Below are 72089 nucleotides of genomic sequence, written 5' to 3'. Positions count from 1 at the left end.
TACATTTTATCACAGTAATATTCGGAACACAAAATGCAAAAGTCACACTTATGATTGTACCAAAGGCTAAATAGAAAGTGAACCTGTATTACTAAAAACATCCATGTCCAGGTTGCCTAATACTCTCAAATGTCAAACCTATTGGTGACTACATATTTGTTTCTTCCTAAGATTATATATTGAAACTCAACCTTGTTGATAATGTCAAATCCTATCACTCACTTTATACTTTGCCTGATTTCCTAATGTCTCTATTGATATCTGCTTTCCTACATATTTTCCCCAGTTCATCATTGTGACTCATTCTTCACATGTGCTGACATTTGCATTCACTCTCTAACCGAAACCCTATTGCTAAAGAACTTTTGATCCAAATCCTATACTCACTCTTCTTCCTAAACCTACGAACTATATTCCTAATCCTACTGACTATCCCTTTTTGACTGGATGTTCTCTTCTACATTCAATCATCCAAGTAAAGGTCGGTCGAGTGTCGGAAGAGGAGACCACCAAGAGTCTATCTCATGTAACACCAAAGGGTTTATTGGGGGTCCAGCATGCTGGGGCTCAGAATTCACTTGAAAAGAGTAGACAGCCCTGAGAACAGCTTAAGCAGAGGTTATATACTTTCCCTTGCGAGTGCAGGGAGGGAAGTTTATTGATGTGTCAGGGCGAGTGGTCAGTTTGCATGCAACCTGGTGAAGGAGTACATTCTGCAGTTTGACAGTTGGGGACAGCACATTCTGGGAACAAGATTGGCAAATATTTCTCAAGATTTCAACAGTGTTTTGTTAAGCGTACAGAAAAACAGGAATTGACAACTACATATTTTATTAACCTTTCATTCGACACTTCTTTTTCTGGCTACTTTTAATCATAAAAATGATCATTGGGGGGTGTCACATTCTATGTCTGCTAGTGGGGTATTACCATTAGTTTAACTTGTCCAATTTGAGCTTGGAGAAAATAAATTACATGGTTGAGCAAGCAGGGTTTAATAGTTAGCAATAATATGAGGATTATTATTGGACCGGCCAGGGTTGATAAATGCATAGTTAACCAGGGGGACTTTGTGATCCAAGATTCAAAACACCCTTTTTTTGGCCTCTCTCTCTCGTTGACGCTCTTCAAGTCATCTTTTTAATTTACTCATAGATTTTCTTACAACTCCAATATGGTTGGCATAAAAACAACATTCTTCCATCAATACAAAACAAAGGCCCTCTTCTCACATGAAGAGGAGTTCCAATCCTCTACTGTTCTGTAAAACAACTTCAGAGAGATAAGTTAAAGATTCCTGCAATGCTGTTATGGAGGTTTTTAATATCTTAAGTTTTGGTCTATAGCTGCTTCTATTTGGGTCATTTGTTTTGTCCCATGGACCAAGGCAGTGGTTCTTGTGCCCACCCTTGCAGCAACATGTATTCCTAATAGGATGGCGAAAGTGAGGGATATATGTTCCCAGTGGAACCAGGTTTTATGCCCCCCCTATTTGATCTTCAAATGAACCTGTGTTATGATAGATCACTCTGGGAAACATTTGCACAACTACACAATTAATCACATCTGTTGACCACTTCATGAAAACATAAACAATGTTTTAAGTATATAGAATTATACTGTTGTAGGGACGGACAAGGCAAGGCACCTAAGATAGTACCAAAGACAGGAAAACAATCTTATTTGTTTGCAACCATATTCAGAGGGCATTACTTCTGTTGTAATCAATTAAATCCCCGGAACCCCAAGTTTAGGTACTTTCAGAATTTTGTACCCAACATATAAGGGAAGGGGCTCAGAAGTTCACAGTCTAAAGAAGTTCACAAAAAGCAGTTTGTATTCTGTTTTTTTTCCTCTGTTGTGGGAAAGTTACCTTTTCAAGGACACCTGGGTGAGGGAGAGCATTATATTCCCTTTATTTTTTTCCCCCTGCCAACTGTTACCATGGAGCCCAGTTGGTAACTTCTTTATCTTACAAATGTAGCCATCTCTGTGAAGCCTCAGCTCAAGGCCAAGGCCTTGTTCACATATTTTGTGAAAAACTAGTAAGGTGGTGTCTAGCTTAGGAGTGCTGAATTTTTTAGCCAGTGGCCAGGTAGAATAGGGCAACACGAAAAGAGGAAGTTTATGTACTTAGAAATCTTTTATAGGGACTCTTTTTCTGAAAGTCCTAAATTCAGCTATGTTGAAGATTTCTGGAGAAGGTCAGTTAAGACATTTCTGTGGGCCTGGTACAGAGGGGGAAGACGGGGAAGGCGTGGCTGTGAGCAGCTCCGTGGATCTGAGAATGAGGTAGGAGAGATGTAAAAGAATAATGGGAAAGGGGTTTTGGATTTTTCTAGGAACAAATCTTGAGCAGTACAACAGGTAGAGCAGAGGGTAAGATGGGAGTTAGTATCCCAAAAAGCCTTTGAGGGACTTTAAATACTTAGTAACCTGTTTTCAGTGATGACAAAGCAACTTTAAAGGCCATTTACATTACATCTTGGATAAGGGTCTGAGGGCTCTCCTCAGCTGGTTTGAGCTTTGTGTTAGCTAGTAAGAGGACCTGGTGGGACCCGGTGCGGGCAATGACAAGAGAAGAGAGGAGTGAGTGGGTTAAGGTGTACCTCAGTACCTGCTACCTCAACAAGGGGCCAATGGTCATAGAATGGGCAGAGGTTTGGGTTTTTGATCTAGTAATTGGAGGAGAGAAATCAGGTTGCTTAAGTGAGAGTAAGAGCAGAGAGTCTGGAGCAGAAGGCTGAGGGTGAAGATCTATTGGAGAAGCATAGTTCAGGATGTGAGCAAAGGAAGGAAAAGGCCTCCACATAGGGGAATCTCCTTTCACACTTTTGAGCACTTGCAAAAGTTAAAAAGGTCATGCAGAACTTGAGGATCTAGAGACCCCTCTGGGGGCTATCAATTTTGGTTATCTAATTGGATATGGCCAATGCTGTGTACAGAATTTGATGAGGAGTTTGGGTTCCATCAAGCAGTCCCTGTATGCTCACATCCCCATGACTTACAGAAGAAGTCGGCTTCCCCCCAACAAAGCTGTGACTGTTTGTGGCTTTGATAGTCTGCCGGGCAAACATAGTAAACTAGGCTAGCCAAACTGCATCTGGCTCACGTGTCCCTACATGGATAATATTTGTTTCCATTATCTATGGTAGAGAAGGGATTTAATGGAATTTTAGTGGGATCCACTTCATCAGGGATATCCCAATGGAAAAAACCTATAGCCAGCTGACAAATGTCTCTGTGGAGAGATGGCGACCATGTCCTTAAGTGGGCGATATGTGAGATAGACCATACTTCTTGTCCAGTAAGATTTGTGATCAGCCATTGCTGCTGAATGGGCTGATGAGGGTTAGGACTACTGGTGGTCAAGGGGAGAGTCTATAACCTTATCCACAAGGCAAATACACAATTTGAAAGGGTTACCTGTCTTTTCCAGCCAGAGTCTGGACAGGACACAGGCTTGAGATGAGAGGTATGGATCCAGGAAGTGATTCTGTCTACCTTTACTTCTGTAGGTGTTATAAGTAGCACCTTCTATGGTCCCTTCCAGCGGGGTTCCATGGATGACACCTGATGTCGTCTAATGTAGACAAAGTCTCTTTCTTGATATTGATGTTGATTCCCCTCGTCCCCGGTTTGGTAGGCAGTGGCCATCTGTCTTCACAGGTATCTATGTGGCCCTGGCTGAAAGACAATATCTCTGACTTTTTAAATTAGTGGGAAGTAGAAAGATCCTTCTAGGGTCCATCCAAATCCAATGGTGAGCCATTCTGAGGCACAGAGAGTCTGCCAGGTCCAGCGTTTTACAGAAAAAGAAAGATTCTGATCCCTTAAGCAAACTTTGGTGCAGTGATCAAGGGTCAGAGACAGAGGCATTGAAGTGCTCTGTCCCATAATGAAAGATACACAAACAGTAAAAGCAACAAGACACGACACAGACAAGACAATTAAGACAGGATATGGAAGTCCAACACTGAGACCAGGACTGAGTAGTTGGCAAAACCCGATCAGTTGGCAATAACGAATCTGAAACAAAATATCACTGAGTCATGGAGACTATTGTTCCTCAATTTTCCGATTCCTCTATGACGTCCCCCAGGGACTTGGCCTGTGGCTCTGTGACATGACTGTCAGCCACCGTCGGAGAGAGCTCACGCTTTTCATCGACATCCATTTTGCCAAGCCCTGACCTGAAACCTGACCAGAAAGAGGCACCTTACTTACCCTGAGAGGAATTCGTTGGGGTCTCTTGTCCACCGCTGCCGGATCTCGGTGGAACCTCCATATGTAAAGGTCCGGTGAAAATCGGGGGAAGAGACGACCAAGAGACTGTCTCATGCAAAAGCAAAGGGTTTATTGGGGGTCCAGCATGCTGGGGCTCAGAGCTCACTTGAATAGAGCAGAGAGCCCTGAGAACAGCTTAAACAGAGCTTATATATTTTCCTTGGAGAGGGCAGGGGGGTAAGTTTATTGATGGTTCCGGGAGAGTGAGCGGTTTGCGTGCAATCGGTTGAGGGAGTACATTCGGCAGTTTGGCAATTGGGGACAGCACATTCTGGGAATAAGATTAGCAAACAGTTCTCAATATTTCAACAGTGTTTTGTTAAGCATACAGAAAAACAGGAAGTGACAAGTACTTTTTTAATTAACCTTTCACTGCGAACTATATTTTGCCAGAATTCCTAATGTCTCTATTGTGTTTGTTAAAGTTCATTTTTATTCAAACCTGGTACGTTATTATTTCTTCAGTTCATGGACATCATAAGATATTTCCTTTCATTCACAAGTTCACAAATTTATAAACATTTGGTTCACTTTCAATCACTTCCTCCTTCTGAAGACATATGTTCCTCCATGTTTCTTGACTGGTGTTTTTACTAGACTTCTTTCTAAACATATTATATTCGATTCCATAATCATTTTTGAGGCAAAACACACACACTATTCATGATAAATGATAACCCTAATATTACCATTAGATATATAACTGGTTGGAATGAATGTATGTATATCAATATAAGATTTTCTATATATTTTCAGATATCAATACAATCCATTATTTAAATTTGGAACCAGTTATATAATTTATTCACAGTATGGTCTATTAATGCATCATCTCTATATTCATCAAAACAGGGTAAACCTAATAGTATCCCCAGTACTAATTTATAAGTTTTCAAAATATTGCTCACAGAAATAGTGGAAGAAATACTCATGTCACCTTAACTACATATACATATTATCACAGTAATATTCTGGACACAAAATGCAAAGGTCACACAGAATATAATTTAAGCTAAGTATCCCAATCAAGGGCCCAAAGTCCTTCTGGGCTTCAAATATTACCTAGATTTCTGTTTTCATACTTATATTTCACCTCCATGTTCTTATAAATATCACAGGTTCCCAATATCATTATTCATGCAGCAAAATGATTCATAACCCAAATCGAACATGCTATTAACCCTAACCATTCTGTAAAATGAGATTGTTCACTCAATCTCACTTTACAGAAGAGCAGGGACTAAGTTAGTATTACAATACAGGATGTTAGGAGATCTTCCACCTGCTGAGTACCTCAAAATCCATGCAGAAATGATCCCTGGAGAAGACGTAGGCAGCTATGAAGGACCTGAGACAGCAAAAGTCATCTTCCATTGCAAACAACCCGATCAGGATGAAAGGATGTGTCTGAATCATCCTATCTCTTCTTAATGTAGGGAAGATGTATGAAACCAGGCCTGTGTGGAGAGCTGTTCCCAGGTGCCTATGTTTCTATACCATTCTAACTTGTGAAAGTGTCACAGGAAATAGAGGCAGCCTCCTTTTCCTGAGACACTAGGAAGCAACTGTTAGGACAAAGTGGTGGCCAAGACAGTGGCCTCATTCATTTTCTGAAGGAAGTGACCTCACCTTACTTCCTTGATGATGGAACTCTCTGAATTTTGTGATCCAGGAAGCCAGGCACCCAGAGCCAGTACCAGTCCCAGTCCAAGTGGGCTCACTTGTTTGGATTTACCAAGTAAAGAGTCAGTCTTTCTTGGTACCTACTGATGTGAGGGTGGCCAAATGCCAAGAAAGCTTTGAAGAGGGTCCTTTCCTGAGAGGGCAGGAAATGGCTTACCACTGCCTCCTGACAACTTCACAGAATTGGCCAAGGAGACCAGATCTGAGACAGGACCGGCCATTTCTGGGGAACATTCTATGGCCTACTAGTCAGAGGACACTCCGGATAGTCACAGACATACTTGGGGAAGGAGGTGACTTGGTGTGTGTGGATGTCAATTTTTGGATTTTTCTCATATTCTGAGAATAGGTAAAAAAGGAGGTTTGATTGGTTTGGAGTGGACTGTTTCTAGTAAGTCATTTGACAAGGAGACTGTTTCTATGTCTGTGTATCCCACTGTGTCCTTAGTTGTAGATATTAGAAAAGAAAATGGCTCAATGGGTGTGTCCTGTCTAGTAGAAAGCTTTCCAGCATTCATCCTGTCCAATTAATGAATGGACTGAGGCTTGACTTATCCATGGGCAACACCTACTATCATCCTAAGTTCTTGAATTCTTCCTGAATTCTGGCCACTCTCCAGAAAGGCTCATGGTTTTTTGTCCAAGATATGTACCACCTCCAAGCTCTGTGACATGGCCATGTACTAGTTAGCTGAAAGGAATGGCAAGCACACCAGAAAACTCAGATATTGGTGTGACCAGGAAAGTCTCCATGGTGAAACCTTGCTTAGGGCCTTTTGCTTAACTATTGTTCTGTTGCCCTGAATGTCAGGAAGCTCTTTGCCTCAGGCCACCCCTTTATAAAGCCAGAAGAAAACAGTTTTCAAATGGAAATGAATGGGCATCACCTGTGCCTCTTTGCTGAATTGTTTTGGAAATGGTTCTGTCTGAATCAGACTCTGGGCCCTGTGTGAGGCTGTGGCTTAGATTGTCAGTACCTCTTGCTGATCATAAGTGTACCAGACAGTGCCTTGATTGACTGGGATTTATGAAAATGGTGTAGAACAGAGATGCCATTAAGTTGGACCCTCCTGAGTAGTGGGCCCTGAGCTGTGGTGTGCAGGTGTGTGATAAATCATCTGTGGTTGCGCCATGTGGATTTGCCATTGATTTCCAAATGGCTTGTCACTGACACGGTGCAGTGACCAGACACTTATATGTAAAGGTGTCTTGTTAAATGGATAGTGTTCAGGGCAATGTGCAGAATCAGGTTGCTATGGACAAGGGGGAAAGCTATGTGGGAATGAAGCCTGGTTGGTGCATTCTCTTGCAGACCCTGAAAAACCAAAAATGACAGAACTCCCTCCAGGACTGTGTTCCAGTTGAACTCCTTGTATTTCATGAGGCAAATACCAAACTCCCAGTGCTGCAGCAGGAAACACTACGAAAAGTGGAGGATGAACAAAAGTCTTCACAGTCCACACGGGGAGACACTTAGATCCCAGTGGCCCCAGTTTACATACAAAGAGAGAATTCAGCACTGCTGCCTCATGTGTATTGGAAAGCAAGAAAGAATGTCCTCCAGGTCACATAGATGCAGACCCAGCTTTGATGATCTTACTACAAAGGAAGCTAAAGCTACTGACAACATATATTTCAAGTGCCCATCCTCAGAGGCCGTTTCTCTAGAAGTCTTTAGGCCAGCAGACCTCCATGTTTGTGGAGTGTTTACCCTGTCCCTTACTTTGGGATACTCCTCTACCACCTCCAAGTTTGTGAATTCCTGAATATTTTCCATTCCAGATATGTATTTACAGATTTTCTAACTCTTCTCCTCTAATTGTTTCTTATTTGGCGTGAAGGTAATGTCAAGGCATTGTTCTGGATGAGAGTGGGAAGATTTTTGTGTAGCACATATTTGCATACACATTGGATTCATTTTCCAATTTTCCATTCCAAAGACTGAATCCCTGACACTAACGCATACCCTACCAAACTTTGACTACTAATCCTAATATGATGGAGAAAAATAACCCAGACAGAATAGAAATACAAGCACTTCTGAAGAGGCATGTTGTATAGTTGGACTTGCCTTTTGCATGATAAAGTGTAGGTGTTATAAACCTAGTCAATTTTTCATTGAAATAGTTCTCCATGTGTTTTTTTTTCCTTTAATATTTATTGTTGGTTCTACAAAACATTACAGAGTTCTTGACATGTCATATTTCACACTTTGATTCAAGTAGGTTATGAACTTCCATTTTTCCCCGTATACAGAATGCAGTATCTCATCAGTTACACATCCACTATTTTACATATTGCTATACTAGTGTCTGTTGTTTTCTGCTGCCTTTCCTGTCCTCTACTATCTCCCATCCCCTCCCCTCCAATCCTCTCTCTCTACCCCATCTACTGTAATTCATTTCTTCCCCTTGTTTTTGTCCCCTTTCCCCTCACTTCCTCTTGTATTTAATTTTGTATAACCATGAGGGTTTCCTTCCATTTCCATGTAATTTTCCTTCTCTTTCCTTTTTCCTCCCACCTCTCACCCCTGTTTAATGTTAATCATCTTATCATGCTCTTCCTCCCAACTCTGTTCTTAGTTACTCTCCTTATATCAAAGAAAACATTTGGCATTTGTTTTTTAGTGATTGGCTATCTTCACGTAGCATAATACGTTCTAATGCCATCCATTTCTCTGCAAATTGTATGATTTTGTCATTTTTTAATGCAGAGTAATACTCCATTGTGTATAAATGCCATATTTTTTTAATCCATTCATCTATTGAAGGGCATCTAGGTTGGTTCCACAGTCTTCCTATTGTGAATTGTGCTGCTATGAACATAGATTTATCAGTGTCCCTGTAGCATGCACTTTTTGGGTCTATAGGGATTAGACCGAGAAGGGGAATTGCTGGGTCAAATGGTGGTTCCATTCCCAACTTTCCAAGAAATCTCCATACTGCTTTCCAAATTGGCTGCACCAATTTGCAGTCCCACCAGCAATGTACAGGTGTACCCTTTTTCCCACATCCTCGCCAGCACTTGTTGTCATTTGACTTCATAATGGCTGCCAAGCTTACTGCAGTGAGATGGTATCTTAGGGTGGGTTTGTTTTGCATTTCTCTGAATGCTCGAGATGGTGAGAATTTTTTGATGTACTTGTTGATTGATTGTATGTCCTCCTCTGAGAAGTGTCTGTTCAGGTCCTTGGCCCATTTGTTGATTGGGTAATTCATTTGCCTAATGTTTAATTTTTTGAGTTCTTTGTATAACTCTGGATATTAGGGCTCTATCTGAAGTTTGAGGAGTAAAGGTTTGTTCCCAGGATGTAGGCTTCCTTTTCACCTCTCTTATTGTTTCTTTTTCTGAGAAAAATCTATTTAGTTTGAGTAAGTCCTGTTTGTAGATTCTAATTATTAACTCTTATGCTATGGCTGTCCTATTGAGGAATTTGGAGCCCGACCCCACAGTATGTAGATCATAGCCAAAGTTTTCTTCTATCAGATGCCGTGTCTCTGATTTGATATCAAGCTCCTTGATCCATTTTGAGTTAACTTTTGTGCATGGCGAGAGAAAGGGATTCAGTTTCATTTTCTTACATATGTAATTCCAGTTTTTCCAGCACCATTTGTTGAAGATGCTATCCTTACTTCATTTTATGCTATTAGCTCCTTTATCAAATATAAGATTGCTGTAATTTTGTGGATTTATTTCTGTGTCCTCTATTCTGTACCATTGGTCCACCCGCCAGTTTTGGTACCAGTACCATGCTCTTTTTGTTACTATTGCTCCGTAGTATAGTTTGAGGACATGTATCACTATACCGCCTGATTCACACTTCCTGCTTAGAGTTGTCTTTGCTATACTGGGTCTTGTATTATTCCATATGAATTTCATAATTGTTTTATCTATTTCTACAAGAAATGCCGTTGGGATTTTGATTGGCATTGCATCAAACCTATAGAGAACTTTTGGTAATATCGCCATTTTGATGATGTTAATTCTGCCTATCCATGAACAGGATATATTTTTCCATCTTGTAAGATTTTCTTCTATTTCTCTCTTTAGGGTTCTGTAGTTTTCATTGTGTAAGTCTTTCACATCTTTTGTTTCGTTGATAACCAAATATTTTATTTTATTTTTTTTGAGGATACTCTCAAAGGAGTGGTTGTCGTCATTTCCGTTTCAGAGGATTTGTTGCTGATATTCAGGAATGCTTATGATTTATGATTGTTGATTTTATATAATGCCACTTTGCTGAATTCATTTATTATCTCTAATAGTTTCTTTGTAGACCCTTTTGGGTCTACTAGGTATAGAATCATGTCATCTGCAAATAGTGATAATTTAAGTTCTTCTTTTCCTATTTTTATGCCTTTAATTTCTTTCATTTGTCTAATTGCTCTGGCCAGTGTTTCCAGAACTTGTTGAACACAAGTGGTGAGAGAGGGCATCCCTGTCTTGTTCCAGATTTTAGAAGGAATGCCTTCAATTTTTTCTCAATTCAGAATGATACTAGCCTGAGGCTTAGCATAGATTGCTTTTACAATATTGAGGTATGTTCCTGTTATCCCAGTTTTTCTAGAGTTTTGAACATAATGGGATGCTGTACTTTGTTGAATGCTTTTTCTGCATCTATTGGGGTGATCATATGGTTCTTATATTCAAGTCTATTGATGTGGTGAATAACATTTATTGATTTCCATATATTGAACCAGCCTTGTATCCCAGGGATGAATCCTACTTGATCATGTTGCACAATTTTTTAAATATGTTTTTGTATCTGATTCGCCAGAATTTTATTGAGGATTTTTGCATCTAGGTTCATTAGAGAGATTGGTCTGTACATTTGTTTCTTTGAAGTGTCTTTGTCTGGTTTAGGAATCAGGGTGATATTGTCCTCCTTGAATGAATTTGGAAGTTCTCTCTATTTTTCTATTTTCTGAAATATCTTAAAAAGTATTGTTATTAGTTCCTCTTTAAAGGTTTTGTGAAACTCTGCTGTATACCCATTCGGTCCTGGGCTTCTCTTAGTTGGTAGTGTTTGGATGGTTTCTTCTATTTTCTCAATTGATATTGGTCTGCTTAGGTTGTCTATATCCTCCTGACTCAATCTGGGCAGATCATATGACTTAAGAAATTTATCGATGCCTTCACTATCTTCTAATTTATTCGTTATAAGGTTTCAATATAATTTCTGATTATCTTCTGTATTTCAGAAGTGTCTGTTGTGATATTGACATTTTCATCCCTTATGATAGTAATTTGAGTTCCCTCTCTTCTTCTCTTCATTAACATGTCTAAGAGTCTGTCGATTTTATTAATTTTTCAACTTTTAATATTGTCAATTTTTTCAATTGTTTCTTTTGTTTCGATTTCATTAATTTCAGCTCTGATTTTAATTATTTCTTGCCTTCTACTTCTTTTGCTGTTGTTTTGCTCTTATTTTTCTAGGATTTTGAAATGAACTATGAGATCATTTATTTGTTTTTTTTTTTTTTTTTTTTTTTAGGAAAGAACTCCAAGCAATGAATTTTCCACTTAAAACTGCTTTCAATGTGTCCCATAGATTCTGATATGTTCTTTCTGTCTTTTTCATTTATCTCTAAGAATTTTTTTTATTTTTCTCCTTGATGTCTTCAATAACCCATTGATCATTCAGAAAGTATTGTTCATTCTCCAAGTGATGCATGAATTTTCCTTCCTTCTTTTATTGTTGATTTTCAGTTTTATTCCATTACGATCAGATAAGATGCCTGGTATTATCTATACTCCTTTATATTGTCTAAGAGTTGTTCTGTGACAAAATATATGATCTATTTTTGAGAGGTATCCATGTGCTGCTGAGAAAACAGTGTAACTGCTTGATGTTGGGTGGTATATTCTATATATGTCAATTAAGTCTAGGTTATTAATTGTATTATTGAGTTCTATAGTTTCCTAATTCAACTTTTGTTTGGAATATCTGTCCAGTAGTGAGAGAGGTGTGTTGAAATCTCCCATGATTATTGTATGGTGGTCTACCAGACTCTTGAACTTGAGAAGAGTTTGTTTGATTAACATAGCTGAACCATTGTTTGGGGCATATATATTTATGATTGTTATGTCTTGTTGGTGTATGGTTCCCTTGAGCAGTATGTAGTGTCCCTCTTTATCCCTTTTGATTAACTTTGTCTTGAAATCTATTTTATTTGATATGAGTATGGACACTCCTGCTTGTTTCCGAAGTCAATATGAGTGATATGATTTCTCCCAACCTTTCACCTTTAGTCTATATATGTCTTTTCCTATCAAATGTGTCTCCTGTAGGCAGAAAATTTTGCGTCTTCTTTCGTGATCCATTCTACTAGCCTGTGTCTCTTAATTGGTGAGTTTAAGGCAATAACATTTAGGGTTATTTTTGAGATATGGGTTGTTCTTCCAGCCATATTTGTTTATTTATGTTACTAAACATGGTTTGTTTTTCTCTTTGATTATTTTTCGCCCCTTTACTTTACTACCTCCCACTGTTGGTTTTCATTGTTATTTTCCATTTTGTCTTTCTATAATGTTTTGCCAAGGATCTTTTGAAGAGATGGTTTTCTAGCTGCAAATTCTTTTAACTTTTGTTTATCATGGAAGGTTTTAATTTCATCTTCCATCCTGAAGCTTAAAATCGCTGGATACAGAATTCTTGGTTGGAACCCAATTTCTTTCAGTGATTGAAAAATGTTATTCCAGGATCTTCGAGCTTTCAGAGTCTGTGTTGAAAGATCAGCTGTTATCCTGGTTGGTTTACCCCTAAATGTAATCTGCTTCCTTTCTCTTGTAGCTTTTAAAATTCTCTCTTTATTCTGTATGTTTGGCATCATCATTATAATATGTCTAGGTGTTTATCTCTTATGATTTTGCACATTTGGCATCCTGTAGGCTTCTAGGATTTGGGATTCTGTCTCATTCTTCATGTCTGGAAAGTTTTCTCATATTATTTCATTGAATACATTGCTCAATCCTTTGGTTTGGACCTGTATACCTTCCTGTATCCCAATTACTCTTAAGTTTGGTCTCTTCATGTTATCCCATATTTCTTGGATGTTCTGCTCATGGTTTCTTAACAGTCTTGCTGAGCTGTCTATGTTCTTTTCAAGTTGAAATACTTTGTCTTCATTGTCTGATGTTCTGTCTTCTAAGTGATCTACTCTGCTGGTCGTATTCTCAATTGAGTTTTTAAGTTGGTTTATTGCTTCCTGCATTTCTATGATTTCTGTTTGTTTGTTTTTTATAACCTCTATCTCCCTGTATAGTTGATCTTTTGCTTCTTGGATTTGTTTATGTAATTCATTGTCAAAGTGATCTTTCATTGTCTGATTTTGCTGTCTAATGTCTCCCTGGAGACTCCAGATCATCTGAAGCAAGTATATCCTGAATTCTTTATCTGACATTCCGTATGCTGCAGATACTACCTCTTCTAAAGTTCAGTTGACCTGCATTGCTGTGGTCCTTTCTTTCCTTGTCTTTCCCTACTGTTCATGTTTCTTTCTGCTTGGTGAAACTTTTGTGTTATTGAATTTTACCCCTAAATGTTTATATTGCTATTGTATTCTTGAAAAGTCTCCCTCACAGGCATAAGCAGCGGCTCTGACCCTCCTCCAATTGGGGCAATGTGCCTACCACACCAGCAGGCCGCTGGGCCTGTTCTGCCAGTTTGTAGCTGGTCCGCCTACCTTGCAGGAGCGGGCAGTTGATCTATCCCTCTGCGGGTTCTGGTCCTGTTCAGCCAGTGGGTAACAGGTCCACCTACCTTGCAGGCACAGGCGTCGGCTCTGCCCCTCCGCGCTCCGCTGGGCCTCTTCTGTCTGTGGGTTGCAGGGCTGTCTACATTGCAGCAGCGAGTGGCATCTCTGCCTCCCCGCAACCGGGGCGATGTGTCTACCACCCTGGTAGGTCGCTGGGTCTGTTCTGCCTGTGGGTGAGAGGTCCACCTGCTTTGCAGGCACGGGCAGCGGCTCGGCCCCTCCCCAAACCTGGTTATGTGTTTAGCACCCTGGCGGGGCCTAGTGCCTGGTCTGTCGGTGTTCGCAGGTATGCCTACTTCGCAGGCGCGGGGGCCGGCTCTGCCCCTCTGAAGGCAGCTGGGCCGCTTCAGCCGGTGGGTTGCAGGTTCACCTATCTTGAAGTCGCAAGGGGTGTCTCTGCCCCTCCGCGGGTGTCTGGGCCTGTTCTGCCTGTGAGTCGCATGTCCGCGTTCCTTGAAGGCATGCAGCGGCTCTGCCCAACCCCCAACCAGGGCGATGTGTCTTTCACTATGGCGGGCCGCTAGGCCTGTTCTACGGATGGCTCGCAGGTCCGCCTACCTTACAGGTGCAGTTGGCGGCTCTGCCCCTCCCTACTCCATGTGTTTTTAAAGTTAACAAATATGAGAATTCTTGTCTCCATTTCTCTGTACCCTATTCAGCACATGTATTTTTATATTCACATATAGAATCCTACCTGGTATCACACGTACATACTTGTGAGGTTGCTGACTTTGCAAATACAAATTGTGAGAAGGGATCACTCCTCCTAAATGCTGTTGGAACTTACAATTCAAACTATGGGTGAGCTCCCTAGTTGAACAACATTATACATAAATTGATGCTCAGAAAAATGAAGATTTTTGGATTTGTGGATGATATATAATTCATGATGTATTTCGATTGGCATATATATTGCTGCTTTTTAATGTATACGTGTGTGTGTGTGTGTGTGTGTGTGCATATATATATGTATAAACTCTCCAGATTTTTCAAAATATGAAATGTATGTGTCTTATTATATACTCCCTAAATTCATTGATGTTCATGAATGTGTATTTATATTCAATTTTTCATAAGAATATTCTCAGAAATATTAATCCACCTGAAATACATATTTGTTTCCTAATACTGAAATCTAACTTCAGTGAATGGTGCATACAAATCCTAGTATTGCTACAGTAAATGACTCAGTTTAACGTCAATGCAAGTAGATTCCTATGGGTCATGATATGTATTTTGACATTCATTTTTATTCAAAACTGGTACATTAATATTTCTTCAGTTTTTGCACATAATAGAATACATATTTCATTCACAAATTCACAAATTTATAGGCATTTTTTTCACTTTCAATTACTTCCTGCTTCAGAACATATGTATTCCCCCAGGTTTCTTGACTGCTCTTTTAATGAGACTTCTTTCCAAGCACATTATTTTCAATTTCCATAATCATTTTAGAAGCAAAACTCACACACACTTCATGATAAACCATAACACTAATATTACCATTAGATGTATAACTGGTTGGAATGATTGTACGAATATCAATATAAGATTTCCAGTATATATTCAGATATCAATTCAATCCATTATTTAAATTTGGAACCAGTTATAGTATTTATTCACAGTATCGTCTATTCATGCATTATCTTTATATTCATATAACACAGAGTATACCTATTTGTACCCACAATACTAAATTATATGTCTTCAAAATATTGCTCCCAGAAATGGTGGAAGAAATACTCATGTCAGCTGATCTATATATACATTAATCACAGTAATATTGTGGAAACAAAAAGCAAGGTCACACTTATGATTGTACCAAATCCTAAATGGAAAGTGAGCATGGATTAAAAAAAAATATCCATGTCCAGGTTGTCTAATGCTCTCAAATGTGAATCCTATTGGTGACTACATATTTGTTTCTTCCTGAAAATACATATTCAACCTCAACCCTGTTGAAAATGTCTAATCCTATCACTCACTTTATACTTTGCCTGATTTCCAAATGTCTCTATTGAAATCTGATTTTCTGTATTTTTCCCCAGTTCATCATTATGACTGACTCTTCACATGTGCTGACATTTACTTTCACTCTCTACCCAAAACCCTATTGTTAAAGATCTTTTGGTCCAAATTCTATACACACTCTTCATTCTAAACCTACCGAATATCTTCCTAATCCACCAACTCTCCCTTTTGGACTGGATTTTCTCTTCGACATTCAATCATCCAAAAGACAAGGTCCTATGCCATTGTATATCAATTAATCTGAGACACCTGTGCAGAACATAATTCAAAGCTAAGAATCCCAATCATGGGGCCAATTCTCTTCTGTGCTTCAAAAATTACCTAGATTTCTTTTTTCAGACTTATATTTCACCTATATATTCTTGAAAATATCACAAAATTTCAATACCATTATTCATCCAAAAGAATGATTCCAAACCCAAATGGAAGCTGTTATTAACCTTAACCATACAATGTTTCCTCAATCTACCTTTACAGAAGAGGAGGGACAGAATTAGTCTTCCAATACAAGAATGGAGGGGATCTTCCACCTCCTGAGAACCTCAAAGTTCCATGCAGAAATGATCCCTGGAGAAGATGTAGGCAGCTATGAAGGACCTGAGAGAGCAAAAGTCATCTTCCATGGCAAACAACCCGGTCAGGATGAAGAGATGTGTCAGAATAAGCCTCACTCTTCTTAATGTAGAGAAGATGGACCAAACCAGTGCAGTGTGGACAGCTGTTCCCGGCTGCCTATGGTTGATATACAATTCTCAGTTGTGAAAGTATCACAGGAAATAGGGGCAGCCTCCATATCATGGGAAACTTGGAAGCAAATTTTACGACAAAGTGGTTTCCAAAGCAGTGACCTCATTCAGTTCACAAAGGAGGTGACCTTCCTCACTTCCTTGGTGATAGAACTCTCTGAACTTGGGATCCAGGAAGCCAGGCAACCAGAGGCAGTCCCATTACCATTCTCAGTGGGCTCACTTATTTGGATTTACCAAGAACAGAGTCAGTCTTTTTTGGTACCTACTGATGTGAGAATGGCCAAATTTCAGGAGAGCTCAGAAGAGGGGCCTTTCCTGAGAAAGCAGGTAGTTGCTCACAGCTGGCTCCTGACCACTTCACAGATTTGGCCAAAAAGACCAGATCTGAGACAGGACAGAATATTTCAGGAAACATAATAAGGCCCAAAAGTCAGAGGACACTCTGGATAGTCACAGACCTCTTTGGGGGAAGGAGGTGCCTTTGTGGGTGTGGGTGTGAGTTTGTGGTTTTGTCTCATTTTCTGAGAATAGGTAAAAAAAGGCGGTTTGTTTGGTTTGGAGTGGACTGTTCCTAGTAAGTCGTTTCACAAAGTGAGTGTTTCTATGTCTGTGTATCCCACTGTGTCCATGGTTGTAGACATTTGAAAAGAGAATTCATCAATGGATGTGTCCTGTTTAGTAGAAACCTTCAAAGCATTCATCCGGCCCAATTGATGAATGGACTGTGGCTTCCCTTATGGATGGGCAACACCTACTAATTTCCTAATTTCCTGTTTTCTTCCTGATTCTGGCCACTCTCCAGAATCTGCTCATGGTTTTGTGTCCAAGATATGTAGCACCTCCAAGCTCTGTGACAAGGCCATGTAATGGATAGCTAAAGGGAATGGCTAGCATCTCAAAAAACTCAGATATCAGTGTGACCAGGAAAGCCTCAGTGGAGAAACTCTGCTTTGGGTTTTTTGCTAACCAATTCTTCTCTTCCCCTGAATGTGAGGAAGGTCTTGGCCTCAAGACACCGCTTTGTGAAGCCTGAAGAAAACAGTTTTAAAATGGAAATAAATGGGCATCACCTGTGGCTCTTTGTTAATTTCTTTGGAAATGGATGTGTCTGAATCAGTCTCTTGGCCCTGTGTGAGGCTGTGGCTTAGGTTCTCAGCACCTGATGGATCTAAAGAATGATCCCATGTTTGCATCCAAAACCAAAATGGGAAAAAGATCAGTCATTGTTGATGAAGTCTCTCGCCTTCCTCTGTTAGGTTCCTGACCACCATCAAGTGAGAATAGGGATCCTTTGAATCAAATGACTTCTTCAAAGCCCTGAAAAGGCTATGCCATACATGCTTGTGTTTTCTCATGACTCCAAATCACATTAAGAATCTATACCCGACAGTCAGTAGGCCTCAAATTGGAGAAGCAGAGCAGTATTAAAGGAAGGCATATTTGATCCCTTCTGTTTCACAGGAAGGGTGTACAGGCCACCCTGCCTTTAGGAAAATGACGGGCAAGCGAGCTTATTTGGACACTGTGTTGGGCTGCGCCCCTCATGGAAACATCCAGGCAGAGGTTATGAGGAGTGTCTATATGGAAGAAGATGAGGGCCATGTGGGAGTGTTTTGGTTTTAATTGTGGTTATTTGTGTGGCAGTTGGAAGCGATGACTGGGTCCACCTGGGCTTGAACTCTGGTGTGATACCCTGTAGAGACTGAGTCCTGGAACTGACCTCAGAGAAGTATTGCCATGAATTGTGTTGGGATATTAGGAGGCCACGCATGAGAGTCACCATTGGAAACTGAGATCTATTCCCAGCGTGGCTTTCCACAGAGCACTGGGAATCTCAGCCAGGGTATCACATAATTTTATTCTGAAACACTTGGCAGCAATAGTTGAGAGTCAAAACACAAATGCACTTCACATTGTAGACCTCAATGGGCCTGGCTTCATGTGGCCTTTTTGGCCACTCTTTGGGAAGTCTTGGTAGTGAGAGTTCACCAGAGCTTTCTTTGATATGAGCTTCTTCACCATTTAATGGTTACTGAATTAAATGAAATACTAAGTGCCACCAACTTCAACCTTGAAAGATGGGCTCGATAAACACCATGAAATTTTTGAAATTCCCATATCCAGGAGGCACTGGAGAACCATTGGATATCATGTTGGTGATCATGAGTGTACCAGACAGTGCCTTGATTGGCTGGGTTTCACGAAAATGGTCTAGAACAGAGATTCCAGTAAGTTAGAGCCTGCTGAATAGTGGGCCTAGAGCAAAGGTGGGCATGTGTGAGATAAAACATCTGTGGTGCTTCCATGTGGATTTCCCAATGGCTTCCAAATGGCTTGTGACTGACATGGTGCATCCAGCAGACCCTTATATGTAAATGATTCTTGTTATATGGATAAGTTTCAGGGCAATGTTCAGAATCAGGTTCCTATGGTTAAGGGGGCAAGCTATGTTGGACAGAAGCCTGGTTTGTGCATTCTCCTGCAGACCCTGTCCCACCACACGTGATAGAACTCCCTCCAGCACTGTGTCCCAAGTGAACTCCTTGTATTTCTTGAGCAAATACTTAACTCCCAGTGTAGCAGCAAGAAATATCACAAAAATTGGAGGATGATCAAATGGCTTCACAGTCCACATGAGGAGACACTTAGCCCCAAGTGGCCACAGTTGACCCCGAAAGAGAATTCCGCAATGCTGCCTCATGTTCATTGGTAAATAAAAAAGCATCTCCTCCAGGTCACATAGATGCAGACCCAGCTTTTATGGTCTCACTACAAAGGAAGCTAAAGCTCCTGACAACAACATATATTTCAAGAGCCCAACATCAGAGCCAGTTTTTCCAGAAGTCTTTAGGCTAGCAGAGCTCCATGTTTGTGGAGTGTTTACATTGTCCCTTACTTTTGGAATCTCCCCTTCTACCTGCAAGTTTGTGAACTTCTGAGCATATTCAATTCCAGATATGTATTCAAAGATTATCTTACTCATTTCCTCTACATGAGTTACTTGGGACGAAGTTAAGGTCAAGGCATTGTTCTGGATGAGAGTCGGAAGATTTTTGTGTAGCACATATTTGCATACACATTGGATTCATTTTCCAATTTTCCTTTCGAAATACTGAATCCCTGAAACTAACCCATACCCTACAAGACTCTGACAACTAATCCTAACGTAAGGGAGAAAAATAACCCAAACAGAACAGAAATACAAACATATCAGAGGAGGCATGGTGTACCGTTGAATTACCTTTTCCATTATATAGGGAAGGAGTTTTAAATCTAGTCAATCTTTTGTTGAAAGAGTTGTCCATGTATTTTTAAACTTATCAAATATGTGAATTCCTGTCTCCCCCATTTCTCTGTATCCTATTCAGCACATGTATTTTTATAGGCACATATAGAATTGTACCTTGTATCACACATATATTCTTGTGAGGTGGTTGACTTGGCAGATACAAATTGTGAGAAAAGTTCACTCCTCCTAAACGCTGTTGGAACTGAAAATTCAACCTATGGGTGAGCTTCATAGTTGAACAACATTATACATAAATCCATGTTCCGTAAAATGAATATTTTTGGATACGTGGATGATATATATTTCATGATGAATTTCGATTGGCATATATATTGCTAGTTTTTAATGTCTGTGTGTGTTTGTATATATATATATATATATATATATATATATATATATATATATACACTGTCAAGATTTTTCAAAATATGAAATATATGTGTATTTTGGCCACTCTTTTGGAAGCCTTACCTGTGAGAGTTCTCTACAGCTTTCATTGAAATGATGTTCCTCAACATTTAATGGTTCCTGAATGAATTGAAACCCACAGTGCCTCCAACTTCATCCTTGAAAAATGGCTCTATAAATACCATGAAATTCCCCTGACCAGGTGGCACTGGAGAACCTTTGGATGTCTTGTTGCTGATCATGAGTGTACCAGACAGTGCCTTGACTGACTCGATTGCATGAAAGTTGTGTAGAACAGAGATGCCAGTAAGTTGGAGAGTGCTGAGAAGTGGGCCCAGAGCTGTGGTGTGCAGGTGTATGATAAAACATCTGTGGTGGGGCCATGTGGGTCTGCCATTGACTTCCAAATGGCTTGTGGCTTACATGGTGCAGCTAGCCGACCCTTATCTGTAAAGGCATCTTGTTATATGTAAAGGTTTCAGGACAATGTTCAGAATCAGTTTGCTATGGATAATGTTGCAAGTTATGTGGGATAGAAGCCTGGTTGGTGAATTCTCCTGTAGACCCTGACCCTCCACACGTGATAGAACTTGCTCCAGCACTGTGTCCCAGTTGAACTCATTGTATTTCATGAAGGAAAAACCAAAAGCCCAGTGCAGCAGCAAGAAACCCCACGAAAATTGTAGGATGACCAATTGGCTTCACAGTCAAGACGGGGAGACACTTAGCCCTCTGTGGCCACAGTTTACCTTCAAAGGAAGAATTGAGCACTGCTGCCTCATGTTCTTTTGGAAAATAAGAAACCATGTCCTCCAGGTCAGATAAATGAAGACCCATCTTTGATGGTATCACTACAAAGGAAGCTAAAGCTCCTGACAACAACATATATTTCAAGTGCCCAACCTCAGAGGCAGTTTCTCAAGAAGTCTTTAGGCCAGCAGAGTTCCATGATTGTGGACTGTTTATCCTGTCCCTTAATTTTGAAAACTCCTCTAAAATGCCCAAGCTTGTGAACTCCTGAGCATTTTCCATTCCAGATATGTATTCACAGATTTTCTAACTCTTGTCCTCTAATTGTGTCTTACTTGGGTGAAGGTAATGTCAAGGCATTGCTCTGAATGAGAGTGGAAAGTTTTTTTGTAGCACATATTTGCATACACAATGGATTCATTTTCCTTTATTTCCATTTGAATTACTGAATCCATGACACTAACGCATACCCTACTAGACTCTGACTACTAATGCTAATATGATGGAGAAAAATAACCCAAATAGAATAGAAATACAAGCAGTTCAGAAGAGGCATGGTGTATAGTTGGACTTGCCTTTTGCATGATAAAGGGTAGTTGTTAAAAATCTGGTTAATTTTTAATTGATATAGTTCTCCATGTGTTTTGAAAGGTATCAAATATGTGAATTCCTGTCTCACTTTCTCTGTTGCCTATTAAGCACATGTATTTTTATATGCACAAATAGAATCCTACCTGGTACCACACGTACATTATTGTGAGGTGGCTGACTTGGCAGATACAAATTGTGAGAAGAGATCACTCCTCCTAAACACTGTAGGAACTGAAAATTCAACCTATGTGTGAGCTTCCTAGTTGAACAACATTACACATAAATCCATGTTAAGTAAAATAAATATTTTTGGATCTGTGTATGATATGTATTTCATGATGAATTTTGATTGGCATATATATTGCTACTTTTTAATATCTCTGTATGTGTTTTGTGAAAAATCTGCACTCTATAGATTATTCAAAATATGAAATATATGTGTCTTATTATACACTCCTTAAATTCATTCATGTTCATGTATGAGACCACGGCTCATGCAACAGCAAAAGACATTTATTGAGGATTCAATCCAGCATGCTGGGGCTCCGTGCTCACTCAAGAAGGGAGAGCAGCCCAGATCCCCGAGCAGAGGTTGAGCAGTGCTTAAGTACACTTTTTGGGCAGGGCGAGACTTTACATATATCACAGTCTCCTTTAACAAATCATCATACACTGCGGGAAAATCAAACAACAAATCCTAAACATGATTAGTTCATTCATTGGTGGGAACATGTCAGGCGGGAGGGATAGGTCAGTTCTAAAGCGGGGTACAGATTCCAATTGATTAGTTTAGGCCTGCGATGCATATGTGCCAAGCCACACAGGGTCCTAGGTTATTAAACAACCAGGCGATCAGGGGGAATATGTACTGGGCAGTCCAGAAATTGTCCTAAAAGTTACAGGAATTTCAGATTTTTCATGTAGCATAGGAACTTAACAATACCTGGTCCTTTACATTTTAAATCAGGCCTTGAATCTTAGAAACTTTACAAACCCGGTCTTTTACACTTTAACTTTTACACTTTAATTTCAATTTTTTTTTATCCTTACAGATCACTCCTGGTTCACAAGAAGGGTGTCCAAGCCACCCTGACTTTAGGCAAATGAGGGGCAAGGGAGCTTATTTGGGACACTGTCTTGGGCTATGCCCCTCATGGAAACCTCCAGCCATATGTTATGATGAGTGTCTTTATGGAAGAAGATGAGGGTCATGTAGGAGTGTTTTGGTTTAAATTGTGGTCATTTGTGTGGCGGTTGGATGAGATGACTTGGTCCACCAGGGCTTGAACTCTGCTCTGATACTCCTTAGAGACTGAATTCTGGAACTGACTTGAGAGAAGTATTGCCATGAATTGTGTTGGGATTATAGGAGACCACACATGAGATTAGCCCTTGGAAACTGAGATCTAGGCCCACGGTGGCTTTCCACCGAGCACTGGGAATCTCAGCCAGGGTAACACATGATTTTTTTACTGAAAGACTTGGAAGTCATAGTTGAGACTCAAAACACACATGTACCTCACATTGTAGACCTCAATGAGCCTGGCTTCATGTGAACTTTTGGCCACTCTTTGGGAAGCCTTGCCTGTGAGAGTTCTTCAGAGCTTTCATTGAAATGAGCTTACTCACCATTTAATGGTTCCTGAATGAATTGAAACCCACAGTGCCTCCAACATCATCCTTGAAAAATGGCTATACAAATACCATAAAATTTTGAAATTTCCATGACCAGGTGGCACTGGAGAAACTTTGGATGTCCTGTTGCTGATCATGTGTGTACCAGACAGTTCCTTGATTGACTGGTTGTCATGAAAATGGTATCGAAGCGAGATGTCAGTAAGTTGGAGCCTGCTGAGTATTGGGGCTAGAGCAGCGGACTATACGTTTGTGAATAAATATCTGTGGTGGGACCACGTGGATCTGCCTTTGGCTTTCAAAATACTTGTGACTGACATGGTGCAGGCAGCAGACCCTTATATGTAAAGGCATCTTGTTATATTGAGAGGTTTCAGGGCAATGTTCAGAATCTGGTTGCTATAGTCAAGGGGAAAACTATGTGGGATAGACCCATGTTTCGAACATTCTCCTGAAGACCCTGACCAATCACACGTGATAGAGCTCCCTCCAGAATTGTTTCCCAGTTGAACTCCTTGTATTTCATTAAGCCAATTCCAAACTCCAAGTGCAGCAGTAAGAAACACCACGAAAATGGAGGATGACCAAACGGCTTCACAGACCACACAGGGAGACACTTAACTCCCAGTGGCCACAGTTTACCAAGAAAGAATTCAGAACTGCTGCCTCATGTTCATTAGAAAATAAGGAACCATTTCCTCCAGGTCACATAGATGCAGACCCACATTTGATGGTGTCACAATGAGGAAGCTAAATCTCCTGACAACTTCATATATTTCATGTTCCCAACCTGAGAGGCATTTTCTCAAGAAGTCTTAAGGCCAGCAGAGCTCCAAGTTTGTGGAGTGTTTAACCTCTCCCTTACTTTTAGAAACTGCTCTACCACATCCAATGTTGTGAACTCCTGAACATTTTCAGTTCCACATATGTAATCACAGGTTTTCGAACTCCTCTCCATTAATTGTGTCTTACTTGGAGTGAAGTTAATGTAAAGAAATTGTTCTGGATGAGAGTGGCAAGATTTTTGTGTAGCACATATTTGCATATTTGCATACACATTAGATTTATTTTCCTATTTTCATTTGAAATACTGATCCCTGACACTAACACATACCCTAACAGACTCTGACTACTAATGCTAATATGATGGATAAAAACAAAACTAACAGAATAGAAATACAGGCCTTTCATAGGAGGCATGGTATATACTTGGAATTGCCATCTGCTTTATCAAGGGTATGTGTTATAAATCTTGTCAAATTTTCATTGTAATATTTCTCTCTCTCTCTCTCTCTCTCTCTCTCTCTCTCTCTATATATATATATATATATATATATATATATATATATATATATATATATATATATATACACACACATACATATACTCTCTTGATTTTTCAAAATATGAAAAACATGTGTCTTATTAAACACTATCTAAATTCATTCATATTCATGTATGTGGATATAAAATCAACTTTTCATAAGATTATTCTCAGAAACATTCAACCACCTGAAATACATATTTGTTTCCTCGTCCTGAGGACTTACTTCAGTGAATCGTGCTTACAAACCCTAATATTTTTACAGTAACTGACACAGTTTATCATCAAAGCAAGTAGATTCCTATAGGACATGATGTGTATATTGATGTTCATTTTTATTCAACACTGGGACATTAAAATTTCTTCATTTTATGCACATGGTAGGATATATATTTCCTCCACAGGTTAGCAAATATATAGGCATTTGTTTCACTTTCAATCACTTCCTGCTTCAGAACACATGTATTCTTCTATGTTTCTTTACTGGTCTTTTCATGAGACTTCTATCCAAACACGTTATTTTCGATTTCCTTTATCACTTTAGAAGCAAAACGGACACACACTTCATGATAAACCATCACTGTAATATCACCATTAGATGTATTACTGGTTGGAATGAATGATTATATATCAATAAAAGATTTTTTATATATTTTCTGATATCAATTCAATACATTGTTTAAAGTGTAACCAATTATATTATTTATTCACAGAATGGTCTATTCATGCATTATCTCTATATTCATAGACACAGGGTACACCTGGTTGTACCCCCAATACTAATCTATACATATTTGAAATATCGCTCCCAGAAATGGTGGAAGAAATACTCATGTCACCTGATCTACATATGCATGTTATCACTGTAATATTCTGGACACAAAATGCAAAAGCCACACGTATGATTGTACCAAAGCCTAAAGGTAAACTGAACATGGATTACTAAAAACATCCATGACCAGGTTGCCTAATGCTCTCAAATGTCAATACTATTGGTGGCTACATATTTGTTTCTTCCTAAGACTATATATTCAACCTCAAAACTGTTGAAAATGTTTAATTTTTTCACTCACTTGATTCTTTTTGCCTGATTTCCTAATGTCTCTATTGATATCAACTTTCCTACATATTTTCCGCAGTTCAACATTGTGACTGACCCTTCACATGTGCTGACATTGACATTCACTCTCTAACGTAAACACTATTGCTAAAGATCTTTGGTCCAAATCCTATACTCACTCTTCTTCCGAAACATACTGCCTATCTTCCTGATCCTATCGACTATCCCTATTTGAGTGGATGTTCTCTACTACATTCAATCATCCAAGGTACAAGGTCCTATGCCATTGTATATCAATTTTTCTGAAACATGAATGCAGAACTTAATTCAAAGCTATGTATCGCAATCAGTTGCCCAATGCACTTCTGAGCTTCAAATCTTACCTAGATTTCTGTTTTCATACTTATATTTCATCTCTATATTCCTATAAATATTGCAGGTTCCCAAGACAATTATTCATCCCGCAGAATGATTCCTAACCCAAATCGAACCTGTTATTAACCCTAACCATACACTGTTGCTTCAACCTAAAATTACAAAAGAGCAGGGACAGAGTTCACCTTACAATACAGGAATTTAGGGTATTTTCCAACTGCTGAGAACCTCAAAGTTCGATGAAGAAATAATCCCTGGAGAAGATGTCAGCAGCTATGAAGGACCTGTAAGAGCAAAAGCCATCTTCAATGGCAAACAATCTAGACAGGGAAAAGGGATGTGTATGCATCAGCCTCTCTCTTTTTAATGTAGAGAAGATTGACCTAACCAGGCCTGCGTGGAGAGCTGTTCCCAGGTGACTATTTTGATATACAATTGAAACTAGTCAAATTGTCAAAGGAAGTAGGGGCAGCCTCTATCTAATGGAACCCTTGGGAGAAACGGTTAGGGCAAAGTTGTTGCCAAGGCAGTGACCTCTTTCAGTTCCTGAAGGAAGTGACCTACCTAACTTCCTTGGTGATGGAACACTCTGAAATTTTGATGCAAGAAGCAAGGCACCGAGAGCCAGTCCCAGTCACAGTCCCAGTGGGCTCACTTGTTTGGATTTACCAAGTACAGAGTCAGACCTTCTTGGTACCTACTGATGTGAGGATGGCCAAATGTCAGTAGAGCTCTGAAGAGAAGCCTTTCCTGAGATAGCAGGTAGTGGCTAACCGTTGGCTCCTCAAAGCAACAGAGAGTTGGACAAGGAGACAAGATCTGAGACAGGAGAGGCCATTTTGTGGGGAACATAGTATGGCCCACCAGTCAGAGGACACTCCGGATAGTAACAGACCTACTTTTGGGAAGGAGGTGCCTTTGTGTGTGGGTGTGAGTTTGCGGTTTTGTCTCATGTTCTGAGAATAGGTAGGAAAGGTGGTTGGTTTGGTTTGGAGTCGACTGTTTCTAGTAAGTCTTTTAACAGGGCGACTTTCTATGTCTGTGTATCCACTGTGTCCGTGGTTTTAGACATTAGAAAAGAGAATGCATCAATGGAGATGTCCTGTCTAGTAGAAAGCTTCCCAGCATTCATCCTGCTCAATTGATGAATGGACTGTGGTTTGCCTTATGGATGGGAAACACCTACTAACATCCTAAGTTCCTGTTTTCTTCCTGAATTCTCGCCACTCTCCAGAATAGGCTCATGATTTATTGTCCAAGATATGTACCACCTCCAAGCTCTGTGACATGTCCATGTTCTTGATAGCTGAAGGGAATGGGAACATCTCGGAAAACTCAGACATCAGTGTGAGCAGTAAAGTCTCAGTGAAGAATCCCTGCTTTGGTCCATTTGCTTAACAATGGTCCTGTTGCCTTGAATGTCAGAAAGGTCTTTGCCTCAGGCCACCCTTTTGTGAAGCCTGAAGAAACAGTTTTCAAATGGAAATGAAAGGGCATCTCCTGTGGCTCTTTGCTTAATTGCTTTGAAAAGGATTGTGTCTTAATCAGACACTAGGCCCTGTTTGAGGCTGTGGCTAAGATTCTTAGCTCCTGATAGATGTAAAGAAGATCCCATGTGTGCATCCAAAACCAAAATGGCAAAAAGATCAGTTATTGTAGATGAAGTTTCTTGCCTTCCTCTGATAGGGTCCTGACCTCCATCAAGTGAGAATAGGATTCCTATGGGTCAAATGAGTTATTCAAATCCTGCAGAAGTACTTGGGTTCTCTCATGATGCCAAATCACATCATGAATCTATACCTGTCTGTCAGTAGACCTCAAATTGAAGAAGCAGAGCAGCATTAACAGCAGGCCTATTTGATCACTCCTGGTTCAAAGGAAGGGTGTCCAGGCCACGCTGAATTTAGACAAATGAGCGGCAAGGGTGCATATTTTGGACATTGTCTTGGGCTGCGCCCCTCATGGAAACCTCCAGCCGGAGTTTATGATGAGTGTCTATATGGATGAAGATGAGGGCCATGTGGGAATGTTTTGGTTTTAATTGTGGTCATTTGTGTGGCGGTTGGAAGAGATGACAGGGTCCACATGGGCTTGAACTCTGGTGTGATTCCTCTTAGAGACTGAGTTCTGGAACTGACCTCAGAGAAGTATTGCCATTAATTGTGTTTGGATTGTAAGAGGCCACACATGAGAGTTGCCCTTGAAACCTGAGATCTAGGCCCAGGATGGCTTTCCACAGAGAACTGAAAATCTCAGCAAGAATATCGCATAATTTTATTCTGAAAAACTTGGCAGCCATAGTTAAGAGTCAAAAGACACATGGACCTCCCGTTGTAGACCTCAATAGGCCTTGCTTCATGTGACCTTTAGGCCAGTGTTTAGGAAGCCTTGCCTGTGATAGTTCCTCAGAGCTTTCATTGAAATGAGCTTCCTCCCCATGTAATGGTTCCTGGAAGAAAAGAAAAACCAAAGTGCCTCCAACTTCATTCTTGAAAAATGGATAGATAAATACCATGATATTTTTGAAATTCCCAATGACCAATTGGCACTGGAGAACCATTGGATGTTCTGTTGCAGACAGTGGCTTGATTGTTGTGTTACAGACAGTGCCTTGATTGACTGGGTTTCATGAAAATGGTGGAGAACAGAGATGCCAGTAAGTTGGAGCCTGCTGAATAGTGGGCCTAGAGCAGTGATGGGCAGGTGTGTGATAATACAACTGTGGTGTGGCCATGTGGATCTTCCATTGGCTTCCAAATAGCTTGTGACTGACTTGGTACAGCCAGCAGACCATTATATGAAAAGGCATCTTGTTATATGGAGAGGTTTCAGGGCAATGTTCAGAATCAGGTTGCTATGGTCAAGGGGGCAAGTTATGTGGGATAGAACCCTGGTTGGTGAATTCTCCTGCAGACCCTGACCCAACACACGTGACAGAACTCCCTCCAGCCCTATATCCTAGTTGAACTCCTTGTATTTCATGAAGCAAATACCAACCTCCCAGTGCAGCATCAAGAAACACCACAAAAAGTGCAGGATGACCAAATGGCTTCACACTCCACTCAGGGAGACAATAAGCTTCCAGTGGCCACAGTTTACCAACAAAGAGAGAAATCAACACTGGTACCACATGTTCAATGGAAAATAAGAAACGATGTCGTCCAGGTCACATAGATGCACATCCAGCTTTGATGGTCTCACCAGAAATGAAGCTAAAGCTCCAGACAACAAGATATATTTCAAGTGTCCAAACTCAGAGGCAGTTTTTCAAGAAGGCTATTGGACAGCAGAGTTCCATGTTTGTGGAGTGTTTACACAGTCACTAACTTTTGGAAACTCCTCTACCACCTCCAAGGTTGTGAACTCCTGAGCATTTTGCATTCCACATATGTATTCACAGATTTTCTAACTCTTCTCTTCGAATTGCATCTTACATGGGGTGAAGGTAAAGTCAAAGGATTTATCTGGATGAGAGTGGGAAGACTTTTGTGTAGGACATATTTGCATACATATTGGATTCATTTTCCAATTTTCCATTTCAAATACTTAATCCCTGACACTAAACCATACCCTATTAGTCTCTGACTACTAATCCTAATATGAGGCAGAAAAATACACAAACATAATAGAAATACAAGCAGTTCAGAGGAGGCATGGTGTATAGTTGGACTTGCCTTTTGCATTTTAAAGGTTAGGGGTTATAAATCTAGACCATTTTTTTGTTGCAATAGTTGTCCATTTGGTTTTAAAGATAACAAATATGTGAATTCTTGTCTCTCTTTCTCTGTAGCCTACTCAGCACATATATTTTTATATGCACATAGAGAATCCTACCTGGTACTACACGTACGTTCTTGTGAGGTGGCTAACTTGGCAGATACAAATTGAGAGAAGAGATCACTCCTTCTAAATACCATTGGAACTGAAAATTCAATCTATGGGTGAGCTTCCTAGTTGAACAAAATTATACACAAATCCATGTTCAGTAAAATGAATATTTTTGGATCTGTGGATGATATATATTTCATGGTGAATTTTGATTGGCATATATTGCTATTTTTAATGTCTCTGGGTGTGTATGTGTGTGTGTCTGTGTGTATATATATATATATATATATAATATATATATATATATATATATATATATATATATACACTCTCTCCCCCTATTTTTCAAAATATGAAATATATGTGTCTTATATACACTCCCTAATTTTATTCATGTTCATGAATGTGGATTTATAATCAACTTTTTACAAGATTATTCTCAAAAAATTTCATCCACCTGAAATACATATTTGTTTCCTAGTACTGAAAACTAACTTCAGTGAATGGTGCATACAAATTCTAATATTTCTATAGTAACTGACACAGTTTATCATCAATGCAAGTAGATGCCTATGGAACATGATGTGTATATCGATGTTCATTTTTATTCAACACTGGGACATTACAATTTCTTCAGTTTATGCACATCATAGGATATATATTTCCTCCACAGATTAGCAAGTTTATAGGCATTTGTTTCACTTTAAATCACTTTCTGCTTTAGAACACATGGATTCCTCCATGTTTCTTGACTGATCTTTTCATGAGATTTCTTTCCAAACACATTATTTTCGAATTCCTTTATCACTTTTGAAGCAAAACGAACACACTGCATGATAAACCATAACTATAATATCACTATTAGATGTATAACTGGTTGGAATGAATGATTTTATATCAATATGAGATTTCTTATATATTTTCTGATATCAATTCAATACATTTTGTAAAGTGGAACCAGTTATATTATTTATTCACAGTATGGTCTATTCATGCATTATCTCTATATTCATAGACACAGGTTACACTTCTTTGTACCCCCAATACTAATTTATACATCTTCAAAATATTGCTCCCAGAAATGGTGGAAGAAATACTCATGTCACCTGATCTACATATGCATGTTATCACAGTAGTATTCTGGACACAAAATGCAAAAGTCACACGTATGACTGTAACAAAGCCTAAACGGAAACTGAACATGGATTACTAAAAACATCCATGTCCAGGTTGCCTAATGCTCTCAAATGATCATCCTATTGGTGACTACATATTTGTTTCTTCCTAAGATTATATATTCAACCTGAATACCATTGAAAATGTCTAATTTTTTTATTCACTTTGTACTTTGCCTGATTTCCTAATGTCTCTATTGATATATACTTTCCTACATATTTTCTCCAGTTCAACATTGTGACTGACCCTTCACATGTGCTGACATTGACATTCACTCTCTAACGTAAACACTATTGCTAAAGATCTTTGGTCCAAATCCTATACTCACTCTTCTTCCGAAACATACTGCCTATCTTCCTGATCCTATCGACTATCCCTATTTGAGTGGATGTTCTCTACTACATTCAATCATCGAAGGTACAAGGTCCTATGCCATTGTATATCGATTTTTCTGAAACATGTATGCAGAACGTAATTCAAAGCTATGTATCACAATCAGTTGCCCAATGCATTTCTGAGCTTCAAATCTTACCTAGATTTCTGTTTTCATACTTATATTTCATCTCTATATTCCTATAAATATTGCAGGTTCCCAAGACAATTATTCATCCCGCAGAATGATTCCTAACCCAAATCGAACCTGTTATTAACCCTAACCATACACTGTTGCTTCAATCTCAAATTACAAAAGAGCGGGGACAGAGTTCGTCTTACAATATAGGAATGTAGGGTATCTTCCAACTGCTGAGAACCTCAAAGTTCGATGCAGAAATGATCCCTGGAGAAGATGTAGGCAACTATGAAGGATCTGAGAGAGCAAAATCCATCTTCCATGGCAAACAACCTGAACAGGACGAAGGGATGTGTATGTATCAGCCTTTCTCTTCTTAATGTAGAGAAGATGGACCTAAGCAGGCCTGCATGGAGAGCTGTTCCCAGGTGACTATTTTGATATACCATTGTAACAAGTCAAATTGTCACACAAAGTAGGAGCAGCCTCCATCTCATGGGACCCTTGGAAGAAACTGTTAGGACAAAGTTGTTGCCAAGGCAGTGACCTCATTCAGTTCCTAAAGGAAGTGACCTAGCTAACTTCCTTGGTGATGGAACTCTCTGAAATTGTGATGCAAGAAGCCAGGCACCGAGAGCCAGTCCCAGTCCCAGTCCCAGTGGGCTCACTGGTTTGTATTTACCAAGTACAGATTCAGACCTTCTTGGTACCTACTGATTTGAGGATGGCCAAATGCCAGTTGAGCTCTGAAGAGAGGCCTTTCCTGAGATAGCAGGTAGTGGCTAACTGCAGGCTCATCAAAGCATCACAGAGTTGGCCAAGGAGACAAAATCTGAGAGAGGAAAGGCCATTTCGAGAGGAACATAGTATGGCCCACCAGTCAGAGGACACTCCAGATAGTCACATATCCACTTTTGGGAAGGAGGTGACTTTATGTGTGTGGGTGTGTGTTTGTGGTTTTGTCTCATATTCTGAGAATAGGTAAAAAAGGTGGTTGGTTTGCGTTGGAGTCTACTGTTTATAGTAACTCTTTTGACAAGGCGAGTGTTTCTATGTCTGTGTATCCACTGTGTCCGTGGTTTTAGACATTAGAAAAGAGAATGCATCAATGGAGGTGTCCTGTCTAGTAGAAAGCTTCCCAGCATTCATCGTTCATAAGTGATGAATGGACTGTGGCTTGTCTTATGGATAGGAAACAACTACTAACTTCCTAAGTTCCGGTTTTCTTCCTGAATTCTGGCCACTCTCCAGAATGAGCTCATGATTTATTGTCCAAGATATGTACAACCTCCATGCTCTGTGACATGGCCATGTTTTTGATAGCTGAAGGGAATGGGAACATCTCAGAAAACTCAGATATCAGTGTGACCAGTAAAGTCTCAGTGGAGAAACCCTGCTTTGGGCCATTTGCTTACCTATGGTTCTGTTGCCTTGAATGTCAGGAAGGTCTGTGTTTTAGGCCACCCCTTTTTGAAGCCTGAAGAAACAGTTTTCAAATGGAAATGAATGGGCATCACCTGTGGCTCTTTGCTTAATTGCTTTGGAAAGGGATGTGTCTTAATCAGACACTAGGCCCTGATTGAGGCTGTGGCTAAGATTCTCAGCTCCTGATAAATCTAAAGAAAATCCCATGTGTGCATCCAAAACCAGTCATTGTGGATGAAGTCTCTTGCCTTCCTCTGTTAGGTTCCTGACGTCCATCAAGTGAGAATAGGATTCCTATAGGTTAAATGAGTTATTCAAAGTCCTGCATAAGTGCTTGGTTTCTCTCATGATGCCAAATCACATAAGCAATCTATACCTGACAGTCAGTAGGACTCAAATTGGAGAAGCAGAGCAGTATTAACGGCAGGCCTATTTGATCACTCTTGGTTCACAGGAATGGTTTCCAGACTACGCTAAATTTAGACAAATGAGGGGCAAGGGTTGATATTTTGGACACTGTCTTGGGCTGCGTCCCTCATGGAAACCTCCAGCCAGAGTTTATTATGAGTGCCTATATGGATGAAGATGAGGGCCATGTGGGAATGTTTTGGTTTTAATTGTGGTCATTTGTGTGGCGGTTGGAAGAGATGACAGGGTCCACATGGGCTTGAACTCTGGTGTGATTCTCCTTAGAGACTGAGTTCTGGAACTGACCTCAGAGAAGTATTGCCATTAATTTTGTTGGGATTGTAGGAGGCCACACATGAGAGTTGCCCTTGAAACCTGAGATCTAGGCCCAGGATGGCTTTCCACAGAGAACTGAAAATCTCAGCAAGTATATCACATGATTTTATTCTGAAAAACTTGGCACCCATAGTTAGAGTCAAAAGACACATGGACCTCACGTTGTAGACCTCAATGGGCCTGGCTTCATGTGACCTTTTGGCCAGTGTTTGTGAAGCCTTGCCTGTGAGAGTTTCTCAGAGCTTTCATTGAAATGAGCTTCCTCCCCATGTAATGGTTCCTGGATGAATGGAAACCCCAAAGTGCCTCCAACTTCATTCTTGAAAAATGGAAAGATAAACACCATGAAATTTTTGAAATTCCCAATGACCAGGTGGCACTGGAGAACCATTGGATGTCCTGTTGCTGATCATGAGTGTAACAGACAATGCATTGATTGACTGGGTTTCATGAAAATGGTGTAGAACAGAGATGCCAGTAAGTTGGAGCCTGCTGAGTAGTGGGCCTAGAGCAGTGGTGGGCAGGTGTGTGATAATACATTTGTGTTGTGGCCATGTGGATCTGCCATTCGCTTCCAAATGGCTTGTGACTGACTTGGTGCAGCCAGGAGACCATTATATGAATAGGCATCTTGTTATATGCAGAGGTTTCAGGGCAATGTTCAGAATCAGGTTGCTATGGTCAAGGTGTCAAGCAATGTGGGATAGAAGCCTAGTTGGTGCATTCTCCTGCAGAGCCTTACCCACCACACGTTACAAGACTCCCTCATGCACTGTGTCCCAGTTGAACTCCTTGTATGTCATGAAGCAAATACCAAACTCCCAGTGCAGCAGCAAGAAACACCACGAAAATTGGAGGATGACCAAATGGCTTCAAAGTCCACACAGGGAATCACTTTGCCCGAAGAGGCCACAGTTTACCTACAAAGAGACTTCAGCACTGCTGCCTCATGTTCATTGGAAAATAAGAAACCATGTCCTCCAGGTCACATAGATGCTGACCCAGGTTTGATGGTCTCACTTCAAAGGAAGCTAAAGCTCCTTACAACAACATATATTTCAAGTGCCCAAACTCAGAGGCAGTTTCTCAAGAAGTCTTTAGGGCAGCATAGCTCCATGATTGTGGAGTGTTTTCACTGTCCCTTGCTTTTGAAAACTCCTCCACCACCTCCAAGGTTGTGAACTCCTGATCATTTTCCATTCCACATATGTATTCACAGATTTTCTAACTCTTCTTTTCTAATTGTGTTTTACCTGGGGCGAAGATAATTTCAAGGCATTTTTCCGGATGAGAGTGGGAATATTTTTTGTGGCACATATTTGCATACACATTGGATTTATTTTCCTATTTTCCATTTGAAATACTGAATCTGTGACACTAACCCATACCCTACTTGTCTCTGACTACTAATCCTAATAAGATGGAGAAAAATAACCCAAACAGAATATAAATACAAGCAGTTCAGAGGAGGCATGGTGTATAGTTGGACATGGCTTTTGCATGACAAAATGTAGGTACTATAAATCTAGTCAATTTAAATTGAAATAGTTCTCCATGTATTTTTAAAGTTAACAAATATGTGAATTTCTCTCTCCCATTTTATGTAACCTATTGAGCACATCTATATTTATATGCACATATAGAATACTACCTGGTATCACACGTATGTTCTTGTGAGGTGTCTGACTTGACAGATACAAATGATGAGAAGTGATCACTCCACCTAAACGCTATGGGATTTGAAAATTCATCCTATGTGTAAGCCTCCTTTTTGAACAATATTATACATAAATCCATGTTGAGTAAATTGAATATTTTTCGATCTGTGTAAGATATATATATATCATGGTGAATTTCGATTGGCATATATATTGCTACTTTTTAATGTCTCTCTCTCTCTCTCTCTCTGTGTATATATACACACTCCAGATTTTTTTTAAATATAAAATATATGTGCCTTATTATGCACTCCCTGATTTTTTTATATTCATGTATGTGGATTTATAGTCAACATTTCAAAAGATTATTCTCGGAAATATTCATCCACCTGAAATACATATTTGCTTCCTAGTAATGAAAACTAACTTCAGTGAATGGTGCATACATATCCTAATATTTCTACAATAATTGACCCAGTTTCTCATTAATGCAAGTAGATTCATATGGGACATGATGTGTATTTTCATGTTCATTTTTATTCGCCACTGGTACGTTACTATTTCTTCAGGTAATGCACATAATAGAGTATATATTTCATCCACAAGTTAGCAAAATTTTGGGTATGTGTTTCACTTTCAATAATTTTCTGTTTCAGAACACATGTATTCCTCCATGTTTCTTGACTGGTCTTTTCATGAGACTTCTTAACAAACTCATTATTTTCGATTTCCATAATCCCTTTTGAAGCAAAACTCACACACCGTTCATGATAAACCATAACCCTAATATTACCATTAGATGTATAACTGGATGGAATGAATGATTGTATATCAATATAAGATTTCTTATATATTTTCAGATATCAAATCAATCCATTATTTAAAGTGGAACCAGTTATATTATTTATTCACAGTATAATCTATTCATGCATTATCTCTATATTCATAGACACAGGTACACCTCAGTGTAAACCCAATACTAATTTATACGTATTCAAATAATGGCTCCCAGAAATGGTGGAAGAAATATTCATGTCACCTGATCTACATACACAATTTTACCCAGTAATATTCTGGACACAAAATTAAAAGGTCACACTTATGTTTGTACCAAAGCCTAAATGTAAAGTGAACATGGATTACTAAAAACATCCATGTCCAGATTGCCTAATGCTCTCAAAAGTCAATCCTATTTGTGACAATATATTTGTTTCTTCCTAAAATAATATATCCAAAATCAACCCTGTTGAAAATGCCTAATTCTATCACACACTTTATACTTTGCCTGATTTCGTAATGTCTCTATTGATATCTGCTTTCCTACATATTTTCCCCAGTTCATCATTGTGATGGTTCATATGTGCTCACATTTACATTCACTCTCTAACCAAAACCCTATTGCTAAAGAACTTTTGTTCCAAATCCTATACTCACTCTTCTTCCTAAACATACCGACTATCTTCCTAATCCTACTGACTATCCCTTTTTGACTGGATGTTCTCTTCTACATTCAATCATCCAAGTAATGTTCGGGCGAGCATCGGAGGAAGAGACCACCAAGAGTCTGTCTCATGGAACAGCAAAGGGTTTATTGGGGGTCCAGCATGCTGGGGCTCAGAGCTCCCTTGAATCGAGCAGAGAGCCCTGAGGGCATCTTAAGCAGAGCTTATGTATTTTCCTTGTAGAGGGCAGGGAGGGATGTTTATTGATGGGTCAGGGCGAGTGGGCAGTTTGCATGCAACCGGGTGAGGGAGTACATTATATATTTTGGAAGTTGGAGACAGCACATTCTGGGAACAAGATTAGCAAACAGTTCTCAAGATTTCAACAGTGTTTTGTTAAGCATACAGAAAAGGAGGAAGTGACAAGTACCATTTTATTAACCTTTCATTCCCCACATCTTCTTCTGGCTACTTTTAATCATAAAAGTGATCATTGGAGTGGTGTCACATTCTATATCTGCTAGTGGGGTATTACCATAAGTTTAACTTGTCTAATTTGAGCTTGGAGAAATGAAATTACATGGTTGAACAAACAGGGTTTTATAGTTCGCAAGAATGTGAGGATTATTATTGGACTGGCCAAGGTTGATAAACATATATTTAACCAGGGGGACTGTGTGAACCAAGACTCAAACCACCCTTTTTGGGCCTCTCCCTTTCGTTGACACTCTTCAAGGCATCCTTTTATTTTACTCATAAATTTTTTACAACTCCAGTATGGTTGGCATAAAAATAACATTCTTCCCTCAATGCAGCACAAAGGCACCCTTCTCTCATGAAGAGGAGGTCCATCCCTCGATTGTTGTATAAAACAACATCAGAGAGAGAGGTTAAAGATTCCCACAAAGCTGTGATGGAGGTTTCTAATTTCTTTAAGTTTGGGTCTATTGCTGCTTCTAATTGGGTATTTTGTTGTGTACCATGGACCAAGGCAGTGGTTCCTGTGACCTCCCCTGCAGCAACTCGTATTCCTAACAGGATGGCTGAAGTGAGGGATATATGTTCCCTGTGGAACCGGGTTGTATGCCCCCCTGTTTGATCTTCAAATGAACCTGCATCATGATAGAGCACTCTGGGTAACCTCTGCACCATTACACATTTAATCACCACTGTTGAACATTTAATGAAAACATAAAAATGTTTAAGTATATAGAATTATACTGTTGTAGGAACAGTCAAGACAAGGCACCTAAGATAGCACCAAAGCTAGGGAAACAGTCCTATTTGGTTGCAAACGGATTCAGAGGGCATTGCTTCTGTTGTAATCAATTAATCCCATGAACCCCAAGTTTAGGAAGTTTCAGAATTTTGTACCCAACATGTAAGGGAATGTGCTCAGAAGTTCAGAGTCAGCAGAAATTCACAAAAAGCAGTTTATGTTTATGTTTTTTTTCCTCTGTTCTGAGCAAATTAACTTTTCAAGGACACCTGGGAGGGGGAGAGATATTTTATCCCTTTCTTTTTTTCCGCTTGCCAGCTATTACCATGGAGCCAGTTGGTAACTTCTTTATCATAGAAATGTAGCCATCTCTTTGAAGCTCCAGCTGAAAGTCAGAGGCCTTTTTCACATATTTTGTGAAAAACTAGTAAGGGGGTGTCTAGCTTACGAGTACTGATTGTTTTAGCCAGTGGCCAGTAGAACAGGGCCACATGAAAACAGGAAGTTTGTCTACACTGAACTCTTTTATAGGGACTCTTTTGCTGAACGTCCTAAAGTCAGCCATGGTGAAGACATCTGGAGAAGATCAGTTAAGACTTTTCTGTGGGTGTGGAACAGAGGGGAAAGACAGGGAAGGCGGGACTTAGAGCAGTTCTGAGGATCTGAGAATGAGTACCGAGAGATGTAAAAGAATAATGGGAAAGGGGTTTGGGATTTTCTAGCAACAAAAACTTGAGCAGTAGAACAGGTAGAAAAGAGGGGAAGATGGGAGTGTGTATCCAAAAAGCCTGCGAGGGACTTTAAATTCTTAGTAATCTGTTTTCAGTGATGACAAAGCACCTTTAAAGGCCATTTTTATTACATCTTGGATAGGGGTCTGAGGGCTCTTCTCAGCTGTTTTGAGCTTTAGGTTAGCTAGTAAAAGGACCTGGTGAAACCCCGTATGGGTGCTGACAGGAGAAGAGAGGAGTGAGTGGGTAGAGTGGTAACTAAGTACCTGCTACCTCAGCAAGGGGGCAATGGTCTGATGTTTGGGTTGTTGATCTAGTAACGGGATGGGAGAAATCAGGTTGTTGAGGCAGGAGTGACAGCAGAGAGACTAGAGCAGAAGGCTGAGGGTGAGGATCTATTGGAGAAGCATAGTTCAGGATGTGAGCGAAGGATGGAAAAGGCCTCCACATAGGGGAATCTCTTTTCACGCCTTTGAGCCCTTGCCAAAGTTAAAAAGGTTCCGCAGAATTTGAGGATCTAGAGACCCCTCTGGGGGCCATCGATTTAAGTTATCTTATTGGTAATATGGCCAAAGCTATGTACTGAATTTGATTAGGAGTTTGGGTTCCATCACGCAGCCCCTGTATGCTCACATCCCCTTGACTTACAGAAGAAGTCGGCTTTTCCCCCACACAGCCATGGCTGTTTGTGGCTTTGATAGTTCACCGGGCAAACATAGTAATCTAGGCTAGCCGACCTGCATCTGGCTCGTGTGTCCCTACATCCATAATGTTTGTTTCCATTACATATGATACGGAAGGGATTTAATGGAATTTTAGTGGGATCCTCTTCTTCAAGGATATCCGAATAGGAAAGACATATAGCAGGCTGACAAATGTCTGGGTGGAGAGATGGCCACCAGGTCCCTAAGGGGGCTGTATGCAAGATTGATTAAACTTCTTGTCCAGTAGGAGTTGTGATCAGCCATCGCTGCTGAATGGGCTGATGAGGGTTAGGAATACTGGTGGTCAAGGGGAGAGTCTATAGCCTTATCCACATGGCGAATGTGCAATTTGAAAGGGTTTCCAGTCTTTTCCAGTTCCCAGCCAATTCCAGTTTCCAGTCAAAGTCTGGACAGGGCGCAGGCTTGAGATGAGAGGCATGGATCCAGAAAGTGATTCCATCTACCTTTACCACTGTAGGTGTTATAAGTAGCACCTGGAATGGTCCTTTCCAGCGGTGTTCCAGCGATGTCACCTGATGTCGTCTTACGAAGACAAAGTCTCTTACTTGATATCGATGTGGAGTCCCCTCGTCCCCAGTTTGGTAGGCAGTGGCCAGCTGTTTTCACAGGTGTCTCTGAATTCTTTCAAGAGCTTTAAGTCTGTCAAGCAAGCGGGTGTGGAAGGGATTGTAAGGTCTTAGAGTTTGTGTTAGGTCCCTTACTGGAGGAGGGGCACCATAGAGAATTTCATAGGGGGTGAGGTTACACTAAAATCAGAGTGGGTATTTTCTTCATTTAACAGTGCATAAGGCAGGAGCATAGTACAATCTTTTATTCCAGTCTCTAAGCTTAATTTTGTTAAGGTCCGTTTAATGGTTTGGTTCATTCTTTCTACCTGTCCTAAACTCTGGGGTCCATAAGCACAATGAAACTTCCAATTAATCCCCAGGGTCCTGGCTAACCCCTGACTTACCTGGGCCATGAACGCTGGTCCATTATCAGACCCTATTAACTTAGGCAGGCCGTATCTTGGAAAAATATCTTCTAGGATATTCTTGACCAAAATTTGTGCTATTTCTTTTCTTTTCTTTTTTCTTTTTTTTTTTTTGTGGGGAAGGCTTCAATCCATCCTGAAAATGTATCTACAAAGACTAGGAGATATTTAAGTCCATACCTTGCTGGCTTTATTTCAGTAACGTTCACTTCCCAGAATTGTCCTGGTTTGGTTCCTCGTATGTGCTTTCATACAGGAAGCTTGGAAGGGTAAGCATTTACCAATTGATGAACCTGACAGGCTTTTGTTACCCATTCAGTTATTTCCTTCACTGTGAGTCTGTTAGTGGAAAACTCTGTTCTTGATCCTTCAGGAATGCCTGCAGTTTCTTTGAACCAAGGTGAGTGAGTTGATGAACATTTGCTACTGACATAGTTAGAGCCATGATTATAGGAGTTTTTACTGAAAGATTTAGAAATTCCACTTGAGGGCCTTCAGGGTTAAAATTTATTTTGGCCCAGAGCTTGGTGAGCAGATCTCTGCCCATCAATGGGGCCAGGCATTCTGGGACTACTAGGAAGGAGTGATGGATTTTTTCTTTTCCCAGGTCCATGGTCCTCTTAATTGTCCAAGCCCAATATTTACTGCCATTAGCCCCTTGAAATAGAGATTTTTTATTTGATAGAGGGCCCAATGTGGCCTTATGGGCTGAGTATATTGCCCCTGTATCCACTTCAAAGTTTACTGGGGTCCCCTCCACTTCAAAAGTTACTCTGAGCTCGGGGAGGGGATCTGAGCCCCGACTTTCTTTGTCATCCTCCAGAGTCAGAATGGCTGGCTGGCGTGGCTGTCACTTTCTATGTCAATTTTGGCCCAGTGTCCTTTTTGTTTGAGTAGGCACATTGATCTGAGGCCAAGGGTGGCCTCTGTCATGGGCCAACGTATACCTTCTTGTCTCCCTGTTTCTTAATTTTTGGCCTATTTGTTGTTGTGACCTGGACCTTAGTCAACGCCTTACTCTGCCTTTTGTTTCTTTTATCCTCCCTTTGCTCCCTTCTCTTCCTCAGTTTCTCTCTTATAGTATACCTTCTCAGCTTCTCTGACTAAATCTCTCAAAGTCATTTCTTGTAATCAATCTAAGCTTTGTAACTTTGTTTTAATATCCAGGGCAGTTTGCCCAATAAAGGCCATCATGACAGATGCTTTTTGATTCTCTGCCTGACGATAAAAAGGATTATAGCTCTTATATGCCTCCATAATTCTCTCTAGAAACATAGAGGGAGATTCACCAGGCCCCTAAATAATCTCTCTTACCTTGGCCAAATTAGTTGGTCACTAGCGGCTGCTCAGAGACCCACTATTAGAGCCCGGCGATAAGTGGACAGATGCTCCCTACCTTCAAAGGTGTTGGGGTCCCAGTTGGGTCGGTTCAAGGGAAAGCCGGCTTTGATTATGTTGGTAAGTTGTGTCGGATGCACACCTGGTCCGAGGATTTTTTTTAGCTTCCTGGAGAATTCCCTTTTTTTCCTCTGTCATGAAGAATGTCCCTAGCAGTTGTTGGCTGTCATCCGATGTAGGCTGGTGTGAAAACATCAATGACTCAACCAGACCTGAGAGCCGGGTGGGGTCCTCGGAAAAAGGAAGATTGTAATTTTTTAAGTTACATAGGTCTGAAGAGAAGAACGGCCAATACTGGTAGGCTTGAATTTTCCCCCCATGGCCATTGTCAATCATTGGTCCGTAGGGTCGAAGGGGAGGCATCCCAAGAGTTCCAGGGTTTTCAATCATTCACCGCCAGCGAGTTCCTTTAGCAGGGCCAGCTTCCTCCATGGGAGGAGGTGCTGTGTGTGCTACAGGGGAATCACCTGGAGGGTGCTGGGCCGGCTTAGCTTCCTCCAATGGAGGAGAGGCTGAGTCAGCAGCAGGGGAATCACTTAGAGGGTGTTGGGGGTTAGAGGATGAGGGCAGGGGATAAGGAGGGGGAGGAGAGTCCCGTAGAGTCAAATCTGGTGACACAGTGAAAACAGAGCATGGAGGAGGAGGAGGAGCAGAGTGTTTGTTAGTTCCTGGGGGAAGGAGTCATTGCGGGGGCAGGGTCAAGGAAAGGCTTCACCCATGGAGGAGGAAATTTGCAAAGGTCCTGCCTAATTAAAATGTATGGCTGTTGATCCAGATGACTATCTGGCCCCAGCTGAAAGACAATATCTCTGAATTTTAAATTAGTGGGAAGTAGAAAGATCCTTCTAGGGGCCATCCGACTCCAAAGGTGGGCCATTCTGAGGTACAGAGAGTCTGCCACATCCGGGGCTTTACTGAAATAAAGAGATTCTAAGCCCTTAAACGGACTTTGGTATAGTGATCAAGGGTCAGGGACAGAGGCATTGAAGTGCTCTCTCCCATAATGAGAGATACACAAACAGTGAAAGCAACGACACATTACCCAGGCAAGACAAGACAATAAAGACAGGCAATGGACGTTCAACACTGAGACCACCACTGAGTAGCCGGCAAAATCCGATGGACTGGCAATACTGAATCCAAAACAAAATATCACTGAGTCAAGGAGACTATTGTTCCTCGATTTCCCGAGTCCTCTCGGGCGTCCTCCAGGGACGTGGCCTGTGGTTCTGTAACACGACTGTCAGCCACCATCAGAGAGAGCTCACACTCTTCATTGACAGCCATTTTGCCAAACCCTAACCTGAAACCTGAAACCAGAAAGAGGCGCCTTACTTATCTGAGGGGGGTCCATTGGGGTCTCTCATCCACCGCTGCTTGATCTCTGTGGAACCTCCATATGTAAAGGTCGGGCTAGTGTCAGAGGAAGGGACAACCAAGAGACTTTAACATGCAACAGCAAAGGATTTACTGGGGGTCCAGCATGCTGGGGCTCAGAGTTCACTTGAATAGAGCAGAGAGCCCTGAGAACAGCTTCAGCAGAGCTTATATACTTTTCTTGGAGAGGGCAAGGAGGGAAGTTTATTGATGGGTAAGGGTCAGTGGGCGGTTAGTGCTTAACCGGGTGAGGGAGTACAATCTGCAGTTTGGCAGATGGGGACAGCACATTCTGGGAACAAGATTAGCAAACACTTCTCAAGATTTCAACAGTGTTTTGTTGTGTGTACAGAAAAACAGGAAGTGACAAGTACCTACTTTATTAAACTTTCACTACCAAATATCCCTTTATGACTGGATGTTCGCTTCTACATTCAATCATCCAAGGTACAAGAACCTATGTCATTGTATATGGATTTATCTGAGACAACTTTGCAGAAAGTAATTCAAAGCTAAGTATCCCAATCAAGGGACCAATGCCCTTCTGGGCTTCAAATCTTACTTAGATTTCTGTTTTCATACATATATTTTACCTATGTATTCTATATATATATATATATATATATATATATATATATATATATATATATATATATATCATAGTATATATATTTCATCCAGAGTTTCACAAATTTATAAGAATTTTTTTCATGTTCAATCAATTCCTTCTTCAGAACACATTTATTCCTTCAGGTCTCTTGACTGGTCTTTTCATGAGACTTCTTGCCAAAAACATTATTTTTGACTTCCACAATCACTTTTGAAGCAAAACTCACACACTCTTCATGATAAACCATAACACTCATATTACCATTAGAATGTAACAGGATGGAATGAATGATTGAATAGCAATATAAGATTTTCTGTGTATTTTCAGATATCAATTCAAAAAATTATTTAAAGTTGGAACCAGTTATATTATTGATTCTCAGTATGGTCTATTCATGCATTATCTCTATATCCAAAGACACCAGGTACACCTATTTTTACACCCAACACTTATTTATACGTCTTCAAAATATTGCTCACAGAAATGGTGGAAGAAATACTCATGTCACCTGATGTCCATATACATTTTATCACAGTAATATTCTCGACAAAAAAGCAAAGGTCACACTCTGATTGTACGAAAGCCAAAATGGAAAGTGAGCATGGATTACTAAAAACATCTATGTGCAGGTTGCCTAATGCTCTCAAATGTCAATCCTATTGTTGAGTACATATTTGTTTCTTCCTTAGTTTATATATTCAACAACAACCCTGTTAAAAATGCCTAATCCTATCACTGACTTTATACTTTGCCTGGTTTCATAATGTCTGTATTCATATCTGCTTTCCTATATATTTTCCCCAGTTCATCATTGTGACTGACTCTTCACATATACTGACTGTTACATTCACTCTCTATCTGAAACCCAATTGCTAAAGAACTTTTGGTGCCAATCTTATACTCACCCTTCTTCCTAAACCTACCAACTATCTTTCTAATAATACCAACTATCACTTTTTGACTGGATGTTCTCTTCAACATTCAATCATCCAAGGTACAAGGTCCTATGCCATGGTATATCGATTTATCTGACACATCTGTGCAGAACAAAATTCAAAGCTAAGTATCCCAATCAAGGGCCTAATGCTCTTCTGGGCTTCATATCTTACCTAGATTTCTGTTTTCATACTTATATTTCACTTGTATATTCTTGTAAATATCACAGGTACCCAATACCATTATTCATCAATCAGAATGATTCCTAAGCCAAATCGAACCTGTTATTAACACTAACGATACACTTTTCCCTCAATCTAACTATACAGAAGAGCAGGGACAGAGTTTGTCTTACAATAAAGGAATAGAGGGGATTTCCACCGGCAGAGAACCTCAAGGTCCATGCAGAAATGATCCCTGGAGAAGATGTATGCAGCAATTTAGGACCTGAGAGAGCAAAAGTCATCTTCCATGCAAACAACCTGCTCAGGATGAAGGGATTTGTCTGAATCAGCCACTTTCTTCTTTATGTAGAGAAGATGGACCAAACGAGTCTTGTATGGTGAGCTGTTCCCAGGTACCTATGGTTGATATACCATTTTAACTTGTGAAACTGTCACAGGAAGTAGAGGCAGCCTCCATTACATGGGACCCTTCGAAGCAACTGTTAAGACAAAGTGGTTGCCAAGGCAGTGACATAATTCAGTTCCTGAAGTAAGTGAAATACCTAATTTATTGGTGATGGAGCTCTCTGAACTTGGGATCCAAGAAGCCTGGCATTCAGAGACAGTCCCAGTCACAGTCCCAGTGGGCTAACTTATTTGGATTTACCAAGGACAGAGTAAGTCTTTTTTGGTACCTACTGATATGAGGATGGCCAAATGCCAGGAAAGCTCTGAAAGGGGCCTTTCATGAAAAAGCAGGTAGTGGCTCACCGCTGGCTCCTGACAACTTTACAGTGTTGGCCAAGGAGGCCAGATCTAAGACAGGACAGGCCATTTCGGGGGAACAAAGAATGGCCAACCAGTAAGAGGACACTCCGGATATTCACAGACCTTCTTGGGTAAAGAAGTTGCCTTTGTGGGTGTGGGTGTGTGTTTGTGGCTTTGTCACATGTTCTGAGAATTGATAGGAAAAGCAGTTTGTTTGGTTTGGAGTGGACTATTTCTAGTAAGTCATTTGACAAGGCAAGTGTTTCTATGTCTGTGTATCCCACTGTGTCCGTGGTTGTCGACATTAGAAAAGAGAATGCATCAATGGATGTGTCCTGTCTAGTAGAAATCTTCCCAGCATTCATTCTGCCCAATTTGTGAATGGACTGCAGTTTGACTTATCGATTGGCAACACCTCCTATCTCCTTAAGTTTCTGTTTTCTTCCTGAATTGTGGGCACTGTACAGAATGGGCAAATGGTATTGTGTTCCAGATATGTACCACCAACAAACTCTGTGACATGGCCATGTACTGGATAGCTGAAGGAAATGGCGAGCATCTCAGAAAACTCAGATACAAGCCTGACCAGAAGAGTCTCAGTGCAGAAACCCTGCTTTGGGCCTTTTGCTTACCTATTGTTCTGTTGCCCTGAATGTCAGGAAGGTCTTTGCCTCAGCCCACCCCTTGGTGAAGCCTGAAGCAAACAGTTTTCAAATGGTAATGAATGGGCATCACCTGTGGCTCTTTGCTTAATTGCTTTGGAATGGGATGGGTCTGAATCAGCCTCTTTGCCCTCTGTGATGCTGTGGTTAGATTTTCAGCACCTGAGGGATCTAAAGAAATATCTCTTCTGTATCCAAAACCAAAATGGCCAAAAGAGCAGTCATTGTGGATGAAGTCTCTCACCTTCCTCTAAGGATCCTGACCTTTATCAATTGTGAATCGGGATCTTTCGGGTCAAATGAGTTCTTCAAAGCCCTGCAGAGGCTATCCCAGAGATGCGTGGGTTTTCTCATAACTCCAATTCACATAAAGATTCTAAACCCCAGAGCCAGTAGGCCTCAAATTGGAGAATCGGAACAGTATTAACAGCAGTCCTATTTGATCACTCATGGTTAACAGGAAGGGTGTCCAGGACACCCTGACTTTAGGCAAATGAGTGGCAAGGAAGTTTATTTTGGACACTGTCTTGCGCAGCGCCCCTCATGAAAACCCCCAGCCAATGGTTATGATGTGTGTCTATTGGAAGGAGATAAGGGCCATGTGGGAGTGTTTTGGTTTTAATTGTGGTCATTTGTTTGGCATTTGGAAGAGATGACTGGGTCCACCTGGGATTGAACTCAGGTGTGATTCCCCTTAGAGACTGTGTTCTGTAACTGACCTCAGAGAAGTATTGCCATGTATTGTTTTGGATTTTAGGAGTCCACCCATGAGAGTTGCCCTTGGAAACTGAGATCTACGCCCAGTGGGGGTTTCCACAGAGCACTGGGAATCTCATCCAAGATATGCCATGATTTTATTCTGAAAGATTGGCAGCCGTAGTTGAGAGTAAAAACACACATGGACCTCACATTGTAGACCACAATGTGACCTTTTGCCTACTCTTTGGGAAGCCTTGTCTCTGAGAGTTCTCCAGAACTTTCATTGAAATGAGCTTCCTCATCATTTAATGGTTCCTGAATGAATTGAAACCCACAGTGCCTCCAACTTCATTTTTGAAATTTCAAAAACTTCATTTCTGAAATTTCCATGACCAGGTGGCACTGGAGAACCTTAGGATGTCCTGTTGCTGATCATGAGGGTACCAGACAGTGCCTTGATTGACTGTGTTTCATAAAAATGGTGTAGAACTGAGATGTCAGTAAGTTGGAGCTTTCTGAGTAGTAGGCCTAGAGCAGTGGTGTGCAGGTGTGTGATAAAACATCTGTGGTGGGGTCATGTGGATATTACACTGGCGCCAAATGGCTTGTGAATGACATGGTGCAGCCAGTACACCCTTGTATATAAAGGCATCTTGTTACATAGAGAGTTTTCAGAGCAATGTTCACAATCTGGTTGCTATGATCAATGGGGCAAGCAATGTTGGATAGAAGCCTGGTTGTTGCATTCTCCTGCAGATCTTGACCCCCCACACATTACAGGACACCCTCCAGCACTGTGTCTCAGTTGAACTCCTTGTATGTCGTGAAGCAAATACAAAACACCCAGTGCAGGAGCAAGAAATAACACGAACACTGGAGGATGACCAAATGGCTTTAAAGTCCACATGGGGAGGCACTTAGCCTTGAATGGCCACAGTTTAGCTACAAAGAGAAAATTCAGCACTGCTGCCTCATGTTCATTGAAAAATAGAAAACCATGTCCTCCAGGTCACATAGATGCAGAATCAGCTTTGATGTTCTCACTAAAAAGGAAGCTAAAGCTCCTGACAACAACATATATTTCAAGTGCCCAACCTCATTGTCAGTATCTCCAGAAGTCTTTAGGCCAGTAGAGTTCCATGTTTGTGGAGTTTTACCCTGTCCCTAAGTTTTGGAAGCTCCTCTAAAACCTCAAAAGTTTTAAACTTCTGAGAATTTTCCATTCCATATATGTATTCACAGTTTTTCTGAATCTTCTCCTCTAATTTTGTCTTTCTTTGGGCGAAGGTTATGTCAAGCCATTTTCTGAATTATAGTGGAAAGTTATTTGTGTAACATATATTGCATACACATTGGATTCATTTTCCAATTTTCCACTTGAAATACTGAATCCCTGACACTAGCTTATACCCTACTACACTCTGACTACTAATTCTAATATGATGCAGAAAAGTAACCAAATCAGAATTGAAATACAAGCAGTTCAGAAGAGGCATGGTGTATAGTTGAACTTGCCTTTTGCATGATAAAGGTTAGGTGTTATAAATCCAGTCTATTTTTAATTGAAATAGATATCCATGTGTTTTTAAAGTTAACAAATATGTGAATTTCTGTCTCCCTTTGTGTGTAGGCTATTCAGCACATGTATTTTTATATGCACATATCGAATCCTACCTGGTATCACACCTACATTCTTGTGAGGTGGCTGACTTGGCAGATACAAATTGTGAGAAGGGATCACTCCTCGTAAACGCTGTTGGAACTGAAAATTCAAACTATGGGAGAGCCTCCTAGTAGAACAACATTATACATAAATCCCTGTTAAGTAAATTGAATATTTTTGGATCTGTGAATGATGTATATTTCATGGTGAATTTCGATTGGCATATATGTTGCTACATTTTAATATCTGTGTGTGTGTGTGTGTGTGTGTGTATACACACACACTCTACAGATTTTTCAAAATATGAAATATATATGTCTTATTTACACTCCCTAAATTCATGTTCAATTATGTGGATTTATAATCAACTTTTCACCAGATTATTGTCAGAAATATTCATCCACCTGAAATACATATTTGTTTCCTAGTACTGAAAACTACCTTCAGTGAATGGTGCATACAACTCCTGTTTATAGCCGCAGCCTAAGGGGCCCAGCAAACTTCCAGCTGCCTGCAAACTTTCAGCTGCCGTCTGATGATTGGCTCACAGTGGCCCAAGCAACATCTAGCTGATTGGCTCCTCTGAGGTGATGCTCATTGGAGATGCTCATTGAGCTGTTTCCCTGCCCTTTCAGACTGCCAGCTGATATTTGGCTCACAGCGGCCCCAGCAACATCTAGCTGATTGGCTCCTCTGCGGTGATGCTCATTGGGCTGCTTCCCTGCCTTTTCAGATAACAGAGCTGCTCATTGGGGGACTTTTTTGACTCCACCCACGTGACCCAGCCAATCGGCCTCAAGAGTAGGAGGATTGTGGGAAGTGGAGAGAGGCTTGTGTGGGAGGGAAAGGCTTGTGGGAAGCCGGTGGTGGCAGTTGGGGCTCTGAGGGTTTTTCCTGAGAGGCTCTTTTGCTTGGCGTGTGTGGTTCTAATAATAAAGTTACTTTCTTTTGAAAAGTGGCTCCTGATTGGGCCCAGCCAGACTGCAGCATTTGGTGGCTCACATGGGGAGCGACTGAGGGTAACTGATAAGGTAAACTGCTCGCCCCTGAGGGCAGGACGAGAGGATGGGTAGCCATTTTAAGATTCCTCTTTTGTTTTGGTTCACATTTGCTTTAAGTTGCCTGTCCCTGGAGACGAGTGAGATGGAAGACAAACCGCTCACATCTGAGGAAAAACTATTTGTGTCTGAGGAACAGATAGGGAGAAAGCCTATAATGATATTTTGTTGTTCCATTTTTATTTCATTCTATCTCTGTTTTGTTTGGTGTTATCTTGTTGGGTGTATTATAGTAGAAATATGGCATCAGAAATTAGGAAAAAAAAACAAACTGAAAAAGTGTTAAGTAAATTGTTAGAGAAAGGAGGCATCCCAGTAAAATTAAGAGCACTCAGGGCATACGTTGATACAATACAAAAATGTAGCCCATGGCTTTTTAAGGAGGAGTTGTTAAATATATCACAATGGAACCATCATGGTGAAGATTTAAAAAGAATAGAAAATAAAAGCCCAGGGACTCTGCCAGTTGGCACATTGCCATTGTGGACTTTCGTATCTTGTTTGTTTAGTCCAAAGCATTCAGTTCAGACAATGGTAGAGGAAGGAGAAGACATACTGATTCAAGTAAAAGAGAAGGTGTCTCAAGTTAGTCAGACAGAGGAAAAAATTCAAGTAAAAGAGAAGGTCTCTAGAACCAGTCAGACAGAGGAAAAAAATCATGTAAAAGAGAAGGCCTCTCAAGCTAGTCAGACAGAGAAAGAAAGTGTAAAACAGTAAAAGCCATCAGGGGGAAATTTACAACAGGAGACTGCTACTAACACCTTTCTATCAAAAGAGGGTGTAAGTGTCCAACCAACAGAACCACCTCTACAGGAGACTGCTACTAATACTTTTCTATCACCAAAGGATGTAAGTGTCAAACTAACAAGGCCACCTCCATATGCTGGGAAGCCCCCAACCCCCACAGTTGATAGTTGGGATCCTGAGACAAGATCTCAAATATTAACATGCCCTATATTTGAGGTAGGAGGGCAGCGAGTTTACCATGCTTTAAATTTCAAAACAGTGAAGCAGATAAAAGAGGCTGTAACAACCTATGGTCCTCAAGCACCCTTCACTGTAAGCATGGTCGAATCCATTAACAACTTGAACATGAAGCCAGTGGATTGGGCTAATATGTGTAAAGTTGTGCTATATGGAGGACAATACCTGTTATGGAAGGTTGACAATGAGGAATTTTGCAAGGAGACGGCTAGGCGAAATGCAGCAGCTGGTTATCCTCAGAGAAATCTAGATATGTTGTTAGGAAAGGGACCTTATGAGGATCAGCAGCAACAAATTGCATATGATTCTGGTGTATGTGCACAAATTGCTGTAGATGCAATTAAGGCATGGAAGACTTTACAAGGACATGGAGGTTTACAAGGTCAATTATCTAAAGTAATACAAGGAGCTAATTAACTTTATGCTGAGTTTGTCGATAGGCTTATTCAAACAGGTACCAGAGGTTCTGGGAAAACAGAAAAAGCAATGCTATTACTAAAAAAAAACTGGCTTATGAGCAAGCGAAGAGTTGGTGCAGAGATATCATTAGACCATGGAAACATGAAGATTTAAACACATATATTAAATTATGTAGAGACATTAATGAACAAGAGCAAGTCGTGGCAACTGCAGTAAAACAGGCTTTAGATGCCAGAGACATTAATGAAAAAGGGCAAATTGTGGCAGCTGCACTAAAACAGGCATTAGATGCCAGGCCAAGAACATGCTACAGTTGTGAACAAACAGGACATTTTAAAAGGAATTGCCCATAGGAGGAGGGTTTAACAAAATTAGGTATTAAAGGAGAAGAATACCAAGTATTTGCCCATGATGCCGTAGAGGGAGATATTGGGCTAATGAATGCCGTTCTCAAATCACCATAGAGGATACTCCATTATCAAAAAACAAACAAGGACCAGGTGTCTATCCACAATGTTGTGGAGAAAGGCTTTCGGCTCCATTGCCAAAAAATGGACAGGGGGGCCCAATGCTCCGGGTCCCAAAACCACAAATATATGGAGCATATGAGGAACCCAGCAACCCCATCTGGTTCTTGCCCAGGACACATTGTCCATCAAATCCCTCATTACACAAACCAGAGGGAGTGCAGGGTTGGACATCTGTGCCTCCACCAGATCAGTATTAACTCCAGAGATGGGAGTTCAAATCATTCCCAGAGGGGTAAAAGAACCTCTTCCCAAAGGAACAGTAGGCTTATTATTGGGTCACAGCTCTTCTACTCTAAAAGGACTCATGAGAAATCCTGGGGTAATTGATCCTGATTATGAAGGTGAAATAAAAATTATTGCCAGTGCTCCAAAGGATATATCAGTAATATCACCAGGAGATAGAATAGCACAGTTACTAATAATACCCAGCCTACATGATAAATTTTCCAGTCATACTTAGAAAGAGGTTACAAGGGATTAGGCTCCACAGGTGTAGATTGGGCTATGCTTTCTTTAAATTTAGATTCTCGCCCCTTGCTAAAACTTAATATTCAAGGACATGAATTTAATGGGCTACTGGATACAGGTGCAAACCTTAGCATCATCTCTCGTCAAGAATGGCCAAAACATTGGCCATTACAACAAGCCACTCAAATGCTTGGAGGCCTAGGAGTGGTGACTAATCCCCATAGAAGTGCAATGGTATTAGATTGGAAGGATCCTGAAGAATGTGAAGGAACTATACAGACAGATGTATTGGATGATCTCCCCGTAAATTTATGGGGACGAGAAGTCCTAGATCAATTAGGTTTGACATTAACAAATAACATAAAAAAAATGCACCCACTATTATGACTAGACAAGGTTTTAAAAGGAAAAAGATTAGAAAAACAAGAACAAGGTATAGCAGCACCAATACAAATAGATTAAGGAACAGAGAGAGATGGGTTGAATTTTCAGAAAGAGCCACTGAGACAATAAATATTACTTGGAAATCAGAAAGACCAGTATGGGTTCCTCAGTGACCCCTGACTAAAGAAAAGATACAAGCAGCCCATGACCTGGTCAAACAACAATTAGCAGAAGGACATATACAACTGGCTGTATATCCCCATAATACTCCCATTTTTGTCATCAAAAAGAAATCTGGTAAATGGAGATTATTGCAAGATTAAAAAGACATTAATAATAAGATGGTTATTATGGGACCTGCTCAATCAGGGATTTCTCAATTCTCTGGTTTTCCAAAAACCTGGTATGTTTTACTTATAGATATTAAAGATTTTTTTTTCAATTCCAATTCATCCTGAGGATAGTCCACGTTTTGCATTTACTATCCCTGCACTTAATCATGAAGGTTCTGATCAGAGATATGAATGGAAAGTACTGCCTCAAGGGATGGCTAACAGCCCAACAATGTGTCAAATTTATTTTAACAAAGTAATCCAGCCACTTAGAAATCAAAATCCTGAACTACAAATATTTCACTATATGGATGATGTATTATTAGCACACAAAGCTAAAAACACATTGCTAGAATGTTATGCCACACTTACAAACTTATTAAAAAATAATCTAGATATAGCAATAGATAAAGTACAATTAAATTTTCCAATTAATTATTTAGGTGTTCTATTATCCTCAACCATGTACCGCCACCACAAATTCAAATAAAAGTAGATGAACTCAAAACACATAACGACTTTAAAAAGTTATTAGGAGACATAAATTGGATAAGGCCTTATCTAGGTATACCAACAGGAGAGTTGGGATATTTATTTGATATCCTAAAAGGTCCATCATATCTCAATTCACGGTACATGTTAACGCCTGAAGCAAGAAAGGCATTAAAAATCATTGAAACATATATGGAAAATATGCAATTGGATAGAATTGATATAAGTTTGCCTTTATTATTTATTGTCTACCAACAAAAACTATTCCTACAGGAGTATTTTTGCAAGAAGGTCCATTATTATAGATACATTTATCTTATTCTCCTAACACTATTCTTACTAGGTATCCTGAGGCTATAGGACAATTAATACTCAAAGGAATAAAAGCAGCAAAGTGAGTGCTTGGGATTTCTCCCAATAAAATTATTACTCCACATACTCTGAATCAAATTGATGAGTTAGTTAATGAGTTAAATACTTGGGCAATAATCATGTGCAAATCTAATGTTTCATTTCATAATCACTTACCATCTAATCCTTTATTGTCTTTTTGTTCATCGCATCCTGTAATTTTTCCAAAATTGACAAGAAAAACACCTATCATGAATGCTCCAAATATATTCACTGATGGATCAAATAATGGTACAGCAGCAATAGTTACACCTGATCAAACTTTTACATTTCTAGTACCCAAACAATCAGCTCAAAAGCTAGAGCTTAATGCAGTATTACAAGCTTTTGTGATGTTTAAAGATTCTGTATTTAATTTTTTTTGATAGTCAGTATATAGTTAACGCTATAGTATGCCGTGAAGATGTTGGTAGGATTTCCCTTTCCTCTACTGTTTTCTCCTTGCTTTCCACTATACAAAGTATAATCTGGGACAGAAAAGATCCATTCTTTATAGGACATATCAGGGCACATACAGGATTGCCTGGAGCCCTCAGTTTGGGCAATGATTTAGCAGATAAAACTACACATGCCGTACATATTTTCTCTACACTAGAAGAAGCTATAACTTTTTATGTTTTTCATAAAAAGTTCCATGTCAAAGCTAATACCTTACAAAAGCCTTCTAAAATAACTAAGGAAAAAGCTAGACAAATAATAAAACAATGTCAAAATTGTGTGACCTTTTTACCACAAGTTAATCTTAGAGTCAATCCTAGAGGATTGATACCCAACCATATTTGTCCGATAAACATCACACACTTGCCAGGATTTGGAAAATTAAAATATTTGTATGTTACAGTTGATACTTCTTCTGGATTTTTGGTGGGCACCCTTCATGCCGGAGAAAAAACTAAAGATATTATCACTCATTGCTTACAAAATTTTGCCACTGTGGGCGTTCCCAAACAGTTAAAAACAGATAATGCCCCTGGTTATACTTCTACCTCTTTTAAACAATTTTGGTCATCATTTGGCATTACTCATATAACAGGAATTCCATACAATCCACAGGGACAAGGCATAGTTGAAAAAGCTCATCAAACTATTAAAAAGTACTTAGTAAAGCAAAAAGAAGCAATTGGGAAAGGGTATATATTCCCCAAAGACAAACTTAAAATAACCCTTTTTGTTCTAAACTTTTAAAATTTGGATTCATCAGGACTTAGTGCTGTGGAAAGGCATATGTGTCCAAAAAATGTGCATAAGCCCAAGGTTCTTTGGAAAGATATTCTAACAGGACAATGGAAAGGTACTGACCCAGTAATTGTCTGGAGTCGGGGGTCTGTTTGTCTGTTTCCACAGGGAAAACAGCAGCCGATTTGGATTCCAGAGAGATTAACCAAGGTCCTGACCCAATGATTGTCTGGAGTCGGGGGCCTGTTTGTGTGTTTCCACAGAGAGAACAACAGCCGATTTGGATTCCAGAGAGATTAACTAAAGCGATTTCTACAGAACAAAAAGAAGATGATTTGACTCAAGTCCCTATCAGCTGATATCCAAAATTCCAGTTTGGCTACCCTTACATCTAAGATAGAACCAGGATGCTTTTTTCAATATCTATTTTATTATTGCCTTTTCCCACATTTTATTTTGTTTTTTTTTTTGAGCTCATACATACCAAGTTTAATGTTTTGCTGATCAGTTCTATTTTTTGACAATAGAGTTTTTAAACATTGCAATGGAGATTTCACATGTAAAATGTTATAAGGCCTTTACTATTAGGTTATGTGTTGTATGTATTATATTATGTGTGCACACTTGTTTTTTGTGTTATATGTTTGAATGTTCTAATCTCCATATATCATATATGATGAGGGCTCATGAAAAAATTGATCCAAATATTTTTTTATTCACATTATTTAAATGGTTTAATTTAAATTGGGTAAACAGCTGTTGAGGATTGTTTTAAAATGTGAACAAAAAAGGAGGTTAACAGATCTGTTTGTTTTCTTTCACATTTCCTTTTTATTATATTTAATAATTCTCTCCAAGACAATGTAAATTCTTAAGAAAATTGTTTTCTTTCAGTGCTTTCTGGAATGTTACATAATTTTTTCTTTAGCCATTATTGCCAGAATTTCTATCTTCGTCACAGTGCTGGTGAAATCAAAGATAAAACCAATCTATAGCTTCTGCAATAGCCATCACTGAACTGCTTGCAGAACTTGCCTGGACACATTGTGAACTCACATGTATGCATTGTAAACTATCTGTTTGTGCAGCAACTTTTGGTAGTGTTGGGTTATATTTGCTGATGATGTCATTGGTGGTACAATTTTTCCAAAAGGAGCCTTCAATTGGCTGGGTGTATCTTCCTCCCTTCTGAGTGTCATGATTGTCCAGCTAAAGTTTGGAGGCCATCAGACGTGAGACAAAGAACCTCACCACCCCCGCCCACTGGTACAAAGACCTCTCCACAGGCGTGGCTGTATACTGGACCGGTAGTCAGTGACGGGTAAGATACAATTGCAATGGTACCCACTTAATGGTAAGGACCATATGTACTATTGGACAACCTAAGGCAGGCACTGTCCCTAAGCCACATGTAGGTTGTTTAAACAGAGAGGGGGAGATGTTGAGAGCCAAAGCCGAAGGGGCCCCAGCAAATTTCTAGCTGCCAGCAAACTTCCAGCTGCCAGCTGATGATTGGCTCACAGCGGCCCCAGCAGCATCTAGCTGACTGGCTCCTCTGCGGTGATGCTCATTGGGCTGTTTCCCTGCCCTTTCAGACCACGGAGTTGCTCATTAGGGGACTTTAATGGCTCCGCCCACATGACCCAGCCAATCAGCCTCAAGAGCAGGAGGATTGTGGGAGGTGGAGAGAGGCTTGTGTGAGAGGAAGAGCCTTTTGGGAAGCCAGTGGTGGCAGTTGGGGCTCTGAGGTTTTATCCTGAGAGTCTGTTTTGTTTGGCATGTGTGGTTTTAAAAATAAAGTTAGTTTCTTTTGACAAGTGGCTCCTGATTGTGCCCAGCAAGACTGTGGCACTATCCTAATATTTCTACAATAACTGACCCAGTTTATCAGCAATGCAAGTAGATTCTTATGGGACATGATTTTAATTTTGACGTTCATTTTTATTCAACACTGGTACATTACTATTTCTTCAGTTTATGCACATCAGAGGATATATATTTCCTTCACAGGTTAGCAAATATATAGGCATTTGTTTCACTTTCGCTCACTTCCTGCTTCAGAACACATGTATTACTCCAGGTTTCTTAACTGGTCTTTTCATGAGACTTCTTTCCAAACACATTATTTCCGATTTCCTTTATAATTGTTGAAGCAAAACTCACACACCTTTCATGAAAAACCATTACTATAATTTTACAATTAGATGTATAACTGGTTGGAACAAATGATTGTATATCAATATAAGATTTCTTATATATTTTCTGATATCAATTCAATCCATTATTTAAAGTGGAATCAGTTATATTATTTATTCACAGTATGGTCTATTCATGCATTATTTCTATATTCATAGACACAGGGTACACCTCTTTGTACCCCCAATACTAATTTATATGTCTTCAAAATATTGCTCCCAGAAATGGATTAAGAATTACTCATGTCACCTGATCTAAATATGCATGTTATCACAGTAATATTATGCACACAAAATGAAAAATTCACACGTGGGATTGTACCAATGCCTAAATGGAAACTGAACATGGATTACTAAAAACATCCATCTCCAGGTTGCATAATGCTCTCAAATGTCAATCCTATCAGTGACTGCATATTTTTCTTCCTAAGATAAGATATTCAACCTCAAAACTGTTGAAAATGTCTAATACTATCACTCACTTAATACTTTGCCTGATTTCCTAATGTCTCTATTAATATCTGCTTTCCTTCATATTTTCCCCAGTTAATCATTGTGATTGACCCTTAACATGTGCTGACATTGATATTCACTCTCTATCCGAAACCCTATTGCTAAAGAACTTTTGCTACAAATCCTAAATTAACTGTTGTTCCAAAATCTACTGATTATCTTCCTTATCATATTGATTATCCCTGTTTGAGTGGATGTTCTCCTCTACATTCAGTCATCCATGGTACAAGTCCTATGGCATTGTATATCAATTTATCGGAGACATGTGTGCAGAACATAATTCAAAGCTACGTATCGCAAACAATTGCCCCATGCACTTCTGAGCTTCAAATCTCACCTAGATTTCTGTTTAAATACTTATATTTCACCTCTGTATTCCTATAAATATTGCAGGTTCCCAATACCATTATTCGTCTTGCAGAATGATTCCTAAACCAAATGGATCCTGTTTTTATCCCTAACCATACACTCTTGCCTCAATCTAAAATTACAAAAGAGCAGGGACAGAGTTCGTCTTACAATACAGGAATGTAGAGGATCTTACACCTGCTGAAAACCTCAAATTTCCATGCAGAAATGATCCCTGGAGAAGATGTAGGCATCTATGAAGCCCCTGAGAGAGCAAAAGCCATCTTTCAAGGCAAACACCTTGTGATAACGAAGGGATGTGTATGAATCAGCCTCTCTCTTCTTAATATAGAGAAGATGGACCAAACCAGGCCTGCGTGGAGAGCTGTTTCCGGGTGGCCATTGTTGATATACCATTCAAACTTGTCAAAGTGTCACAGGAAGTAGGGGCAGCCTCCATCTCATGAGACCCATGAAAGCAACTTTTAGGACAAAGTGGTCGCCAAGGCAGTGATCTCATTCAGTTCCTGAAGGAAGTGACCTACCTAACTTCCTTGGTGATGGAACTCTCTGAAATTGGGATCCAAGAAGCCAGGCACCCAGAGCCATTCCCAATCCCAGTCCCAGAGGTCGAACTTGTTTGGATTTACCAAGGACAGAGTCAGTCTTTCTTGGTACCTAATGATATGAGGATGGCCAAATGCCAGTAGAGCTCTGAAAAGCGGCCAATCCTGAGATAGCAGGTAGTGGCTCAATGCTGGCTGCTGACAACTTCATAGAGTGGGCCAAGGAGAACCGATCTGAGACAGGAGAGGCCATTTCAGGGGAACATAGTATGGCCCACCAGTCAGAGGACACTCCGGATAGTCACAGACCTACTTGGGGGAAGGAGGTGCCTTTGTGGATGTGGGTGTGAGTTTGTGGTTTTATCTCATGTTCTGAAAATAGGTAGGACAGGTGTTTTGTATGGTTTGGAGTCAACTGTTTCTAGTAAGTCGTTTTACAAGGCGAGTGTTTCTATGTCTGTGTATCCACTGTGTTTGTGGTTGTAGGCTTTAGAAAAGAGAATGCATCAATGGATTTTTCCTGTCTAGTAGGAAGCTTCCCAGCATTCATTCTGCCCACTTTATGAATGGACTGCGGCTTGCCTTATGGATGGGCAACATGTACTATCTTCCTAAGGTCCTGTTCACATCTTGATTTCTGGACTAGCTCCAGGATAGGTCATGGTTTTGTGTCCAAGATATGTACCACCTCCAAAATCTGTGACATGGCCATGTACTGGATAGCTGAAGGGAATGGTAACATCTCAGAAAACTCAGACAGCCATAGTTGAGAGTTAAAACACACATGGACTTAACATTGTAGACCTCATGAGCCTGGCTTCATGTGTCATTTTGGCCACTCGTTGGGAAGCCTTGCCTCTGAGAGTTCTCCAGAGCATTTCTTGAAATGTGCTTCCTCAAAATTTAATGGTTCCTGAATGAATTGAAACCCACAGTTTCTCCAACTTCATCCTTGAAAAATGCCTAGATAAATACCATGAAATTTTTGAAATTCCCATGACCAGGTGGCACTGGAGAATCTTTGGATGTCCTGTTGGTGATCATGAGAATACCAGAGAGGGCCTTGATTGACTGGGTTTCATGAAAATGGTGTAGAACAGAGATACCAGTATGTTGGAGCCTGCTGAGTGTGGGCCCAGAGCTGTGGTATGCAGGTGTGTGATAAAATATCTGTGGTCGGGCCATGTGGATCTGCCATTGACTTCCAAATGGCTTGTGGCTGACATGGTGCAGGCAGGAATTACTTATATGTCTGAAATCTCTCCATAAAAGGCATCTTGTTATATGGAGATGTTTCAGGGCAATGTTCAGAATCAAGTTGCTATGGTCAAGGGGGCAAGCTATGTGGGATAGAAGCCAGGTTCAGAATTTGCTGTAATTTATAGTTAAGAAAAATTATCTTTTCATGGTTTTGTGGAAAGATGGCTCCAAACTTTAATAAAAGATCAGGTTGGGTCTATCATTCCCCCCTTTTCTAATGTGTCCCTTTCAAATCTTTCATAGGGTAGGGGAAGAGCACTGAGGGAATTTTAATCCCTCTGGTAACAGTCTCACTATTTTTTGAAATCACCCAAAACCGGTCTCCCTGATTTTACCTGACTTAATTAATTACTTATATTGATAGTCTATTTATTTTTGGCTCCACTCTTGTAAGAAGAGAGGCGCCACTCATTTTGGCTTCTTCTGAGCTGAGATACGGTGACGTGAGGTTGAACTTCATGATGGATATGAGTTGCCTTTTAGAAGTCAGTTCGGTTTGAAGTCTGGTTGGGGAAGAACCGGTTGTAAAGTCATCTGGGGATGGGTTCTTCTATCTGAGAAACAAAAACCATGAGTACTGAATAAATGTTGCAGCACCTGGAACATGTCACTGTATAGAAGTTCCCTCAGCAGGCTTTAATATCCCCAGTTATCAGGACTGTCAACTTAATATTTAACTTTTAGTTGTACAGTTGTCCCTTCCCATAAGATACAGTTTAATAATTTAATGTCATCTGATCTTGCAAAATCCTTTTACTAGTATGACCTCTGTGTGTAATACAGAAACCTTTAATTCTGTTACTCAGTGCTGGATAATCGTACTAGCCAACACCAAGCCTACCCATGTAGGTTAGGAATATCTGAGGCCTTAAAATAAAAACTTCTGCCTCTAGCAGCTCCTCCTGATAGTCTCTTTTCATAGTTATCAGGCATTCCTGTCTGAGAATCCTTCTTTGTAGCCACCAGTCTTACTTATTTTGGGAGGCTAATATAAAGTGTATACATTAAAATATTATTATTATTATTATTATTATTATTATTATTCAAAATGCCCAGGAATGGCTGTATTTTGCTTTCAACTCTGTTTGCTAAGAGTTTAAGATGAAGCAGTCAAACTGACTTTTGTTTCTATCTATTGTTAACAGTCAGCTGAGCTTTTATGGTTGTCATTCCTGGGGAAGCTTGAGAGCAGCTTCTTAGTTCTGCTAGTGCCTTTTGCGCTAGGTGGGTCCAGGTGTTGCTTGACCATGTGGCTTCCCTCGGAAGCATCAGCGATGTCTCCCTTCTCTGATGACTCTCTTTTTCATAGCAAATGCACTGATTGGCTTTCTGTTCTCGGGTGGTCTCATTAATCTCCCTGATGGGGAGGTTATGTGGCCCAGAGTTTATAAGCTGTTTAGAGAAGTCCCCTGTTCCCTGGATTCAGACTGACTCAGAGAGCAAGAGACAAATATTAGTTTTCTTGGCTCTTTTCATTTAACTTTAATTTTAAATCCTAATCTTAAATATCCAGCAAATAAATTTTAACTGCCTAATATTAAGAGTACTGGGCTTTAATGTCTATAACTTTATAATTATTTATCTTTTTATTAATTGGGATCTATATTATTTTGTCTGTTTTGTAGGTGATGACTTATTATCTTAAATTAACCCATGTTGTGTTCTTAAAGCAACACTTCTGTAAAACACTAACAGAGAATCTTTAGATCACCCATAAGGAAATTACAAAATAAAATTTTTTTAACAAGAGTAAATATACTTAGTTTGCATAATAGCCACCCTGAATTTTTTTGCTTAGTTATAACTTATATCCCCTGTTTGAGATCCTAGTAATCTTGACAGAAAAAAAAACAACTTTTGAACTTAACTTTAAATGAAACATAATCTGACCTACTGTTTTCGTAGTCATTCTCACATGAAGTAAGATGGGACACAGAGCTTTATCTCAGGTAAGGCAAATCTCTTTCTAAATCTTAAGGGTTTTAGTTCTAAAGCTGATCTTTTTTTTAAATATAATTTTACAATGTTAACATAAATTGTTTGAGGTCACATGAACATTAGCTAACACCATATGATATCACATTTAAAACATGAATAAAAGAAAGGATGAAAGTTTTTAACCTTTACATAGATAAGGCTCTCATTACCTTAAAAATACATTTAAATTGTCCCCAGTGTAAAAAGTAACATAAAACTTTTCATATCTTTTTGATAACAGATAAATAAATTCTCAATATATATTTTTACCATACAACCTCAGAACGCCAGCATGATATAATGCTTTTTAAGTTTCTACCTTACATACTTGTATATGGAAAATATTAGCACATTAATAGCATCATAATTACATTGATGTTTCTACATTAACCAAGTTTAACTTTTAATGTAATGGCAGTACAGTTCTCTAAAATAACAGTTCTTATTTAATCAGTTGTTTAATTTTTATGGTTACTAGCTCTAGAAAAAATAAAACTTAATAAACACAATGTTATGGGTAAACTTATGTTTCAAAAAATTTTTGTCTCATTAACACATGACTGATTTTTAAAATCTTATATAGAGTTTAGTAAAAACTCATACAGACCTTAGTAAATAAATCAGATATCTAACAAAAGTACTCATGAATGAGTAATCCCATATCAAATTTACTTTACTTATTTATTAAAATATTAGACAAATGTATTGAAGATTGTAAACCATTTTTTTTGTTGTAGGAAAAGTCGTAGAACCAAGTCATATTAGATATTTTGTAGACATTAATATTTTATTAGATATTTGAACACCTAGAAAAACTTGTAAGATTAAATTTAAAGACTTTTATTTTTATCTGTTTATCCAATTTAAATTGAACCATTTAAATCACGTGAATTAACGATCATTGGATCCACTTCTTAAAATATGTTTTTATGAGCTTTTTTAAAGAACTTTCTTTATATATGTTAATTTTTGTATCATATATTTGATATACGGATATATGTATATATAGACATAAAACACATAACAGAAGTGTGCACACATAAAAATAGTAAAGGCCTTATAGCTTTTTGCAGATTAAATCTGCATTGCAATGTTTCAAAAACTGCACAGTTGGTCAAAGATAGAACTGATCAGAAAAACATTAACTTAGGTCTGTAGGATCAAAATCAAGAGCTAGAAAAAAATGAAGTATCTAAGGAAAAAAATAAGAGTCCTAAAAAAATGACTGGCCAGTAATTAGTAAAAACCATACAATTTGCCTTTTTTCCCCCCTTAGGCCTCAGATCAGTCTCCTGCTGAGCTTGCAGGCTTCTTTTATTTGAATTTCAAAATAACTCCTGGCTGATGTCTGGAAGGAGCAGTAAAAAACTGCTATTCAGAGCAGACACATCAGGCCTAAGGCATTTTAACCATAATTTTCAGGTTAGGTTGTTGAAAATTATGATACAAGTTTAAGATATAATTCACAAAATTTTATATCTTTACATCTTGTTTTGTCAACATATACCCTAAAATGATTTACTATCCTTGTCTAAATTAATGCACTGGTACACACAGTGACATTTTCCCAGGCTACCCAATTCAAAATTGGTGAAATAAAAGACTGAATAATTGGGAAGTTACTTGCCAACTTGGAAGTAGAGTTCTTTGGTTTTCCATCATAAGTATTTAATTTCTCTGGCATGAATTATCTGAAATCATAAACTAAACAATTACCTACACCGGACTTTTAACTGCAAGATTGTGCAATGCTTCAAAAACCCATTCAGATACCAGATTGTTACAATAACACATCATCATTTAGACACACATTCAGCTAAGATCATTCCCAAAAAACAATTTATAATATCAACACATTATTGCACATGTCTTAAAGGGCCAGAAACAAAGACACAAGACAGAAAGGAGCTCCAGACTATGGCTGACAGACAGAAGCCTTTAAAATAGAGCAGATAAGAGAAAAATATTCTACACCAGTGGCACCATAGATGTCGCCACAAGGAGACCAGATGTTTTTACCGAGGGGCAACCTGAAATGTAAAATCAAGGGTCTCCATGGTGACTTTACTGAATTTAGTATCCCCTTTTTCTTTTTCTCTTTTTTAAGAAGACAGAAGTTGCATAATCTTTACAGTGCAGGGAAGGAATGAGGGAATTCCCTGAAGTAACAGGGCTTTGGCAGCTGCTGGTAGTCCCTCAGTCCCTCCTTTTACTTACAGGATTAGCTCCTCTGCTTCTCCACCCAAAGCATGCTCCAACTCCTAACATATCAGTAGTCAGCTCTCAAAAAGTTCCGGGCCGGGGGGGCGTGGTTTATCAAAATTTGTAACTTAAAGTTTGGTTTCTGACCTTGAAGCCAATTAATGCCAATTTGATAAAGAAGACAGGGTTTTTGAGAAAAAGAAAAAGTGATGTTTATTGCTTTGCTAACAAAGGAGAAACACAGGGGACTCTGCCCAAAGGTTGTGACTCTCTTGATCTGGAGGTACAAGTGGTTTTAAAGGAGTTTCACTTGTCAACCTGGGAGATACTCAGTTTTTACGTCCCCAGCAGACATTGCTCTGTGCAGTGGGTGTACTCCAGGCAGCCAGCTAGGGGCTTCTCTTATCCTGCTTAACAAAGGGGGATAATTTTCATCGCAGTTCCTTTAAACACAGTCCAAAAAGGTGTTACACTTACTTGCTTTATTACCCATTTTCACGTCCAATATCCTTAAGTTTTTACCATAGAAATCACACAACAAAATGCACAAAAACAAACAAACAAAAAACACATAGAACACAGAACAAAACAGAAAAAAAAAAAAACAGAAACCCGGCACCAAAACAGAAAAGCAGAGGAGCAATGCAACATCTTGCGAAAGCTCCAGGGTAGGACCGCATGTGTGCATATCTGCACCTCTCTACCCATCCAGAGGAATTCCCTACATAACAGAACAGAGGACAGAATGATTCTCGTTACTGTCCCAGACAAGAGTATATGTGAGCCTCCCCAGGCCTCCTCTCTGTCATCAGAAGAGATCTCCCTTAACCAGACATCAGATGTTATAAAGGCACCACTTACCTCTGGAGGCCTCCTCCACCAGGTGCTTGCTAATAGTTATAGTCCAGTGGTTCATTGCAGTGCTCCCTGGACCAAAGTCTCACTCCAAGGTGTTGAAACATCTCAAGTTGCTCATCCCTTAGAGTGGCTCTGTAGCCAGGAGCCCTAGAGGGAAGGCCAGCTCCAGAATTTTCAGCAGTCTGGTCTTGTGATCCATTCGGGCAGGGTGATCTTGCTGGGGAACTGCAAAATGTTAGACCAGGACAAAAGAAAAGACCACTGACTCCAATTAAAATCAAATTAAAACAAGTTTATTACTTCAACCGGCCGGCCAGCCTCTCCCTCACAAAACGGCAGGAACAAGACAGCAACCCCACCTTTCCTACAGCCCAGCTATATAGCCCAGAAAGTTAAACAAAAGGGGGATTACAGATAACAGAATTTTGACAAGCATCACACTAAATGTAGTTTACTTTCTATTTTTGCTGGCCCCAACATCAGAAATTATGATGACCATTAGATCTCAGAGAGGGTCGTTGTCTGGCCAGGGAAGGCCAAAATTTATGATGTGTCACTAAAGTTTCAGAGAGGGCTGCTATCTGGTCAGAGAGATAGGCATGGGTGATTTCAAGGCACCTGCAGACATTCCAAACAGGTTCAGAAACTGCAGTAATTTATAGTAAAACCAAAATAAGCTTTTCATGGCCTTGTGGCAAGATGGCTCCCAATTTTAATAAAATATCTGGTTTGGTCTATCAACCCTGTCCCTTACTTTTGGAAACTTCTCTACCACCTCCAAGGTTGTGAACTCCTCAGGATTTTTCATTCCAGATATGTATTTACAGATTTTCTAACTCTTCTCCTCTAATTGTGTCTTCCTTGGGGGGGAAGGTAATGTCAAGTCATCGTTCTGGATGAGAGTGGGAAGATTTTTGTACAGCACATATTTGCATACACATTGGATTCCTTATCTAATTTTCCATTCGAAATACTGAAACCCTGACACGAACCCATACCCTACTAGACTCTGACTTCTAATTCTAATATGATGGAGAAACATAACCCAAACAGAATAGAAATACAAGCAGTTCAGAGGAGGCATGGTGTATAGTTGGACTTGCATTTTGCATGATAAAGGGTTGGTGTTATAAATCAAGTCAATTTTTAATTTAAATAGTTCTCCATTTGTTTTTAAAGTTAACAAATATGTGAATTACTGACTCCCTTTCTCTGTAGCCTATTGAGCACATGTATTTTTGTATGCACATATAGAATCCTACCTGGTATCACACGTACATTCTTGTGAGGTGGCTGACTTGGCAGATACAAGTTGTGAGAAGACATCACTCCTCCTAAACACGGTTGGAACTGAAAATTCAAACTATGGGTGAGATTCCTAGTTGAACAAAATTATACATAAATCCATGTTTAGTAAAATAAATAGTTTTGGGTCTGTGGATGATATATATTTAATGATGAATTTCAATTGGCATATATATATTGCTACTTTTTAATGTCTGTGTATTTTTTGTATATAAATATATATTTATATATATTTATATATGTATGTATATATATATGTATGTATATATATATATATATATATATATATATATATATATATATATATATACAATCTCCAGATATTTCTAAATATGAAATATATGTGTCTTATTATACACTCCCTAAATTCATTCATGTTCATGTATTTGGATTTATAATCGACTTTTTACAAGATTATTCTCAGAAATATTCATCCACCTGAAATACATATTTGTTTCCTAGTGATGAAAACTGACTTCGGTGAATGGTACCTACAAATCCTAATATTTCTACAGTAACTGACCCAGTTTAACATCAATGTAAGTAGATTCCTATGATACGAAATGTTTATTTTGATGTTCATTTTAATTCAACACTGGTACATTCCTATTTCTTCAGTTTATGCACATCATAGGATATACATTTATCCACAAATTCACAAATTTATAGGCATTTGTCTCTCTATCAATCACTTCCTGCTTCAGAACGCATGTATTCTTCCAGGTTTCTTGGCTGGACTTTTCATGAGACTTCTTTCCAAAGACATTATTTTCGATTTCTATAATCATTTTGCAGCAAAACTCACAGACTCTTCATGATAAACCATAACTTTAATATTACCATTAGATGTATCACTGGTTGGATTGAATGATTGTATATCAATATAATATTTCCTGTATATTTTCAGATATCAATTCAATCCATTATTTAAAGTTGGAAGTAGTTATATTATTTATTCACAGTATGGTCTATTCATGCATTATCTCTATATTGATAGACAAAGGTACACCTATTTGTATCCCCAACACTAATTTATATGTCTTCAAAATATTGCACCCAGAAATGGTGGAAGAAATAATCATGTCACCTGATCTACATATACATTTTATCACAGTAATATTCTGGACAAAAATACAAAGATCACACTTATGTGTTTAGCAAAGCCTAAATGGAAAATGAGCATGAATTATGAAAAACATCTAATACTCTCAAATGTCAATCCTATTGATGACTACATATTTGTTTCTTCCTAAGATTATATATTCAACCTCAAGGCTGTTGAAAATGTCTAATCCTATCACTCACTTTATAATTGGCCTGATTTCCCAATGTCTCTATTATTATCTGCTTTCCTACATATTTTCCCCAGTCCATCATTGTGACAGATTCTTCACATGTGCTGACATTTACATTCACTCTCTACCTGAAACCCTATTGCTAAAGAACTTTTGGTCCAAATCCTATACTCACTCTTCTTTCTAAACCTATTGGGTATCTTCCTAATCCTACCAACTATCCCTTTTGACTGGATGTTCTCTTCTACATTCAATCATCCAAGGTACAAGGACCTATGCCATTGTATATCGATTTATCGGAGACATTTTTGCAGAACATAATTCAAAGCTAAGTATCCCAATCAAGGGCCCAATGCCCTTCTGGTCTGCAAAGCTTACCTAGATTTCTGTTTACCTACTTATATTTCACTTATATATTCTTATTAATATCACAGGTTCAGAATAACATAATTCATCGCGCAGAATGATTACTAACCCAAATTGTACATGTTATTAACCCTAACCATACACTCTTCCATCAATCTAACTTTACAGAAGAGCAGCTACAGAGTTGGTCTTATAACACAGGAATGGAGGGGATATTTAACCTACTGATAACCTCAAAGGTCTACGCAGAAATTATTTCTGTAGAAGTCGTAGGCCGCTATGAAGGACCAGAGAGAGAAAAAGTCATCTTCCAAGGCAAACGACCTGGTCAGGATGAAGAGATGTGTTTGAATCAACATCTATCTTCTTAATGTAGAGAAGATCGACTAAACCATGCCTGTGTGAAGAGCTCTTCCTGGGTGCCTATGGTTGATATACCATTCTAACTTGTGAAATTGTCACAGGAAGTAGGGGCAGCCTCCATCTCATGGGAACCTTGGAAGCAACTGTTAGGGCAAAGTGGTTGCCAAGGCAGTGACCTAATACAGTTCCTGATGGAAGTGACCTACCTAACTTCCTTGGTGATGGAACTCTTTGAACTTTGGATCCTGGAAGCCAGGCAAAAAGAGCCAGTCACAGTCCGAGTCCAGGTGGGCTCACTTATTTGGATTTACCAATGACAGAGTCAGTCTTTCTTGGTACCTACTGATGTGAGGATGGCTAAAAGCCAGGAGAGCTTTGAAGAGGGGCCTTTCCTGAGAAAGCAGGAAGTGGCTCACAGCTGGCTCCTGACAACTTCACAGAGTCGGCCAACGAGATCAGATCTGAGACAGGACAGGCCATTTTGGGGTAACATTGTATGGCCCACCAGTCAGAGAACATTCCGGAAAGTCACAAACTTATTTGGGGGAAGGAGATGCCTTTGTGGGTGTGGATGTGAGGTTGTGGTTTTGTCTTATGTTCTGAGAATATGTAGGAAAGGGGGTTTGTTTGTTTTGGAGTGGACTGATCTAGTAAGTCGTTTGACAAGGCGAGTTTTTCTATGTCTTTGTATCCCATTGTATCCATTGATGTAGACAGTAGAAAACAGAATGCATCAATGGATGTGCCCTGTCTAGTAGAAAGCTTTCCAGCATTCATCCTGCCAAATTTATGAATGGACTGTGGCTTGCCTTAGAGATGGGCAACACCTAATATCTTCCTAAGTTCCTGATTTCTTCCTGAATTCTGGCCACTCTCCAGATTAGTCTCATGGTTTTGTACCACCTCCAAGCTATGTGACATGGCCATGTTCTGGATAGTTGAAGGGAATGGCCAGCATGTCAGAAAACTCAGATATCAGTGTGACCAGGAAAGTCTCAGTGGAGAAACGCTGCTTTGGGCCTTTTGCTTACATATAGTTCTGTTACCCTGAATGTCAGGAAGGTCTTTGCTTCAGGCCACCCCTTTGTGAAGCCTGAAGAAAACAGTTTTCAAATTGAAATGAATGGGCATCACCTGTGACTCTTTGCTTAATTGCTTTGGAAAAGGATGTGTCTGAATCAGCCTCTTGGCCCTATGTGAGGCTGTGGCTTAGATTCGCAGCACGTGTTGGATTTAAAGAAAGATCTCATGTGTGCATCCAAAACCAAAATGGCCAAAATTGTTGTCATTGTGGATGAAGTCTCTAGCCTTCTTCAGTAAGGTTCCTGACATCCATCAAGTGAGAAAAGGGATCCATTGGGTGAAATGAGTTTTTCAAAGCCCTGCAGAGGCTAGCCCATAGATGCTTGGCTTTTCTCATCACTCCAATTCACATAAAGAATCTAAACACCACAATCAGAAGGTCTCTAATTGGACAAGCAGAGTATTATTAACGGCATTGCTATTTGATCACTCCTGGTTCACAGGAAGGGTGTCTATTCCACCCTGACATTAGGCAAATGAGGGGCAAGGGAGCTCATTTTGGACACTGTCTAGGGCTGCGCCCCTTATGGAAAACTCCAGCCAGAGGTTATGAAGAGTGTCTATATGGAAGAAAATGAAGGCCACGTGGGAGTATTTTGGTTTTAATTGTGGTCATTTGTGTGGTGGTTCGAATAGATGACTGGGTCCACCTGGGCTTGTTCTCTGGTGTGATTCCCCTTAGAGACTGAATTATGGAACTGACCTCAGAGAAGTATTGCCATGAATTTTCTTGGGATTTTAGGAGGCCACACATGAGAGTCACCCCTGGAAACTGAGATCTAGGCCCAGGGTGGCTTTCCACAGAGCACTGGGTATCTCAGCCGGGATATCACATGATTTTATTCCGAAATAATTGGCAGCCATAGTTGAGAGTCAAGACACACATGGATCTCACATTTAGACCTTAATGGGCCTGGCTTCATGTGAACTTTTGGCCACTGTTTGGGAAGCCTTGCTTGTAAGAGTTCTGCAGAGCTTTCATTGAAATGATCTTCCTCACCATTTAATAGTTCCTGAATGCATTGAAACCCACAAGGCCTCCAAGTTCATCCGTGAAAAATGGCTAGATAAATACCATGAAATTTTTGAAATTCCCATGACCAGATAGCACTGGAGAACTTTGGATGTCCTGTTGCTTATCATGAGTATTCCAGACAGTGCCTTGATTGACTGGGTTTCATGAAAATGGTGTAGAACAGAGATGCCAGTAAGTTGGAGCCTACTGAGTAGTGGGTCTAGAGCCGTGGTGTGCAGTTGTGTGATAAAACTTCTGTGGTGTGGCCATGTGGATCTGCCATTGGCTTCCAAATGGCTTGTGACTGACATGGTGCAGCCAGGAGTCCCTCATATGTAAAGGCATCTTGTTATATGGAGAGGTTTCAGGGCAATATTCAGAATCAGGTGCTACAGTCAAGCGGGAAAGCTATGTGGGATAGAAGCATGGTTGGTGCATTCTGCTGCTTACCATGAACCACCACATGTGACAGAACTCCCTCCAGCCCTCTTTCCCAGATGAACTCCTTATATTTCGTGAAACAAATACCAAATTTCCTGTACACGAGCAAGAAACACCATGAAAAATGGAGAATGACCAAATGACTTTACAGTCCACACAGGGAGACACTTAGACCTCAGTGGCCACAGTTTACCTACAAAGAGAGAATTCCACACTGCTGCCTCAGGTTCATTGGAAAATAAGAAACCGTTTTCTCCCTGACACTAACCATAACCTACTAGACTCTGACTACTAATCCTAAAATGATGGTAAAAAATAACCCAAACAGAATAGAAATAAAAGCATTTCACAGGAGGCATGGTGTATATTTGGAAATGCCTTTTGCATTATATATGATAAGAGTTATAAATCTTTTTGTTGAAATAGTTCACTATGTGTTCTTAAAGTAAACAATTTTTGTTGAAATAGTTCACCATGTGTTCTTAAAGTAAACAAATAAGTGAATTCCTGTCTCACTTTCTCTGTACCTATTCAGCACATGTATTTTTATAAGCACATATAGAATACTACCTGGTATCAGACTTACATTTTTGTGAGGTGGCAGAAATTTCAGATACAATTTGTGAGGAGAAGTAACTCCACCTAAACGCTGTTGGAAATGAAAATTCAATGTATGTGTGAGCTTCCTAGTATAACAACATTATTCATAAATCCATGTTCAGTAAAATGAATAATTTGTATCTTTGGATGATATATGTTTCTTGATAAATTTACTTTGGTACATATATTGCTACTTTTTAATGTCTGTGGGTGTGTTTCGTGTGTGTGTGTGTGTGTGTGTGTGTGTGTGTGTGTATACACACACACACACACACTCTCAAGATTTTTCAAAAGGTGAAATATATGTGTCTTATTACACACTCCCTAAATTCATTCATATACATGTATGTGGATTTATAATCAACTTTTCACAAGATTATTCTCAGAAATATTCATCCACCTGAAATACATATTTGTTTCCTAGAACTGAAAACTAACTTCAGTGAATTGTGTATAGAAATCCTAATATTTCTACAGTAACTGACCCAGTTTAACATCAATGCAGTAGATTCCTATGGGACACGTGTGTATTTTGACGTTAATTTTATTCAACACTGGTAAATTACTACTTCTTCAGTTTTTGCACATCATACTATATATACTTCATCCACATATTCAGAAATTTATAGGCATTTGTTTCACTTTCAATCACTTCCTGCTTCAAAGCACATGTATTCCTTAATATTTCTTGACTGGTCTTTTCATGAGACTTTTTTCCAAACACATTATTTTTGATTTCCATAATCAATTTATATATAAAATATTCATAATTCATAATGTTCAGAATCAGGTTGCT

Source organism: Callospermophilus lateralis, unplaced genomic scaffold (assembly GCF_048772815.1).
Source record: "Callospermophilus lateralis isolate mCalLat2 unplaced genomic scaffold, mCalLat2.hap1 Scaffold_72, whole genome shotgun sequence".
In the NCBI taxonomy this organism is placed as follows: domain Eukaryota; kingdom Metazoa; phylum Chordata; class Mammalia; order Rodentia; family Sciuridae; genus Callospermophilus; species Callospermophilus lateralis.
The sequence above is the reverse complement of the archived record's forward strand: the minus strand, read 5'-3'. Positions refer to the sequence as shown.